The sequence below is a fragment of the Meriones unguiculatus genome, chromosome X, assembly GCF_030254825.1.
Source record: "Meriones unguiculatus strain TT.TT164.6M chromosome X, Bangor_MerUng_6.1, whole genome shotgun sequence".
Taxonomy (NCBI): Eukaryota; Metazoa; Chordata; class Mammalia; order Rodentia; family Muridae; genus Meriones; species Meriones unguiculatus.
Genome location: NC_083369.1, coordinates 40,929,841 through 41,001,929, shown reverse-complemented (window position 1 = coordinate 41,001,929; position 72,089 = coordinate 40,929,841). Strand labels below are relative to the sequence as shown.

Sequence of the window (72,089 nt, the reverse complement as noted above, 5' to 3'; positions counted from 1 at the left end):
GCAGGAGTCACCAACCAATGACCTGATCTAATTTGAGGCCCATGCCACAAGAGGACCCATGCCAGACACTGCCTGGATGACCAGAAACTGGAGGCTGGATAGCCGAGAGACTTAGGGTAGAATCAGACACAACTGCATCCCCCCCAAAAAAAAAATAAATGAAATGATTCCTAATGATTGCTATACTGGTAGATCAGTGGCTAGTCCAGTTGTCATCAGAGAAGCTGCCTCCCACAGTTGATGGAGTTGGATGTAGAGAACCACAGACAAACATTAGGGTGAGAAAGAACCCAAGTTGGAGGTCTCCATCAGATCTCTCCTCTCTGGAACCCTGTGCAAGTAAAAGGGGGGGGGGGGAGAAACTGTGGGAGCCAGAGTGGTAGAGGACACCAGGAAAAGACTGCCAGTGGAATCAACTAAGCAGGGCCCATGAGGGGTCACCGAGACTGAAGCATCAGTCAAAGAGCCTGTATGTTTCTATGCTAGTTCCTCTGCATATACCGTATGGTTGTTGGCTTGGGTTTTATTTTTTTTTTGGTGGGGGGGACTCCTAACAGTGGGAATAGGGGCTGTCTCTGACTCTTTTGTCTGCTTTTGGGAGCCTTTTCCTCCTACTGGGTTGTCTCGCCCAGGCTTGTGCCTGGTCTTACTGTATCTTCTTGTGCCGTGTTCAGTTGATGTTCCTGAGATGCCTGTTCTTTCCTGGGGTTGGTAGGATTTGGGGAAGGTGGAGTAGATCTAGGGAAGAGGGGAGGTGGAGACAACTGGGAGGAGTGGAGGGAGAAGAGCCTGCAGTTAGGATATATTGCATAAATAAATAAATAAATAAATTTTTAAAAATTTAGAAACAGCAACACAAGTTGATCACAAAAAATCCCACATACACTCCAGTAAAATAGGAGTTTTCCTCTGTTTTGTTCAATTATAAATCTTTTTCATTGAGAATATTTCTTTTTATTATTTATTTATTTATTTATTTATTACAGTTTATTCACTTTGTATCCCAGCTGTTAGCTCCCTCCCTTGTCTCCTCCCAATCCCACCCTCCCTCCCTCTTTTTCTCCTATGCCCCTCCCTCAGTCCATCAGTTATAAATCTTAAGTGTTTGGCACAAAGTCCATGCTTAACTAATACTTGCTGAACACATATAAACATGTTTCATTCTCCAGTTCCATTAAAATGAAATATGAAGACTTCCTCTCATAGAAGATTAATTCCCCAGTGATGTCCTATACTGTATCATAGATAAAATTGGATCACTGGGAGAGAAGAGATTTGAGAGTAAAGATAAATGATACAAAGTACTGAACTGGCTGTAAGATTTAGCAAAAGAACTGTTTCCAGTCGTGTAGATATGACTCAGGGACAATTCCAAAAGAATAAATACAAAACTTTTCAGTGTTTGAATATGTTGGAAACATTTTTGGTTTGATTTAGTTTGGACAGTTCACTGCTAGCTGTAAATCCTCAAATGCTGCCTTCTAAGCATAGCAGATGCAACTGGCAGAAGCCTCTTAGAAATCCAAAAAAGTTAAATGCAGCAAGTGCATTGCATGCAAAAGGTGAGAGCGAGGCTATAAGACCTCCTTTATTACAAATGTGGTCACTCAAACAATGGAGGCACTGTGGTGACTGTGGGAAAATTTATTTGGGCAAACATTATGGCAGAGCCATCTATCAGATCCCCATGTTTTCATCCAGAACTGTTGACAGGCAGTGTGGACCAGACACATGATGTCTGAACTATTTTAGCAAAAGATAGAGGTGTGTCTGACTGCAGACAGAACAGATCCTTTGCAATTTAAGTGTAAGAAGGAGTAACTGAAAGAATGAGACAGATTTCCTTCCCAGAAAGGTAACATCTGAAGGGATCTCTCAAGTGGTGACCAGCTTAACCATTGACACAGAGAAAAGCCTGCTGGAAGTACAATCTAGTCAAAAAGGAAGACTTTAACAGCTCTCCATGGAATCTAGCAGTTAATTTTCTGAACTGATACTTTTTTTTAAAAAAGAGACCTCTGTCAAGGACACTGACCAAGTAGCACAAAGTGGAGCTGACCTCAGTCTTTTATTCTTGTGGTCCACTCTCCCACCTAGCCTAGAGAATTTCACTCCATTCCAGGGTTTCCAGATTACCTGTGACAGCCAGTTGACTGGGGCAAACTGCTAGCTGAAGACCTTGACAAAAGATTTTCTTTACTGGCTGTGGCCCAAGGAGCCACATAACAATGAAGCTCATCCAGTAAACAGAGCTGCTTTGCATAGAAATGCCTGAAGACTTGCATGAACTTCTACCAACAAGACTATCATCTGCCTCTTGCAGAATCTTCAATGCATGTACTCCACTTCTCTGACACAAGTATCCTACAGACCAGCACTGAGGTAAAAAGGGAAGAGATGGGTAGCATACTAGGAGATGTGGCCCGCCACTTGGGTATTCCTCCTGACAAATGTCTCCTTAGAATTCAGGGTGCACATGCTGACCAGTTGTGCGAGATGCAGCAATGGCAAAGGTAGTTTTCAGCAAGAATTCCCTTGCTGCCCTGGGGGCCTCCACAGGACCAGAAATGCCAATGTGAATTAAAAACCAGGGCAGTGAAGTCTGTAGATACCTAGCCATGATCCTAGCCCATTTTTCTTTTCTCGGGAACTAAGAGGCTGAGATTGTGTTTCTCTTTTGTCTTTCTATGTACTAACCTAAACATTCTTATTTTATCTTTGTCTCCCTACTATTGAGATTATCTAACTGCTCTTTAAGGAAGCCCAATATTATTTAAGCCAACAGCGGTTCTCACTGTGAACCCCTAGGATGGGGATGCTTGAAGAGATGGCTGTGAAAGTTCTAAGTAACCAGATTTTCCAAGGAATTTGTCAGCTTCCTTTGTTGGAGATGAAATGGATACCTCTTACTTCAGAAATTCCTCTCCCCATCAGAATCTGCCCTACCTTCTGCCCTGGCCCCTAGGCCTATAGCTGTAGCTCAGTTTCATTAAAGATTAATTGAAAGGTAGGTTTAGTGGTGAAGGCTTGTTATTCCTTCAGTCAGGAAGGCTGATACCAGAGGATTATAAGTTGGAGGCCTGCCTGGGCAACATAGTGAGTTCCAGGAGAGTCTAGGCAACTTATTAAGACGCTGTCTCAAAAACAAAGTAAGAAATGGCTAGTTTTAAAGTTTTTATATATGTGCAAAGATAGATGATTGATTCATACATAGATGTGTGTATATGTGTATGTGTGTAGATCATGACACTGAGAAAAGACACTCAGAGGAGAAAGAAGACTTCATGGAGGGAGTGGGGAAAAAGAAAAGAGCAACGGAATATATGTGACATCAAAGCAAAAGAGTAGCTACTGGAGAAAGGAAGGAGACCAGCAGGAGGGAGGCATGATGATGGAGGGGTAAAGTGGAAAAATTTCAACAAAACAAAATGTATATTAAAAGGCCATAATGAAACCCATTCCTTTGTATGTTAATTTTAAAAGAACATTTTATGAATGCCATGGACAGATAGAAGGGCTAGTCATATAACTCAATGGTATAAAACTTGACTAACATGTGAGAGGCCTTGAGTTTAATCCTGAAACATTTCACCCCATCCAAGCAAAACAGTATTGCAAAAACAATGCCCTCCAGAAGAACAGCAGAAACCAGTGCCAATTTTAAAGACATAAAGGATATAAGGGTGATTATCCCCATCTCCATCAAAACTGCCCAGCCCTACTTTCTGGGGAAGGAAAAAAAAGCCTGAGCTCATTTGATTGTTACGGCACTGTTATGGGACAGGCACTAGCATTCTACCACTTTGCAATTGTAAGAAATAACCAGCTTGTCCCATCAAAAAGAATGTTCTAACTGTTATACCAGGAGACATTTTGTGTGTATATGTAACTTATAGTTAAGTCAAAATATACACACATCACTTTATGACAAAAGAGTCTTCTGATGACTACTAATACAGTGGACATCCAAATATAAAAATTTACTCTATATACAATAGGCCACTGATCTGAGAAACATTCGGAATGTTTTTCCGCTCAACTCCAAATTCCTGAATTCACAAAGAGGAAGACAGCATACATATAACTGTAGAGAGCAGTAATTAAAAAAAAAAAAAGAAAGAAACAGATGGGCTATTGTGGATATTCAAAAGAAAAAGTACATCAAGAATATGACTGTCTAGCCAGGTATGGTGGCACATGCCTGTAATCCCAGCACTAGTGGATCACTGTGTGTTCATAGCCAGTCTGGTCTACAAAGTCAGTCCAGGACAGCCGAGACTACACAGAGAAACCATGTCTTGAAACGACCTCTCCCCACAAAAAAAAAAAAAAAAAAAAAAAAAAGAGCATGCCAGGCAAACATATGTACATTATAGTTATCCAAAGGATAGACTAAAAGAAGAGGCCTGCTAGTATTGAACTTTTGATATTTGAGGAAGAACTAAGTTGTATAAGCTGTGTAAGTTGTCGTGTGAATGTGTTATAACTTTTCAAGGAGAAGTCAGCCACTATTCACACTGTTGTGCTCATAGAGAATTTTTGTTTATTCTCTTTGGCTTTTAAACGTTTTCCTGTCAGTGACCTAGAGGTGATTCACCTTGTTTTGCTTGCATTACTCTGAGCATGAGGGAAAAATAAGGCTTACCTTTGCTATTATTTCTTTGTCTCACTCACCACAGACCTGTTCTATTGTCCAGTGCCTGGAAAGATTTATGTCATGTCATATACATATATATATATATATATATATATATATATATATGGTTTGATTCAGTTTTGAAACTGCTTCTGATAGTGAAATAAGGGTATACTAAATGAATACAGAGCAACAGAAAATCCTTGGATACAAATACATTTCTAACCTCTGTAACCTTTAGGAATTCTATCAGTTTGATTGTTCTTCCAAGAAACTTGATGTAAATATCCAAACTTTCCTTGCATTGGTTCTTCCTCACGTTAAAATAATTCTTTAAAAATAGAAATAATAGATAACACAAGAGGAAAGTGAGAGCTGTACTAATTTTCCTTAATGTATAATGTAGTGGTATTTTATTATTTTAAAATACATAGTCTTCAAAAATCTTGAGTCTACAACAAATATAAATCTAAATATAAAGATAAAAATACTTTTACAAATAAACTACACTTAAAATTTTCTTTTAAAAATATTGGAATTTTTAAAAAGTTTTTAACTTGCCTAAAATATTAAGGATCCCTTCATTATTAGCCAAAAAAAAGAGGCAAAGAGAATCTTTAAAGAGAAGTATAAAAGCAGACTGTATGATCCCGTTGGTTAGTTGGTCAGGATTTGCCTAAAAAAGAAAGAATTATCTAATTATCACAACAGTTAAAGATAATTTGTTCTCCCAGATACAGTTAAATTATACCATTTATTAATATTCTTAAAAGTTTTTACATTGGGATTGGGGATTTAGCTCAGTGGTAAGGCCCTAGCAAGGCCCTGGGTTAGGTCCTCAGCTCTGAAAAAAAAAAAAAAAAGACAAAAGCTTTTACATTAAAATTAAGAAGAGTATCAAGTTGGGTTTGAATGACTGGAAGTGTGTTTAGAAGCTCATTGATATTCACAGTTCTTATCACACCATGTATCCTACAAAAGATAAAGGAAAATCATAAATATCAGTAAAAGTTTGAGAAGTACTGTGACATATATGTCTTAAAATAGTGTTGTGCTCTGTACAAAATTCAAAGTCAACTATATGTGTTTCACGGTTTACTTAGAAATTAATGATGTTTACTGACCCTTTCTTGATATTTATGATGTCAGGTGAGATCATTCTGTATGAGAGGGACTTTTTATTCAGGTACCTGCCATCTCCCCTGATGAATGTTGACATAATATAGCATAAAAATGAGGTATGTTATTTTTAATTCAGTAATATTATTTGCAATATGTCAACAAATGCAGAGATTTTAACCCAATTCACCTGTATACTCCAATAGCTTTGAACTATAATATCTAGACTTTATTTCATTAATCTAATCTGACAATTCTCAAGCACTCTGTTAAAGTTTATTTTTTATTTTTTATTCCTTAAACCTTTGATATATGGTGTGCTAATAGTGACATTATTGAACAGAAGAAATAATTTTAGCTTCTTTCATATCTTCAATATTAAAGTATTGTGAATTCTTACTGTCCCAGCCTGTTCCTACCATCTCTTTTTTTTTTTTACTTTCCTGCCCTTAGCAAATGATCCTGCCCCATAATTCACATAGAAACTGGGAAAAGGCCTTAGAATGTCAACGTCTAGCTACACAACCTTCAAATGTAGCTTTATTTATTCATCAACATATTAATTCACCAAACAGTACCTACTGCAAGTCAGGTCTTGTTCTAGGTGTTGGAAGTCAAAAGTTTCAGCTCTTGTGTTCTTTGAATGTGGGATGACAGAAAGTAATGACCGCAAAACAAAACAAAACAAAACAGCTAATGAGAAGTGGAATAAAGGAAACTCAGACTGGGAAGTAGCATAAAGAAAAGAATGTGGAACAATTTTTGGTAGGCTGGATAAGGCCTCATTGAGTAAAGACCTAGAGGTCAATTAATAAGCTAGTAAGCATTCACATTTGTATCGATGAATTGAGAGATATTTACCTACATAAATTTCTCACCACATCACATCCTCAATAATATGGAAGCATTTTCTTTACAAGGAATAGCTTTCAGATCTTTTCCTTCTTTGTTCCATAGAAATATTTCCATCAAAGACTCATCTTACCTTCTAAGACACTTTTGTACAGTTGTGTAAAGTAAACAGTTTCGAAAGGCAAGATATTGAATAAAATGCTACTAAACATTAAGTACCAATTTTAAAGGTTAGTTTTATATACAGATGCATTTGTTAATGATTTTAACTAAATGGTTTGCTCTGAAGACTTTCTGTTTAACCTCTTCTCTCTTTTTTTGACTCATTGTAAATTGCAAAACAGTGCAAAAATAATTATATATCTGGGTACCTCACCAACTAGAAATGACAGCTGCTTTTTTTTTCTTCTGTATCCACCTTGAAGCTAATTTTATAAAAGGAAGGAAAGGTCCAGTTGAGGTGGTGTGTACTAATTTCAGAATTCGGAAGGAACTGGATTAAAGGTGCAGGTGGATCTCTGAGTTAAAGACCAACCTTGTCTACACAGTGAGTTCCAGACCAGCCAAGGGCTTCATAGTGAATATTCTGTCTTAATCCTCCCTACAAAATAACAATGGAACATTACAGTTAAGTTGCCTTTGACCATCACAAAGGTCTGTTTATTTTTCCTCCTATCTAGGTCCAACAAGTGTCATAATTTTTTAAGTTTTTATAATCTATTTTCTTAGAATTTTATATGCATATATTCCATGAAAAAATATTGTGTATATATATTTTTTTATTTACCCAAATAGGGCCTGTAAAGGTATTTGCCATCAAGCCTGATGACCTGAGTTTGATTCCCATAATCTACGTTGTAGAAAGAGAGAACCAACTCCAAAAAACTGTCTTCTCATCTCTATATGTGCACTGTGGCATACATGTCTCAGTACACACACACACACACACACACACACACACACACACACACAAATGTCATCCTAAAATTTGTCTTTAGGCAAGCAAGATGGCTCTGTGAGTAAAGGCACTTGTTTCCAAGACTAACCATGCACACACATAATAAATAAATGTAAAAAATTAAAACTTTTTCTCTATTAGGTTTTTTGAAATCCAGCCTTCTTACTAAACATCACATTTGATTTAATACTAATATGTTGTGATATGCCCTTTTCTATAATTATACAGTCTTATAATTAGCTTTATTATCTCTTATCAAAATGCTGTACAGAACAGACACTTACACTTTCTTTAGCTTTAAATTTAATGCTCTATACTTCTTTTTTGTGGAAATGATTTTATTATATAGTAGGGTAAGAATATCATCCTATTTTTTAGTATCCACTTGGGTTGATAGACTTTATTTAAAATTGACTCCCCCCATAATTTCTTCACATTTTTAGTGCTACCTATTTCTATTATGCTACATATGTATGTTTTATTTTATAGATAGTATCCTGTGTAATTACCACTACTTTACAATAAGTTTCAAATTACAACCAATCTCTAAACATTAATTTTAATCCAATAATTACTAAAAGGTTTGTGAATTTGAACTAGAAAATATAATGTTATAGAATATTTCAGCTGTTCTGTGGAATCAAAAGTATGTATATAGGAAGCAGCAGGCATGTGAACATATAATACCATCACGTGTCCAGCCCCTCTCAAAAAGTAAAGCAGTTGTGCAGTAGTACATTTGTGAGGAGGGGTCCCAATCTAAAATATTTGAAGAGTAATCTAAATATTAAATATCTACTCTATTATTTATTATCCAGGGGATATTTTACCAGTAGATAACTGGTATATTTCTAAGAACACTTATTTCAAAAATACAATCATTAGTGAAATACAAAAATGTAATTTCCTTATTTTACCTTTCACGAGTAGAAGTAAAAAGTAGAGAGGGATCTTTACAAGAACATTTCACAATTTTTCTGTTTATGGCTCTTTGTAATAAAAGTAAAGGGATACTGCATGTATACGACACTCACCTCATCTCCATGAACCATGAGGTGATGTATGGTGACCAGAGCTTTGAAGACCACCACCCAGATGTTGCTCCTAGCTTTGCAGAAAGGACATTAGCCAGATGGTCAGCACTCATACTTGTTTGGTTTATATAGTGCAGTTGGCCTAGAGATGATGAAAAGTATTAAAATACAGATTGAGAAATAATTTTCAATTCACTTCATATAGCTTTCTTTTCATTTTACTACTTGATGCACTGATATTCATTTTCTGTCTCTGCCTCTGCCTCTGTCTCTCTATCACACACACACACACACACACACACTTAGAATGGGGTAACATGTATTTCCCCAGAATTCATTATCTGGCCTGCCCATAGTAATATTTACATATGCACACGTGTATATTGTTAATGTTGTTATGAACAAAAAATAGCTATAGCTTTTATTTTGAGATAGAGTCTTATGTACGGGCTTGTGTACAAATTCACTTTGTGCTCCTGATCCTTCTGCCTCTACCTCCTGAGTGCTGGAATTACAACTGTGCTCCACTCTCCCGAATTTATGCCAGCATATGCTGGGAATGTGATGCTGAGAATTAAAGCCATTTTGTCATTGTTGTTTGTTTTGTTTTGTTTTGTTTTGTTTTATGCAAGAAAAACACTCTACCAACTGAGTAGATGCTAATTCCACCATTTTATGTCACCAGTCTGTTATTTAAATACGTTTTAGTGTTCTAGAATTCGGTATTTAAAAAGGCCATTGAGAGTTCGATCGGTAGCAGTAGCGGAGAGCAGACCACAGAGAGCCCTGAGATGCCCACCTCCGCCGCCGGCCTAGTCACCGTCACACCCCGGGGAGGACCCTCAGCAGTCGCCGCCAGCCTAGTCGCCATCACACCCCGGGGAGGACCCTCAGCAGTCGCCGCCAGCCTAGTCGCCATCACACCCCGGGGAGGACCCTCAGCAGTCGCCGCCAGCCTAGTCGCCATCACACCCCGGGGAGGACCCTCAGCAGTCGCTGCCGACCCCAGTCACCACCGCTGCAACCATGAGCTGAGCGAGGCCAGAGACCTAACAGCTGCCCGCCGCCCCCGCCGCCCCCGCCGCCGCCCCCGCCGCCCCCGCCGCCCCCGCCGCCGCCCTCAGCGCCGCCAACACCAAGCCCGGCTCCTCGGGCAGCGGCGCGGGTAGTAGCGGCCCGGGCGGCCTCACATCGGGGGCGGCCTCACATCGGCGGCACCCACCGGCGGGACGAGAAGGTCATCTCAACTAAGGTTTTGGGAACAGTAAAATGGTTCAATGTAAGGAACTGATACGGTTTCATCAACAGGAATGACACCAAGGAAGACATATTTGTACACCAGACTGCCGTAAGAGATGGAGAGACTGTGGAGTTTGGTGTTGCTGAAGGAGAAAAGGGTGCAGAGGCAGCAAATGTTACAGGCCCTGGTGGGGTTCCAGTTTAAGGCAGTAAATACACAGCAGACCATAACCATTATAGACGCTATCCACGTCATAGTGGGCCTCCACGCAATTACCAGTGAGAGTGGGGTAAAGGATGAGGGATCAGAAAGCGCTCCTGAAGGCCAGGCCCAACAGCGGCGGCCCTATGGCAGGCAAAGGTTCCCACCTTACTACATGCGGAGACCCTATGGGCGTCACCACAGTGTTCCAACCCTCCTGTGCAAGGAGAAATGATGGAGGGTGCTGACAACCAGGGAGCAGGAGAGCAAGGCAGACCAGTGAGACAGAACATGTGTTGGGGTTACAGACCACGATTCCGCAGGAGCCCTTCTCTCCAAAGACAGCCTAGAGAGGATGGCAATGAAGAGGACAAGGAAAATCAAAATGAGACCCAAGGTCAGCAGCCACCTCAACGTCGGTATCGCTCCAACTTCAATTACAAACGCAGACGCCCAGAGAACCCTAAACCCCAAGATGGCCAAGAGACGAAAGCAGCAGATCCACCAGCTGAGAATTCATCTGCTCCTGAGGCTGAGCAGGCAGGGCTGAGTAAATGCCGGCTTATGATCACTACCGTCATCCGGTTTGTGTCATCCAACAAGAAGAAATGAATGTGAAATTCCAGCAATAAGAAATGAACAAAGATTGGAGTTGAAGACCTAAGTGCTTGCTTTTTGCCTGTTGACCAGATACACTAGGACTATCTGCATTATCTATGCAGCATGGGTTTTTTATTATTTTTACCTAAAGATGTCTCTCTTTGGTAATGATAAATGTGTTTTTTAAGAAAAAAAAAAAAGGCCTGGTTTTTCTCAATACACTTTTAATGGTTTTTAAATTGTTTCATATCTGGTCAAGTTGAGATTTTTAAGAACTTCATTTTTAATTTGTACTAAGTTTATAACTTGATTTAAAAAAAAAGTCAACAAACTGCAAGCACCTGTTAATAAAGGTCTTAAATAATATAAATAAATAAAAAGGCCATTGATGCTGGACCTTCTGGCACATGCCTGTTATTGCAATACTAGAGAGGTAGAGGCAGGAGGATGAAAACAAGTTAGAGAGAGCAGTCTTGGCTACATACCAAATTGCAGGATAGACTGGGCTACCTAGAAGTTTCTGTCTCAAAATACCAAAACCCCAAATCAAAAACAAAACAGAGACAAACAAACTGGCCAGTGGTTCTTCTATGCTTAGTGGAAGTATGAGCAGTGATCTGATACTTTCCTTCATGGATTGTTGAGGGGATGGGGAAAGGAAGGATAGGGTCTCTAGTAGAGGTGGCAGCCTCCAACTCACTGGCCAGATGCTTTGACTCTGGTTCCATGGGCTCATTGGTGATTGCACCAAAGGCAGCCTTGGACACAGATGATCCCATGCTTGTAGTAGGGGTCCCAGAAAGACAGTTACCACAAAGTTGGCTGCACACAGAGATGGCTTCAGTGTCTGTTCCCTCCTCTTCCTAACCAGTGGGGGACAAGCACCCTGGTAAAGGATCAGCAGCCCCAGCAGGTGACCATAACTAAGTGACCATTTCTTTCTGTCACATGGCAGTGTTCCAGCACTGTAAGGTATATTTGGAACTTGCAGAACACCATGTTTAAACTTGCAAAGCACAGGAATTGTGGAAGATTGCCAGGAAAGATAGCCGTGGGGTCTTGAGAGGGCAGTATGGGGCACTTGTTTGGGCTGTGAGGGCAGACTTTACACTTGTAGCTAGCATCTCAACAGATAGTTAACAATAAAACAAACAGAAACTATTAACTAACTGCAGACTCAAATCTGCAATTAGTCCTATCCAGACTATGTTACATTTCCAATATGCTTTTTTTTTCTCTTCTAAATCTTCCATTACTTTTCTCATTGTGCTTGTGTTTTTCTATTAAATCTTTGAGGGTATTCATAGTAATTATAATAATAGCTTTAAGAAATTTGTAGGGCTAAACAGATGGCTCAGCCATTCAGAGCACTGGTTGCTCTTCCAGGGGACCTGTGTTCAATTCCCAGGCGTGGTGGCTCTCAACTGTAACTCTAGAGCCAAGAGAGCCATTATGAACTTTTGACCTCATTGGACACAGCAGGCACATGGTGTATAGACATACATTCAAGCAAACACACACACAAAATAAAAATAAATAAAATCTCAAAAAATTAAATGTTTTTTTGCTAATTCTATCATATCTGATAGTTTGTATATTTTCATTAATTTTTGCCTTATGTACAATATTACATTTTTCTTCTTCTTCCTATACCTACTAATTTTTATTTTCATGCCAAATAGTGTTTATTTTGCTTTCTAGAAGCAAAATGTATTGTTTTGGACTGTTCATAGATATGGAATCAAAATATAGTCACTTGTGATTGACATTTTCACCGAGAAAATTATATTTAAGGATTATTTATGCTGTAGAGGTAGTACTTCATTTAATAATTTTATATTTAATTATTTAATGGGCATTTGGTCTGTTTTGCCTTTGAGCTACTGAATAATGTGAAAGTATTTGTTTGACTACTCCCTTTCACTATTTTTGTCCATTTTAATTTATTTTACATTTAATTTATTTATATTTTTGTGGTGCTAGGAACACAGTCCAGGGCCTTGCACATAGTAGATAATTGTTCTACCATTAAGCTACCTTAACTCTCAGACCATGAGCTGATTTTGTCTCTTTATTCACAATTTATATATGACCATGGTCATGGCCTCTAGGATATATCATTTTCATTTCCTTTTTATTTTTATTTTTTCACTTCTGGGGGGTGGTTTTGAGACAAGGTTTCTCTGTGTAGCCTTGGCTATCCTGGAATTCACTTCGTAGAGCAGGCTGGCCTAGAATACAAAAATTCGTCTGCCCCTGCCTCCTGAGTGCTGGGATTAAAGGTGTATGCTACCACAACCTAGCTGTTTTCTTTTTATTTGTTTGTTTGTGTACACATTCTTAATAGTGACTATTAAAATAATAATAATTTGTTTGATAGAATCCAATTTATTCATTTTTCCATTACTTATGCTTTCAATGTTATATCTAAAGACTGTCTAATTCTGTTATATATATATATTTTTGAAGGAGTTTTACAGTCTTAAAGCATATATGTAAGTCTATGATACATCTAAAATTTTACATTTATTAAGTACACAAACACATACATACATACCATGGTGTGCCTGTGGAGCTCAAACAATAATTTATAGGAGTTTTATTATGTATGTCATATATATCTTAATATTTTGGAGCTAAAGTGATGCTAAGCATTTAACCTTTATTTTACCATAAATGGAAATAGTTTTATTTTCATATTAATCATTATTAGTATATATACATGGTGCTGATTTTTGTGTATTGATTTTGTATCCTATAACTTATTTTTTAATTTTATGTAGTGTGTGTGTGTGTGTGTGTGTGTGTGTGTGTGTGTAGGCACAAGAGTGCAATAGCATTCCTGTGGAAATCAGAAGACAACTTATGGGAGCCAATTTTCTTTCTCTACCATGTTTGTTCCTGGAATTTAACTTGGGGCATCAGGCTTGGTTGGCAGCAGGTACCTTTACTCATTGAGCCATCTTTCTGTCCTGTACAACTTTAAAGAGCTCATTTATTAGCTCTCATAGTTTATGTATGTGTCATATATAAGTAAATAAACATGATTTTCACCAGGTATGATGGAGCACATTTATAATCCCAGAACTCAAAAGACAAAGGGAGGAGGATAATAAGTTTGAGGCCAAACTGGGCTAAAATTAGAATTCTAGGCCAGCCCAGGCTATGTATCTAGATATAAATAAATAAAACAGAAAATATAGTTTTGTACCCTTTCCAATTTGGAGGAGCTTTTATTTCTCTTTTCCTTAACCAATTGCCATGGCTAGAATCTCCAATATAATGAAGTGAAAGGAATAGACAGCTTTGCCTTGATACTGATTTTATGCAGAAAGCAGTTTGCTTTATTTTGTTTTGTACAACTGAGTATGTTGTGGGTTATTCACATATGACCTTTGTCTGGTTGAGGAAGTTCCTTTTCTTTCTATTATGTCTAGTGATTTCTTTATAAAATGTGTTGGCTTTGGTCAAATGCACTTATTCTTGGAAAGACATAAGTAAATATCTACTCACCTAAGATAGCTAATGTCTCAAAGGCAACTGTACCACCAAAAGCCCACCCCAGTAGGGACAGTGGCTCATGGAAGCTGAAAACCTAGAACTCACTGCTGTGGCAGCATTTATCTATCTATCTATCTATCTATCTATCTATCTATCTATCTATCTATCTATCTATCTATTTGAGACAGGGTTTGTCTGTGAAGTGTTGGCTCTCCTGGACTCACCTTGTAATCCAGGCTGGCCTCAAACTCACAGAGATCCACTTTTTTTTTTTTAAATCTACTTTATTTGGAGTGTTTAGGCCTCAAATTCCCTTCCAACTTCCCAACCCTTATATGGGAGAGAAAAGGTTAGTGGTGAGAAGAGGCCCAGACTCCTTTACTTCTCCTAGTTTTTTATGGTCACGGGGTTCTGTTAGGGCTCTATACCAATCTCTCTCAACCGCAGACGCAGCTAGCAGTCTCCTCCACGCTGCTGTGCCCCAAAGTGTTTCTCTCTGTCTCTCTGCTCCAAACCGTCAAACCATCTCTGGTCTCTACAAACTGTTACACACTACACACCAACACTGAATGCCATAACTTCTCTTTCTCAGTTCTCATGTTTATACTCTCAGAGTCCTAGACCATACCCCTCTCCATGTGCATGTAGAAGGCCATTACCAGTTGGCAAAAGCCATGCTTAGCAAGAGACAATTAACGGGTGTGGACAAACTATAGCCCAACTAAAATCCCACACTTGGGATTAAAACAAAAACATTTACATAGCATAACTGAGTTTCCATAGAAATCAAAACTCCCACTACACACTGCACAACTTGAAGTCAGCTCAACAGGTTGGAGAGGGTCTTTTTAGACACCACAATTTGTATAAGAGTGTTTCTCATCAGTCCTTACTGCTTACATATGCTTTGGGACAGAGGGGCCTGGTAAATCTGATCAGTTTTAGGGACTTCCTGGAAATACTGCATTATTTACTTCATGTCTTTCCCTGAAGGATGGAATGTCCACCTCACCTATAAAACATCCTATGTCTTAAGCTTCCCTCCAAAGTGAAGGGCTTCATCTCAGAGGAAATTGCTGTACAACAATTTATCTTACATCTCATGAACTGATCCTGTAATTTTGTTATTTATAAATATTTTCCCTCCTTATCATCATAGTCATCATCTTTTTCTTGACAATTTTATTCTGTAGCACAATCTGACCTGAACCTAGTAATAATCTTCCTGCTTCAGCATCTTGAATACTGGGGTTACAGGTATGAGTCACCACACCACACCTAGCTTTGTATATTCTCTCTCTCTCTCTCTCTCTCTCTCTCTCTCTCTCTCTCTCTCTCTCTCTCTCTCTCTTTGTCTCACTTGAATTAGATTAACATGCTTAGGAAAATTCCACTTTGATCATGGGGCACAATTACTTTTATACTCTGACAAGTTAGGTTTGCTAGTATTTTCTTGAAAATGTTTGCCATCTGTATTCATGAAAAATATCAGCATTTGGCATTCTTGTAATCTCTTTGGTTTCGGGGTCATAGTAGCATTGATGAGTTTAGTGGTTTAGGGGTTTTGTTTTGTTTTGTTTTGTTTTGTTTTTCAAGACAGGGTTTCTCTGTTTAGCCCTGTCTGTCCTGGAACTTACTCTATAGACCAAGCTGGCCTTGAACTCGTTTGCCTCCCAAGTGCTGGGAATAAAGGTGTATGCCACCACTGCTCAGCAAGTTGAGTAGTTTTAAGCATTGCTTACATTCCTGATTTGGAAGAGTTTGTGAAGGATTGGTATTAGTTCAAATATTTGACAAAATTTACCAATGCAACCTATGGTCCTGGGCTTTCCTTGGGGGGCAGGAAAATTTGAAGTCACCAGTTTAACCTTTTCACTTCTTCAGGTCTTATATTTTTTCTTGTTGGGTAAGTTTCAGTGTTTTGTGTTTTTCCAAAGATTTATCTGTTATCTAATTAGTAGAATACGGCAATTCATAGTTTGCTTTAATAATCCTCTTCATTTTTTGCAAGCTTGATGTTTTTGTCTACCATTTCATTCTCAACTTTAAGAATTTGAAACTTCTTTTATTCTTTTAATAATCAGAATGGCTTAAAAGATTGTTGGGCTTGTGGGTGTTTAAGAGAATGAACATTAATTTGTTTTTTATTGATTTTTCTCTATTGTTGTCTATGTAATTTATTATTACTCTATACCTTATTGTAACTTTCCCTCTTCTCACACAATTTGAATTTAATTTGATCTTCTTTTTCTAGTTCCGTAAGATAGAAACTTATATTATTGATTTCAATCCTTGTCTCTTTTTTAGATACTCTTTTAGAACTATAAAATTTCCTGAGACACTAGTGCTGTGTTTCATGAGTTAGCTATATGATAGTGTTGTTTTATCTCAAAGGATTTTGCCACTTTCCTTGTGACTTTTCTTTGATTCAGTATTTAAGAATGTTTATGATTTTCATAAATTTGTAAACTTCCCTAATTATTTCTACTTTTTTGTTGTAGTTAAAGAACATATTTTATCATTTAAATTATTTAAATTAATTGAGGCTGTTCTTATGGTCTAACCTGGACAGCGCTCCTTAACATTTGAGAAAAATATGTACCCTGCTGTTGCATCTTATAAGTTGTTTTAAGTCAAATTATTTTATTTCATTGCTCATCTTCTATCTGGTCATGTGTAAGAAACTGGGATTTTGAAGTTTAGAAGCAATTACTTTTTAAATGTCTTCTCCTTTGATTTAATCAAGGTCCTTGTTTGTTTCGTTGGTGGTTTGAGTTTTTTTGTTTTGTTTTGTTGTTGTTGTTTTGCTTGATGGAATTTGGGCTGTGTTGTTAGGCATTTACATTGGTTATATCCTCCTTAAAAACTAGCTAATTTAACTTCATGCAATGCCTTCATTTTCTCTACTTCATGCAATGCCTTCATTTTCTCTACTTTAAAATATATACATTGTATCTAACATCAGTTTGTCCATTCCAACTCTTAGGATTTCTGTTTCTATTATATTTTTCCAGTCTTTTACTCATAAACTATTTGGATACAAGTGTTTATCCAGGGAAGAAGTCCAGAGTTGGAACATGATTTTTAAGCCATTTAAACAATCTCTTCCCTTTCATTGGATTAATTCATTTCTGCTTAATGCAGTTACCAATAAGGTAGGATTTAGTTCTATTATTTTTGGTCTGTTTTCTATATCTTGTTGATCTTCGTTTCTTCATCATTGCTTTCTTTTGTGCTATATAGGTATTTTGTACCGTATCATTTTAACTCTCCTATTTCTTAACTATACTTTCAATAGACCAACCTTATGGAGGCATTTTATCAATTCAGAGTCCATCTTATGTTAAGTAGACATAAAACTAGCCAGCGCACTGACCACTGTCTTCAGTTCATTATCTATGGTTTCTTTTGCTCTTTAAGTAGATATACAACTGTTGATTTGAATTCTTTTTCTAATAAATCCAAGGCCTGTTTTTCCAGGACAGTGTATAAAGTTATTTTCCTCATCGCCTTGATAAAAATACTTGTCAAAGTGATTTAAGGAAAGAAGAGTTTATTTTGACTCATGGCTTAGGAGGTACCTGCCACAAATGCATAGTGCATTTAGTTACATTGCACCAGCAGTCAGAAAGCAGAGAGAAGAATGGAACTAAGATTGAGGTATATAAAACTTCAAACTTCATCCCTGACCAACTTCCTCCAGCAAAAATGTAACACCTAAAAGTTTCACAACTTTCCTAAATAGCACTTTTATCTGTGAACAAAGTATTCAAATATTAGAGCCTATAGAGGATGTTGTACATTCAAACCACAGCATTTCTTGTTTCTTCTCTTCTTCACCTCCTTCTTCTTCCTCCTTTCTTACAGTGAGATGTACTTTCTAAGTTCCTTGTTCTCATTTTTGTTAGAAGCTAGAAATTTAAGAGTGTCATAAAATAGTAACTCTAAAGATCAGATGCCCAGTGTTTGCTTTTGTTTGTTGTAATAAATGATTGAGCAGGGCTGGAGAGGTGGCTCAGAGGTTAAGAGCACCAGCTGCTCTTCCAGAGGTCCTGAGTTCAATTCCCAGCAACCACATGGTGGCTCACAACCATCTAGAATGAGATCTGGTGCCCTCTTCTGGCATGGGGGTGTACATGCAGACAGAACATTGTATACATAATAAATACATAAATCTTTTAAAAATAAATAAATAAATAAATGATTGAGCAAATCATGATACCATCAACAGAGAGGATAGTGAGGTTATAGTTAAAACAATTATGTATATCGTGTTTTTTTGCTTGCATGTACAAGCCAGAAGAGGGTATCAGATCTCATCATAGATGGTTATAAGCCACCATGTGGCTGCTGGGAATTGAACTCAGGACCTTTGGTAGAACAGCTAGTGCTCTTAACCTCTGAGCCATCTCTCCAGCCCCTTAAAACAATTATGAAACGTAAAATTTTTAGGATTACATCCAGTGAAGGTCATATGGGGCTGGAGAGATGGCTCAACAGTTAAGAGTACTACTCTTCCAGATGATCTAAGTTCAGTTCTTAGAATTCATGTTGGGTGGCTCACAACTGCCTATAACTTCAGCTCCAGGTGTTCTGATGTCTTCTTCTTGTCTCCAAAGTTACACACACACACACACACACACACACACACACACACACATACACACACACACACACACACACAAGCTTGATAAGGTGGCTCATGGATTTAAGCTTAGCACTTGGAAGGCAGAGCAGACAGATCTCTGGGTTTCAAGCCAGCTTGATCTACACAGCAAGTCCCAAGACAGCCAGAACTACATAGTGAGATGCTATCTCAATAAAGAAAGAAAGAATGAATGAAAGAAAGAAATTTTTAAAAGTTATTTTTTAAACAAGAAAAGCCACACACAAAACTATAAGATCCACTAATGCTAGTACTGAATAAAAATAAAATAGAAAACTAAAATAGGATTAGGAAAAAGCATAGTTAATAGATGATGATGATATAGGGTTTTCTCTTAATATCATCAAATTTCTTTTAATATGCTATTTTTGTGCTTTTAAGATTGGGCATTTTATTTTAACATTTTATTTGGAGAATAACACATGTTCATGTAGAAATTTAAAATACAGATTAGAGTCCAAAATAAGTTCACAATAACACTTTCATTGTGACTTAAACCTCACACATCAGAAGTCAGTTCTCATGAAACCTTGCAGACACTGTGCATATGCATAATAGGTAATTTTGACTTTTGTGAATTGATGGATTTTTGTTTTGAGACAATCTCATATGTCCTAGGCTAGCTTCAAACTTACTATGTAGTTGGGGCTGACCTTAAACTCTTGATCTTCTTGACTCCACCTGCTAAATTCTGGGATTAGAGGTATGTGCTATGATACTTGGCTCTCATTAGATACAGATTTTTAAAGCAAGCAGTATAAAAATCCTATATAACCTTCACTGGGACTGCTCAATTTTTATTCCACAAACATGTGAAAGACTATTCAACTGTTAATTTCTTAAAGCTGTGTGATGTGACAATTTGTGTATGTCCCACAATTGTCGTTGGGTTTTTATGAACTAATTAAAAGCAAGCCATAAACATTATGCATCATTTTTAAGTATTTAGGTGTTCTGTTTTTTTTAAACAAAGATACTCTTGAACCTACAACATTGTCAAGCAGAGGCCAACTTTAAGAATGACTAAGTCAGTTAGTTATCAGTGTATACAATAAGAGGAGGCAGGGATTCCAACTTTCTATATCCTTTTATCAAATACCAGACAGAGAAACACTGAAATAAGAAAGCCTGAATGAATGCTGTACTAGTTGTGGGATACTTTATTGCTGAAGAATCCCTTTAAGACAGTTTTATATTCTATAATGTGCTTAATAAAGCCAAGAAGAAAGCCTCAAACCTCTTAAGAATACAGAAAATTCCCTGCATTCTGCCCAAAGTTTGGCTATGACTCTTAGCCTCTGCTTTAATACCTCGATCAGTAGAGTCTTTCAGAGGCCATCTGTGGTAGGCTCCTGTCCTGTTCACTGTCTTCTCCTGCTTCCAATGTCTATTGCATTTGTCTTTCTGAAATGAGGATTGAGCATTCCCCTTAGGGTCTCCCTTGTTGTTTAGCTTCTTTAGTAGTATAGATTTTAGTATGTTTATCCTATATTATACGGCTAATATCCACTTATGAGTGTATATACACCATGTGTGTCTTTCTGCTTCTGAGCTACATCACTCAAGATGATCTTTTCTAGTTCCCACCATTTGCCTGGACAGAAGCTCCAAAAGGAGACCAACAGAACCACACACACACACACACACACACACACACACACACACACATGCCACCACCACCACTACCAACAACAACAAAAACAAACACAACAACTACTACAACTGAGCCTCAGGGGCTCTGCAGAGACTGATACCCCAACCAAGGACCATGCACGGAGAGAACCTAAAACCATGGCTCACATGTAGCCCATAGACTCAGTATCCAAGTGGGTTCCCTAGTAAGAGGAGCAGGGGCTGCTCTGACATGAACTCAGTGGCTGGCTCTTTGATCACCTCCTCCTGGGAGATGCAGCTATACCAGGCCACAGAGGAAGACAATACAGCCAGTCCTGATGAGATCTGATAGGCTAGGGTCAGATAGAACGGGAGGAGGACCGCCCCAATCAGTGGACTAGGGAAGAGGCATAGGCAGAGAAAAGGAAAGGAGGGTGGGATTGGGAAGTTACAAGGCCACCATGGAAGGCCCGTTTTCTATGCCCTTGTTTTTTCAGTACTGAGCTATGAATTCTCAGGAACGTAGGGCATTTCATCAAATATAGTCTAGAAAACTATACTTCTAGGATTTCTACCAAATACATTGTTTTAGGCAACAGCACAAGAACAACAGTCACTATGATTCCTTAAGTATTATAATCATTCAAAAGATACACTTAGGACAGGCTCCCTAACTGGAGCCAAACCAGTTCAATATTTCATTAATGTAAGCACAATAAGGAATACTAGCAGTTGCACATTTTATCTTGACAGAAAATATTTTATAGAATCACATTTATATATCAAAATGTCATACGTGTATGATACATTAGAATGAGTCTTGGTTATCCAAAGCAAAAACTCACAAAAGAAAGGAGATTAATATGCTTATTGCAATCTCTTCCTATATTGTTTATCCCACAATCAATGAAACTTGATAGTCATCCTGCTGTCAAATGACAGAATTCACTATGGGCTACTGTCCATGAGGCAATGAAAATGAAATAAGGTACATTTAATGTTGCTGGTAGGTGGGATAAGCTTAGGTAAGTGCCACAACAATCCTGTCCAGCTAACAGAGTTACCTTTTACATAGGCTGCATAGATGGAGCAGCCCAGTCCTGGAAAATACTACTGGATAATGTAGACTAGATCCAAGTGTAACACTTACTATAAAAAGACAATTTAGGTTTGAAATAGGACCATTCTCTGAAAATGGACCTCTCATTTACCTAAACTATTTAATCATGCAGAGAGAAGGTCATGCACCCAATGTTATTTAAATAAGCTAAGTCATTTAAACCAGGCCAAGGTAAATGTACAAACATAATTGTAACAGGAAATTCTCCCAGGAAAGAGGAGGGATAAAGATCATGGTAGTAAAGTGCTGTTAGAAACAAGAATGCTTAAATCCGTGGCTTCAGGTTAACCAGTTTTGTTTTGTTTTTTCTTTTGTTTTAGCACTCTTGTTTTTATTAGCTTCATCACCATCAGAGTGAGCCCTATTTCTCCAGTATCTACAACTGCTTTCCAGCTATCACGTAGGTGGCCATGAGTGTTTCTCATTGAGAATATAACATGCATTCATTAAGTACATTTAGCATAAGCAAAGGGTATAAAGAATGTTTTCCACATAAAGTATACTGAAGATGAGTTTCAAGAGCCTTAATTGTATGTGTAGAGTCAGCAGATCACACTGAATAGCAATACTGTAACATGAAAAAGTCTAATCGTAGTGAGGCACTACCAGTAGTCCAAAGACTCAAGGGCATGATAAAGCTTCATTCTTTTAAAATAAATGAGCCAGTTTTGGGAAAAGTTTACCTTTTTTTTTTTTTTTTAACCAGAACCATACATAATTTTTTTTTCCTTGTGAAAATGAACCACTTTTCTTTGACACACAAAATATTTACCTCATTGTTTCAGGAAAGGTTCCTTCACAAGAAGCCAACACAATTTTGTTGGAGCTTAGTCAATAGTTAGTGGCAACTATAATCATTCAGATGAAGACATAACTTGCCAGTTGGCATTACAGTGAAAATATCAGAGGTAAACTGTATGAACCTTGATAGCAGCCTGGTCTAGCAAGTGAATTCCAGGACAGCCAAGGCGACACTGAGAAACCTTATCTCAGAAATCAAACAAACAAACAACAAAGAACTTCTTTAAAAATTGAGACAGGATCTCTTTCTGTAGTTCAGGTTGGCCTCAACAAAAATCCCTCTGTGTCAGTCTTTTGAATGCTGGAGTTACAGACATGAGCAAGTACATTCAGTTCAAAAAAGAATTTGAGCTTTTCAGATTTTTCTTTCAGTGTTGAGGGCTGAACATATGATTGCTTCCTCCACTCCTTTTTCCTTTCTGTAAGAAATAGCATAAGACCTTTGATAGGGATTTTGTTGAATCCTAAGGAGCACTTTTAAAGACACAACCCTCTTCACAATATTAATTCTGACAATCCACATGCATGAGAAGACTTTCATCTTCTACTTTAGCCTTCAACTTCTTTCTTCAGTGACTAAGTTTTCAATGTATGTTTTACCTCCTTGTTTAGGTGTATACTTCTTTATTTATTTATTTTGTATACGGAAGGAGATTTTCTTCCAGATTGATTTCATTCTCCATAGATTCATTATAGTATATGAAAGGCTATTGACTTTTGTGTGTTCATTTTGTGTCTTAGTTAGGGTTTCTATTGTTGTGAATAAAATACCATGGCAAAATGTTACATGGGAAGAAAGGGTTTATTTAATCTTACAAATCTCAGGTCACACTCCATCACTGGGAGATGTCAGGGCAGAAAAATCATGGCAGGACTCTGGATGCAAGAATTGAAGCAGAAATCATGCCAGAACACTGCTTCCTGGCTTGCTCCTTATGGTTTGTTCAGCCTGCTTTATTATACCATCCAGGACCACCCACCTAGGAGTGGAACCATTTCTTGTGGAATGAGGAGTGCACCAACAGCAATTATCAATCAATAAAATGCCCCCTAGTTTTGCCCACAGATCAATCAAATAGGGGCATTTTCCTAAGTGAGGACCCGTCTTTCTAAATGATTCTATCATGTGTCAAGTTGACATAAAACTAGCCAGTATATTTTGTACTGTTACTTTGAAGAAAAAGTTAAAGAGGTTCTAAGAGGTTTTCAGTGGTATATTTAGGATTTTTGAAATATGGGATCATGTTATCTGCAATTAGAATTAATTTGACTTTTTTCCTATTTGTATTCTTTTATTTTATTCTCTTTTCTTTTGATGTTAGCTAAGACTGTGTTACAACGTGTAAGAGTGAAGAGAGTGAGATGAGCACTCTTGTTTTACTCCTGACAAATGCTTTCAGTTTTCAGCATCTTGTATCTTGTTGGCTATAAGGTGTGATGTGTAAAACTTTTACTATGCTGGCACTTCTATTCCAAGTTCCTGTAGGGATTTTTTTTTTTTAATCACAAATGGATACTGATTTTTTTTTCTTAGATATTGAACTTTTTAAAACAAGACTTTTATTCATCTATTGAAATGAGCAGGTGATTTCCGTCTTTAAGTAAATGAACAAACCCCAAATGTTAATGAGAAAGAAAACAAACAATCCAATCAACCAGAAAATCAATGAACAAAGTCACCAAAATAAATAATCATCTTTCAAGAACAATCTTAAATACAAATAGCCCTGCTTCACCAATAAAGTAATGAAAACTGGCTGACTGGATTAAAAAGCAAGATTCAACTTTCTGTTGGATATTTGTTTTCAAGAAGCCACTTGTCACCAGCAAAAAACATGTACAATCTGAATGCCAAAAATAACATCAACGTGCAAAACATATAAAAACTGAAAACAAGCTGGCATACCTATTCTTATATCTGATAAAGCAGACTTAAAACAAACAAACAAAAACAGTCAGAAGATGTAAGAAGGCCACTACAGAGTAGTAAAGGGAAAAAAATCATTTTGGAATATCCTTATTTCCCTGTCAATTTTAAAAGAGAGTTTTGCTGTATATAGCAATCTTAGGTGACAGTTATTTACTTTCGTTGCTTTAAATATATCACTCCGTGCTTCTGGATTTTAGGGTTGCTGATAAGAGAACTGATGCCATTATGAGGAGTTTGTTTTTTGTTTTAGTTTTTTTTTTTTTTTTTTTTTTTTTTTTGTTTCATTTCTGTGACAAAATACCTGACCAAAGCAAATTAAGGAAGGGTTTATCTTGCTTCACAATTTGAGGGCATACATTCCATCATGTTAGTGAAAGCACAGTGGCAGGAGCATGAGGCAGCTATTCACATTAAGCAGCTGGTTGCTTTTCATTTTGTCAAGAACTGCTGACGATTATCTGCTCATTTCCTTTTATTCAGTCTAAGGACCTAATCCAGGAAATGTTGTCACCTACATTTAGGGTCAGTCTTCCTTCTCCAGTTAAACTTTTCTGGAAACACCTTCATGTGCATGTGTGTTTACATGATTATTCCAAATCCAGTTAAGTCAGGCCGAATAGTAGCTCAGTAACAAAAGTGTTCCCCCTGTGTTTAAGTCCTGGGTTCAATCCTCAAGTGCTACAAAAATAGTAATAATAACCTCCTGAAATAAGTCATTTATCCAAACTGAATCACGTTGATAATGAAGATCTAACCACTATGATGCTTTTCCCTTACAGTTTTTAATGTTTCTTTGGTTGGTATGCTTAAAAATGAACTTTTGTGTATGGGTTAATTGCCTGTACAAATGTAAGGGCACCACTTGTATGTTTGGTATCTGAGAAGGTCAGAAGAGCCTCTCACATCACCCTGGAACTGGAATTTTAAAAGGTTGTGAGCTGGGCTGGAGAGATGGCTCAGAGGTTAAGAGCACTGGCTGTTCTTCTAAAAGTCCTGATTTCAATTCCCAGCAACCACATGATGGCTCACAACCATCTATAGTAAGATCTGGTGCTCCCTTCTGGCACACAGAAATACATATAGACAAAACACTGTATACATAATAAATAAATCTTCAAAAAAAAGTAAGTTGTGAGCATCCATGCAGGTCCTGGGAATTGAACCTGGGACATCTGTAAGAACAGTGAGTGTCATTAATTGCTGAAGTACATTTTGGTGTTATGTCATGGAGATATCCTTTTCTGCTTATATGTGCTTAGGGTTGAATGCCTGTATTTAGATTTCCATTTCTCTAGATTTGGGGAACTTTCCGTTATAATTTCATTACATAGCTTTTTATGGTTTTTATTTTAGGTAATTCCATTCTGCAAATTCTTAAGTTTGGTCTTTTCATTATTTCCTACACTTCTTGGACATTGTGGTACATTTTTTTCCTCATTGATATTTTAATTTCTTCAACCTCATCCTCTATCTCCAATATTCTTTCTTCTAATTGGTCAAGTCTAATTGGTGATGATTTCCACTTTGTCTTATATTTGGTTCATTGAGATTTTTATTTGCAACATTTTTTTCAGAATCTCTATTTTCTTGATTTATCACCTATTGTTGCCTTTTTCTTCCATATTGCTTACTGTCTCATTAATTTTCCTCACCTTCTTTTTCTTTATGCTACTGAGTTTCCTCTCCACATACTAGATGGAATTCATTTATTCATAGCATCACTGAAGACACTGATAATCTTTACTAATAAACTTTGAAATCTTCATCTGAATGTTACCTGTTGAATTCAGTAGTTAAGGACTTTTGGAGAAGTCATGTTGCCTAGTTTTTCATGCTACTTGTTTATTTGTGTTGTGAGTTGTGCCTTTGTAGACTTAGGTATTACTTTAGGTTTTATTTGGGGATCTTATTGAACAGCCTACTCTGGAGGGTTGATTATTAAATACAGCTAAGGGAGTTAAAAAACGAACTGATGTAATAGAGATAACATCAAACTGTACACAATATAGAAATGCATTTAAGTTGATTATAACTCACCAATTCACTACTACTAACCATAAAATAGCCAGTAGCCAAACTATGTGTATTAGTCAGGGTTCTCTATAGTAACAGAACTTACAGGATACACACACACACACACACACACACACACACACACACACATATATATATATCAGATTTATTAGAATGACTTACAGGTTGCTGTTCAGTTAATCCAACAATGGCTGGCTGTAAACAGAACGTCCAAGAATCCAGTAGTTACTCAGTCCACAGGCTGGATGTCTCAGCTTGTCTTCATTATATGACAAAATCCTGAAGAAATAGTCTCTAATGACAGTGAAGGAATAGACTTGCTAGCATGACAAGGGTAAGCAGGCAAACAGTAAAAGCTTCTTTCTTCCATGTCTTCTGAATCTTTGCCAACCTCAAGATTTGGATTAAAGTCATTTCTTTTCCCAGCTCAAAAGACCTGGATTAAAGGCATGTGTCTTCCTATCTCAAAGATCTGCATTAGAAGTGGATCTTTCTACTTAAAATTAAGCAAAAAATTCTTCACAAGTGTGCCCTCCATTTTGGGGGATTTAGTTAATTCCAGATGTAGTCAAGTTGACAACCAATAATAGCCATCACATTATGTTTTCTATAAAGTTAAAATTTATTTTAGGGTAAATATAGGAATACCAAATGAATGAGATGAAAAAGATAGATAAAAGAGAAGAAATATAACAGCAAGGTTAAACAAAAGAAATAGATATAGAAAGATATAGATATAAGAATATAAAGATATAGATAAAGATATAGATAAAGAAATAGATTATTGTGGAGGGAAAAAAAAGCGATAGATCAAAAATAAAAGAAAAAGCAAGAACAAAGATTTCCCAATATGAGAAAGGTGGAATACAAAACTAGTCAAATGTATGAGAACTAAAAAATCAAGACTTGAGAGTTGGGCTGGTAAGATAGCGCAGAAGGTAAAGTTGTTTGCTTTGTAAGGCTGGCAGCCCATGGTTAAGCCCTGGAATGTAAAGGTGAAAGGAGAGATCCAGCTTTGCAAAGCTGTCCTCTGACCTCCACACATGTACCACTGCATGTGCACACTTATACATACACACTAAAAAAGGTAAGAGTTTTAAAACAAACCAGTGGGCAAAGTCATACTATCAAGGAGGTGTGAAAGCACAGGGGTCAGAAAGAAAAGGAAAACAGATTGTTCAATAATGAAAATACTTGCAAACAAAATTAGGTAAATGTGAAAGGTTACATCTGGGGAGTGTAGGGAAGTGTAGGGAGTGTATCGGCTGAGCATGTGAACTCTTGTAGTTCTTATGTTTTTTTTTTTTTCTGCTGTTAAATCTATATTGGATATGTCTAATATCTGAAAACATTTTTTTTCAAGTTAGTAGTTTTTCTTCTTTGTATAATAGGGTTCTCTGCTGGCCACCCTTAACTTTACAATTTGTGGGCTGGACATGTTCTCTCACCTGCCCAATACTCCCCAGAATCTAATTTCTGGAATGACTAATTGTCTAGAGAATGTCTCCCAAATGTGTTGGGAGTGTAGGAAATAGTCACAGCACTAAGATCTGTTACAGGGAGAAAGATATGTCTTTGTACTTTCAAAACCTCCTTAAGTATTAATCACCCTGCTGAGGGGATGCTATCTCTCACTCTGGAGCTGAGGTATGTTAAATTTAGGCTCTCTAGTTTGTGGTTGTTTCCTGTTCTTGTGCCACACAGCAGCTCAGTTTTTTTTTTAAGTTTTCTTAGGATGACACTAGGCCATTGCTCTGTAGTCTTACAGAGTGACAAAATGGTTTTCCTTTCTACTGCTGACCCATCCAACAGAGGAATCAATGCCTCATTAAAACGCCAACAGGAATTGAGGTTTGTGAAGGTTGTGGGATTGCTCTGAAGGGAGAACTACCCACCTCTTTTCCTCAATGTGGCCTAGATTACATCTTGAAGAAGGCTTCTTCTTTTCTTTCCCCTGCCAGAGAGTAATGAGGCTGGAGCTGGACCTTGGCCTACTTCTTTTCAGTGCATCACCCATTTCTTTTCCAATTTTTAAGATGTTCTATTGCTAACTTTGTGGATTTCTGAAGGTCTTCCACTCATTACAATAGTTATTTTATTTTATTCTTACTCTTCTTCACTAGGTCACACAGCTGTTAGTCTACCATTTTCTAGAATACTGGGCCTGTATTTTATTCTAAGTAGGTATTAGGTGGTATCTTACGGTTTTTATTTTTCTACTTTTGAATTGGGTTGCTTTTTTGCTGTTAGTGCCTGGGTTCTTTATATATTCTGGATACCATATTCTTAGAGATGTTATTTGTAAATATAAAGCCCATTCTCTGAGTTTTCATTTTTTATGTTTTTGATGTACAACATTTTTAAGTTTTCATGAGGTCTAACAACTATCTTTTTGTGGTTTGTCTAAAATACCATTGCTAAAACTGAAGTCATAAAGATTTACTGCTGTTTTAATATTTTAGTAGTTAAAAGTTCTTAAATTTAAATCTTTGATACATTTTTAGTTACCATTCATACATGATATGGGGTAAGGGTGCATATATTTAGTTATCAAATCACCAGCTGTTGAAAGGATTATTGTTTCCCCACTCTGTAGTCTTGGCATATTTAAAAAAAATATCAGTTCACCATATACATATGCATTCACTTCTGGACCCAACTCTATTCACTATTAGTGGTGTGTTCATTAGCTACTGAAGTGTCATTTCTATTTTCTTTTAATGGGCAGAGGTAAGAACTGGAGGTATACACACACGCTGATCATTCTCTCAATATATACACACAACTCTCATGTAATTCCCTTTTGAAATGTTCTTATCAAGTTTCTATTTCCATTTAACATCATGGGGATTAATTTTATCCTTCCTGTTTACATATCTGTAAATAATGTCACAAGCATGAAAAAAAAAACTAGCTTCAGTTTTCCTCAAAACATATACTTATTTGCACAAATCCTTTTATTTAATCTAAGAGAATGTCTCCTTTTCACTCTGAGGGTACTGACACAGGACACCTTTCACTCTATCTTGTTCCTTCCATGCTGCTGCAAGGCTAAGAACTTTATGCCTTCATGCAGTAACCCCAGTCTGTAGGCACCTTGATATTCCACCTGCCCATTCTTCTTTGCACATACCTATTCCACATATTGCAACTCTGATTAGATTACAGAAAATATTCAAACTGCTGTAACTCTGTCCCAATGCAAAGAGTCTAAAAGGTGACAAGAAATGTTGAGGTTGCCTGTTGGGATTCCAGTTTGTGCATATGGATGCTTCCATCACTGAGGGAAGAGATATAAGAGAGTATAGGTTAAACAAAAAATCATGTCATGTTAAGATTTAGATTTATCAAATTCAATGTGGTGGTAAGACTGCCTAGTGGAAATATACAATGAGTAGCTAGAAATCTAAGTCTGGAGTTCAGACAGAGGTGTAGAAAAAAAATGGATTCGTCTGTAAATGTATAGAGAAGTTATGAATTAATTTTAGAAGAGACAGACAAGGAATAGGAACTAATAAAATATACAGTAACAAAAACAAAAAATGGTAGAGCTGGAAGAATGATCAACTGTGTCAAGCCAGAGGTTTATTAATGACAGTTTCCAAAAGAAAATACGAGTTTGACTAGTAGAAGTCACTGGTGAGTATGGGAGGAATGGTTTCAAAGGCCGTGTAGACAAGGTCAGAGTGCAGTTCCATGTATAGAAAATAAGGAAGCAGTCAGACATGGTATTATTGTATGCCTGTAATCTTAGCACTCAGGAAAGATGCAAGAAAACTGCTAGATTAATGCCAGCCTGGGCTAGAGAGTAAGGCCTTATCCCAAGAAAAGACTTTTAAAAAACAGAGGGAGAACACATCTATCTAAACAAGAACCTTCTCTTTCCATCAGAGTTTTGACTGTGATCCAAAAGGGAGAATCAAAGAGGATACAAAGCTGTATGTTGTAATGCAATATTTTGTGTAAAGGTAAACTAGGAAAATAATCACATCACATATTGTTCTTTCTGATGAAGAACATTTTTTAAATTTTATTTATTTACTATTTATACAGATTCTGCCTGCATGTATGCCTCCACACCAGAAGAGGCACCAGATCTCACTATAGATGGTTGTGAGCCACCATGTAGTTGCTGGGAATTGAACTCATGACCTCTGAAAGAGCAGCCAGTACTCTTAACCTCTGAGTGCAATGACCAACATTTAAAAAATATGAACATTGACAGAAAAGTAACGTTAATGGTCATCTACTATAATTTTAGTCATGAGAATGAAGCATATACTTGTGCTCATAGTTGGCCTATCAGAATATTCAAATAATTTTATCCCCACCACCAAGTTTTCTTTTTATCACCTACCTTCCTCACCTTTTTTTCTGGGGCAAGGTGTTATACTGTAGCAAAATGGGCTAGGAACAATATACCTCAGGGTGGCTCTAAACTTGTGGTAATTTTCCTGCCTCAGACTCCTGAGCTCTGGGATTGCAGCCATGTGCCACTACATATAGCTCATACATCTTATTATATCATAAAACAAAACATTTATTTCCTACTAACTTCTATGAGATTTTTATATGCATTGATTTATATGCATATAAATGTATAAAATGTTAGCATAGGAACAGACTTATATACTAAACACTAAAACTGTGTTTAGGTACAAAACTGTTTGATCAGCCTAAACGAACTTTTATGTCATACTATCATAACAATATATATGCTTTACAACATCCACTCCCTGACTTTAGAAACCATTATTCTGTTTTTCCTTTTCATTAATTTTGTCATTTCAACAATGCTCTAGAAATGCAACCATACAGCAAGTGATCTTTTAAGAATAGCTTTTTTTTTTTTCATTTACTAAAATGTCCCAAGTCTCATCCAACTCATATATATTAGCAGTGTATTCTGTAAAAGTAACTTTAATTTGCCGGATTTAATTGTCATCTTGGAGGCTTACTGCCTCCATCTGCTAACCTAGGCCTAGTCCTGGAGGCTTCTTACCTCTGTCCAATAACCTAGACCCAATCCTCGAAGCCTCTAGCCTCTGTACAATCTAATCTAGTCTTAGAATGTTTTCAGCCTCTGAGACTAACTGTTGAATATGCCCACCTTTTCTAGTTCTTTCTGAACTCTGGCTGGCTGGTTCAACTCAGCTGTTCTAGCTCAAACACCTCTCCAAGCTGACTGATTCTAACTGGATTCTCTCAGCTTCTGACTGAATTGCTTTGTGTGGTCTCAAACTAACTATAGCAATCTGTTCTAATCTTCTAGCTTCTTGTCATTCTCTGGATCTATCTTCACCTGCATTTAACGTGTTCTCTCTCTGCAGCCTGTCTCTGTACAACCATCTGGTTAAAACTGCCTTTTCTCCTCTCTCTAAGCCCTGCCCTCCCTTAAGCAGACTCTTTTTCTATGCTCTCATGTGAGTTGGGCATAGCCTATCCTGACCCTTTTGTCAAATCTTTCTCAGATTCATCACTTGGTCTGCTCTTCAATTAGATATCACTTTCAAACATGGGTGTTTCTTTCTACAAACTAACTTTACCTTCATTGTTTGGGAGTAAAGGTGTGTGCTAAGAGTGTGTCTGTGTTTCAGCCAGAGGGATTAACGGTATGTGGCATGTCTGCATTCCAGACAGATCACATAGAATTAAGTCTTCAGATATGATCCCTTGCCACAGAAGCCATGTTTCTGGATTAAGTGTTTCTTTCCAATATATAGAGTATTCCATGGTAAGAATGGTTTGTTTAGCTATTTATGCACTGCAGAACATTTGGGTCATCTCTAATTTGCAGCTATCACAGATAAAACTGCTAAGAAAAATGTAAATTTTATTTGTGCCAAGACAGTATGATAGCTGGGTCAGATTAAGTATATGTTTAACTTTATAAAAATTTCTAAACTCTTCTACCAAGTAGCTATATTTTACATTCCTGTCATTGCTGTATGAGAAATCTAGGTTGCATCCTCAACAATATTTGGTATCTTCACTATTTTCTCCATACCATAGTTTTAAGTTGCATTCCCCAATGACTTGAAGGCTCAATATATTTTCACATAATTACCTGCCATCTATATACCCACTTTAGTGACAATGTTTATATCTTTTTTTTCCATTTTCTACTAGAATTGTTTTTTTTTTTTTTTGTTTTTAGTTTTAAGCATGGTATCTTTTCCACCATGTAGATATTGTATAGTTTCCTCTTAACTTTTTTGCAGAAAAGAAAATTTTAATTTTGGTGAAGTCTAATATTTCTTTTTTTAAATTTTTCTTTATTAATTACACTTTACTCACTTTGTATCCCCCCTGTGGTTCCCTCCCTCCTCTCGTCCTGATCCCTCCCTTCCTCCACCTTCTGCCTGCATGCCCAAGTCCACTCATAGGGGAGGTCTTCTTTTCCTTCCTTCTGATCCTAGTCAATTAGGTCTCATCAGGAGTGGCTGCATTGTCTTCTTCTGTGGCCTGGTAATGCTGTTTCCCCCTCAGGGGGGAAGAAATTAAAGAGCAGGCCAATCAGTTCATGTCAGAGACAGTCCTTGTTCCTATTACAATGGAACCCACTTGGATACTGAACTGCCAAGGGCTACATCTGTGCAGGGCTCTTAGGTTATCTCCATGCATAGTCCTTGGTTGGAGTATCAGTCTCAGGAAAGACCCCTGTGCTCAGATTTTTTTGGTTCTGTTGCTCTCCTTATGGAGTTCCTGTCCTCTCCAGATCTTACTATTTCCCACTTCTTTCCTAAGATTTCCTGCACTCTGCCCAAAGGTTGCCCATAAGTCTCAGTATCTACATTGATAGTCTGCAGGGCAGAGATTTCTACTTTGTTTTTTTGTGGATTGTGCTTTTCAGTTGAACATTAAGTACTTGACTCCTCAAGATTTTTTATGAATATTTTTTTCTAAAGTTTTCCATCTTAGATTTAAAATTCATGATACATTTTGAGGTACTTTTAGAACATATTTTGTTGTCCTTTGGAGATTCAATTTGGTGAAATGGCTGCCCTTTCTTCCTTGAATCACTTTTGTACTTTTTCAAAATTAGTTAAGCGTATTATTGAGGGCTTATTTCTGAATTTTTGTTCCTGTTCCGTTGATTCTTCTGCAAATATCATGGTATACTGATTACCACAGTGTTATAAGTCTTGAAGTTATATAATGTGAGCTCTCCAACTTTATCTTTTTTAAAGTTTATTTAGTTTAATAAATTGAATGCCAGGTATTTTCATGTGCCTTATAAAAATGAATAAATACTAACTGTAGTAGGAGGTAATTAGATAAAATAAAGTGTTTACATTCCTTATGCTTTAAGAATATTTGTTTCCAAATGTAAGTATGCCTCATAATCAGATAATTAGCTCTTGTAGATTTCTAGGTTCTAGGCTCAAAGATTGAATTTGAACTCCGGTGACTCTGCTGCAAGTGGTTCTGGAATACTGAAAAACAATGATCTAGGGAAAAATAAGGACACAAGCCAAAATCCCAAATATCACTGTGGTTGGAACTGATACTAATTCCTTTTTTTCTTTTTATTTATTTATTCTTTTTCCAATTCCTACTTCAGTTTCTAGGATGCAACAGAATCAACTCTTCTCTGAAGACACATTTACAATTAGTGGTTACATATGAGGGAATCATACAATCATCACATTTCTGAAGTATGATTTCTATTACAAATTAAATCAATCCTACTATTTCATTAAAAAAAAATCATGGAATTCTTAGACAAGATCAGCAAGAATTTGCTTTAGACTTAAACAAGCTAGAACTCATTTGTTTGCTTAAAAGGATATCCACACAGACAAAAATTTAGATATATCATAATACATATTTAGATATCAAGAAGGAAGTCATGATACATGATTCTAAGTAAGAATAATCAACAGAGGTGGATGCTAATGAGCTACCTGGACATCTTTCCATTAATCCTATAGTACATAGGATTCACTTGCCTAGCAAAAACATCAAACTCTAAAATAGAAATACCAAGTGTTCTTCTTTCTTTATCTCATTATATAGGATATATCTGAAAATAAAAAACAAAGACTTCAAATTATAAGAAGTTTATATTGCTGGTGCACATCTTTAATCCCACCATTCAGGAAGCAGAGGCAAGTAGATTTCTCTTAGTTGCAGATAAGCTAGGCTACATAATAAGACATTGTCTAAAAAAGTTTATGCTGGTTATTTTCATTGAGAATAAACATTTAATGCCAAACATGATAGGTGGCACATGCCTTTAATCCCAGCACTACAGGGAGATCTCTGTGAGTTTGAGGCCAGCATAATGAATTCCTGGACAAATAAGGATACATACTGACAGTCTGGCTCAAAAAAAAAATAGAATAAATATTCTTAAATTTTAAAATAAACTTTTCAGATATTTTATTCCCAGATATTCCTTGCTAATTACTTCTTATACCCCTTAAAAATAACTTTAATATTCTGTTTAAATCATCCTGTATGTTTTCTTTTATAGCAGTTACAGGTAGGAGAATAAGCTCTAGGGAAATTTTAGGAAAATACCTTGCATTTTTATATACATCAAACTATTTGTTGGTATATAAAAAGTGCTGCTGTATTATTTGTCTATATAAGAGCTGTACATAGTTTTGGACCATATTCAGAACACAAACCGAAAAAAAAATATTACCACATATATTTTGTTCTCCTGCTTTATTCTAGGGAAGACAGCTCTTCCATAAGCTCTTCCTTTTCTTGTTGCAACTCCTGCAAATGCTGCTGGTTTTGCTCCAATCTGTCCTCCAACCACTGCAGCAGAGGCCCACTGACTGCCGACATCTGACTGCACAAATTCTTGGTAAACACTTCAATAAGAAAAGAAAGAAAGAAAGCAGATAAGATAACTATCCACTAGGATATTCCTACTATAATACTCAGTTGTGGACAGATAAAATGGCTTGGAGGAACAAGTTTCTAAAGTACGATAAGTATGACTATTAAATGATTTTCAGTAGTCGACTGGGGGGAAAGAGAAGAACTGAGCAACTGCATACAAATTCTGAAGCTCTAAATCTGTAAACCAAATAGAAATCTATGTAAAAATATAAAATTAAGTTTCAAAAAAAGGATAAGTTTTTCTGCCCTTCATTTCTTCAAGTGAAAGGGTTAAGAAAGCAGTGAAGGGTTCTCTACTGTTTCCTCAAATAAAACCAGAATTAAGTCCATGGAAGTTAAGCTTTTCTCTATTGATCAGTACTACAGTCTTGTGCCTAGAAGGCTATCTAGCAGGGAATAAGTACTAATTTTTCTTTTTAGATGAACAAAAGAATGGATAGTACTTAGTGATTAACACATCTTTTACCAATTTGAAAATTTCAAATAAATATGATTTGTTTCACATACATGGGCCTGTCTGTAAGTACTGTCCAGGTCCACTGATCTGTTAGTCTACTTTTGAGCTATTACTCTATTTTTTAAATTATTGTGATCTTAAGAGTATGTTGCTGCTGGAGAGATGGCTCAGAGGTTAAGAACATTGGTTGTTCTTCCTAAAGGTCCTGAGTTCAAGTCCCAGCAACCACATGGTAGCTCATAACTATCTGTAGTGAGATCTGGTATGCAGGTACACATGCGGGCAGAATGCTGTATAAATAATAAATAAATACATCTTAAAAAAGAGTACGGTTATATATCATATATATTTTATCCAGATAGAAATGATGGTATATATCAAGCCAAGCCTCACTTCTTTCCTTTCCAAAGTAGTTGCTTACCAATAATATCAGAAATCTTTCCATTGGTTGTTGTGGTGCATGCATTTAATCCCAGCACTTGGGAGGCAGGGGAAGGCAGATCTCTGACTTTGAGAACAGCCTGGTCTATATAATGAGTTTCAGAACAGCCAATGCTACATAGAAAGACTCTGCCTCAAAATTAATTAATTAAAAAAAGCTTTCCACTCTTCCTCATCTTCCTTAGCTTATAAATGTCTTGTTATTATTATTTTTATTGTTTTAGTTTTATTTTTTTTTTAAGTCAGAGTCTCACTCAGTAGCCAGATTTTATCCTGGAACTCTCTATGTAGACTAGGCTGCCCTCAAACTTATGGCAATCCTGCAGCCTCTGCCTCCCAATTGCTGGTACTACAGACATGCGACACCACATCTAATTTAGCCATTAAATAAAGAAATTTGGGTTAGCTGAATAATAGCTGTAGCTGGGGAAGAGTGTATGTTGAGCAAAGTAAATTGGTATGTATACTATACTAAACTGAGGGGTTTTGTTTTGTTTGCTCCTTAGACTTGCCCAGGAATTCCTGCTCTATCTCTATTTATTCACATGGAAAAGTTCCTGCTTGATGTATTCTCTTTCCTATACTTGGCCTATGTCTTTCAACTCTTCAATAGGTTGGTGACGAAACCTGTTCATAATGGCCTATCACTAAAATTTCTGAAAGTTATTGAACATCCATGCTATGGAATACTAGGGAAAGTGGGATTCCCTTAAAGGTAGTTTAAACATATACCAGGACACAACTGTTTATAAAGAAGCTTTTCTAGTTTTCCTTCTGTCTCATCATAAGGCCATATTTATAGTATTTAAGGTTCCAAGGAAATGTAAGGAGCAAGATTAGTTAAGTTCTTGGAAAGGAAACTCGAAGATGAACTAAAATTGCTTCTATAACATGAGTATGGCACAGTACTCAGAAAGGCAGAGACAGGATCTCTGTGAGTTCAAGGCCAGCCTGGTCTACAAAGTAAGTACGGGACAGCCAAGGCTACGCCTATCTAAAAAAAAAAAAAAATCAAAACAAAACAACAACAACAAATGAGTATGTCAGAGATCATGTCGTATTCTCCAGAAAAGAAAAAAAAAAATCTTACCTGAGCCATTATGGATCTTGGTTACTGAGTCCAGATGTGTAAGGCTAAAAGGATAATATACTTTAGGTCAGCAATGAAGCAAAAACAAAATGGTCAGGTGTATAACAAAATCATAACCTACATCAGACCTTTACCAATTGGATTAGATGAATGTAATAAACCATTCTTCATTTTAAATTATTTGAAGGATACTGGTTTTATTCAAAAATTAAAAAGATAATTCAAAAACATAACTATGAAATTATCTCTCACTAAAGGTCTTGATACACTATGAATTTTATGGACAAGACTCAGTACTTAACACTGGGACCACTATGATGTGGTTTATTTTCACACCCCGAAAAGGAAGTGTGTTTTTTCTTGAAGAATCGAAAATACATGAGGCAAGATAGAAATGTTAAATTGATCATTATAATATAGTGTGAGAAACATGATTTGAGGCTGATTTTTCCCAGACAGGTAGAAAAAAGGGGACTCAAGCTGAGCTGTTGAAGTTAAAGGAGTTTCACTGAAGCTAACAAGAGAAACAGTAAGAGTTGCTACCTGTGAATCCTTCTATATGCATCCTGTTCTTCCTGACACAGGATCTTTGGCAGCTCTACTGCTGATTCAAGGCATACTTTCCCAATAGTGATATGAGGTACAATATGGATTGGTATTTCAATTCTCTCATACCTGCAAGACAACCGTTTTAGGTCACATTTTATCCCTTAATTATAATAAGTCCTTTATACTTTAACTGAGATTTTAAAATACCAATTGCTTCAAAGGTTAATATCCCTACAATTCATTACTCAATTTGTGAGTAGTCAGAGTTCAAATTAGGCTTTTCTGAAGAGCAAGTTAGAAGTCTATGTGTACATCAATATTCTCTAGTCCCTTAGAGAATCTAAATCTGTTTCTGTGAAATTAACAGAAAACCTTTAAGAACTTAATGCCAATATGCCCAGCTATCCAGATAAAAGAAACAATTAACTAATACTGCTTTTAGTCAGTAAGTTGCCATGAAGCTGAATAAATTGATTCCAATGCAGATTTTTCAGTGACTCCATCAAATTCATTTTGTAGATAGAATTATTCACAAAATTACTAACATCCCTCATTTTAATTCTCTTCTGTAGATAAAACTATGTAAGATATTTCACATACTTCCATTCCATGAGCCTCACACTTAGAGCCAGTTGGCCATAAGTCTCAGCATCTGCTTTGATAGTCTGCAAGGCAGAGGCTTTCAGAGGCCCTCTGGCAGGTTCCTAATTTGATTCCTGTTTTCTTCTTCTGATGTCCATCCTCTTTGCCTTTCAGGATGGGGATTGAGCATTTTAGTCAGGGTCCTCCCTCTTGATTAGTTTCCTTAGATGTACAGATTTTAGTAGGTTTATCCTATGTTATATGTCTATGGGTGAGTATATACCACGTGTGTCTTTTTGCTTCTGGGACAACTCACTCAGGATGATCTTTTCCAGGTCCCACCATTAACCTGCAAATTTCATGATTTCCTTATTTTTCACTGCTGAGTAATATTCCATTGTGTAGATGTACCACAATTTCAGCATCCATTCTTCAGTTGAGGGGCCTGTTTCCAGCTGCTGGCTATTACAAATAAAGCTGCTATAAACATGGTTGAGCAAGTATCCCTTTTGTGTACTTGAGCAAACTTTGGTTATATACCTAGCAGTGGTATGGCTGGATCTTGAGGAAGCGCTATGCCTAGTTGTCTGAGAAAGCGCCAGATAGCTTTCCAGAGTGGTTGTACCAGTTTACATTCCCACCAGCAGTGGAGGAGGGTTCCTCTTTCTCCACATCCTCTCCAGCATGTGTTGTCACTTGAGTTTTTCATCTTAGCCATTCTGATGGGTGTAAGGTGAAATCTCAGGGTCGTTTTGATTTGCATTTCCCTAATGGCTAATGAGGTTGAGCATTTCTTTAAGTGTTTCTCTGCCATTCCATATTCCTCTGTCAAGAATTCTCTGTTTAGCTCTGTTCCCCATTTTTTAATTGGATTACTTGGTTTGCTGCTTTTCAGCTTCTTTAGTTCTTTATCTATACTGGATATTAGCCCTCTGTCAGATAAAGGGTTGGTGAGGATTCTTTCCCAATCTGTAGGCTGATGAGTCCAGGATGACAAAACTATAGCTGAGGACATATATGGGTAGAGAAGCCCTATAAATTATTCTCAAGCGTAATGGTAAATATTCTAGGAACAAACTAGAACTACACTATAGAGAGACTAAAAGTCTAACCTTGCTATCGCAATTCCTAACTGAATACAAAGTAATCTGGTAGTTGTACTAGTTAGAATATCGAAAGCCACAAAAATCCTTTTACCATAACAAAAAATACCAATTATAAAACATAAAGGAAAAAAAATATCTATTAAGTATCAATACAAAAGTAATTTCAAATAAATTGTGTTCTAGAAAGAAACAATGAATAGACGAATTGATACCAGATACTCTTCTCATTTGAGGCAGAGAAAAGTAGATGGTAGGGGCTTCACACAGATGCTTAATGAATAGGGCTTGTCATTATATGGGTATATGTAATAGATTAAAACACATAAAAGCCCTAAACATAGAATTAAATTAACTCTACTATCAAATTTAACCCACAAGTTTAATGAGATTTGATCTGAAAAGCAGACAGAGATCTTCAGTATTTCATATTTTTTAATGTAAACTTTATGTTATACATGGGACATGTGATGACCATTGGACAGATGTCACTCTGTGCAAATATCCCAGTGATGGGAGGGGAAGGAATGAATTTAAAAAAATGACTAAAGTACCAATATAGTTCTGACCCAAGAAACTTCTGAATAAACACAAAGGATAAGCCTTAAATTTTTTATAAAATACTTCAATAAACAATTAACTAATTTCCTTTTAAAATTTGTAGACATGGTTTCATGATATATGTCAGGGAGGCCTAGAACTCACTCAATAGCTCAAGCTGGCTCAACCTAATGATATGTCTGCCTCAGCCTCTCTAGTGCTAGGATTACAGACTTGCATTATCATGTCTGGCTCATATATATTCTCAAATGCACATGGAAATCTCCCCAGGACAGACCACATGTTAGGCTACAAAATATCTTATCTTTTCTGATTACAACATAAGGAAACTAGAAATGAATAGCATGAGAAAAAGAAGAAAATCCACAGATAAATAAATTAAACAAGATGCTGTTAAAAGACAAATGAGTTGAAGAACTTATAAGAGAAATTAGAAGAAACCCTGAGACAAATGAAAATTAAAACATAGTTAATGTGTTATGAGATAAAGCAAAAATAATATGATGAAGAAAGTTAACACAGTTTATTTATATCCATGAACATGCACATTAAAAAAAATAGGGAAAGTAAGATGGCTCAGTGGGTAAATGTATTTGTTACACAAGCATAATGACACTAATCAGATTTCCAGAACCCAAACAGTAGAACTCCAGAAAGTTTTTCTCTGACCTTGATGTGTGTACCATGACATAGCACACATCCACACATCATACACATGTGCATGCAAAAACACACACATGTAATAAATATTTTTTAAAGTTGGGCATGGTGTTCCATGCCTTTAATCCAAACACTCAGGAGGCAGAGTCAGGTGGATCTCTGAGTTCAAGGCCAGCTTATCTACAGAGTTGTGAAACCCAGTACTGAAAAACCAAAATAAACAAATAGATAAATAAACATTTTTAAAATCTACTTTGCTACAGATGCAGACAAAGAGTTCCAGAAAATTATCTAATGAAGATCCTATCTGAAAACAAAACAAAAATTGAAGCATATTATGCACTTAGACTTGATGTGCTATGGTGGGCTGGTGGGGGGGAAGCTCCCCTTTTCTGAGAAGTAGGGGAGGGGAGAGGGGGAAGAAGGAGGGAAGGTGGGACCAGGAGGTGAGGAGGGAGGTGGATACAATTGGGATATAAAGTGAATAAATTTAAAAAATTAAAAATAAAATATATACCAGGGCTGAAGATGATTCAGAAGGCTTGTCATAAAACTCTAACAACTTTAATTTAACCCATGAAAACTACAATAGAACAAGAGAACTGACTCCCAAACTTATTTTCTGACCTGCATGTGTGCCACACACCACATACAAATACACATTTACAGCAATAATAAACCAAAAGAAATAAGTCAACAATCCAATTTTATACCTCAAAGAGAGAAAAACGATTCTTTTGTGTTTTTTGAGACAATGGTTCTCTGTGTAGTGCTGGCTATCCTGGAACTCTGTAGACCAGGCTGACCTAGAACTCAAGAGAGCCACCTACCTGTCTCTGCCTCCCAAGTGCTGGGATCACAGGTGTGTGACACCATCACCCAGCAAAGAGAGAAAATTTTAACTAAACTAAACCTAACTCAAGCAAAAATAAATGAATAATAAATAGTAGATGTTTATTACTATTATAATAAAATGGATAAAACAGAGTAGGGAACATAAAATAAACAGAAGGGAACAAAAAGGTTGCTTTTTAAAGTATCAAAAAATTGAGAAAACTTTAGCAAGATAAACTAAGGCGGGGAAGGAAGGATGATTCAAATAACTAAAATCCCAGTGGGAGCAATGGCAATGATGGAGCTGGGGAGATGGTTCAGCAGTTAAGAGCACTGGCGGCTCTTATACAGGACTGTCTTATCTAGGGTTCCTATTGCTGCAATGAAACATCATGACCAAAAGCAAGTTGGGGAGGAAATGGTTTATTTGGCTTCCACTTCCATATCACTGTTTATTATAAAAGAAGTCAGGACAGAAACTAAAACAATGCAGGAACCTGGATGCAGGAGCTTATACAGAGGCCATGGAGGGGTGCTTCTTACTGTTTGCTCATCATGGTTCATTCATCCTGCTTTTCTAGAGAACCACCAGCCCAGGGATGAAATTACCCAAAATGAGCTGGACTCTCCTCGTCAATCATTAAGACACTGTCTTCTGTAAAGCTCAATATTAGGGAAGCATTTATTCAACAGAGATTCTCTCCTCTCACATGACTTTAGCTACCTAGTATCCAGCTGACATAAAACTATCCAGCACAAGGACCTTCATTTCCCAGTACCTACATGGCAGCTTACAACCTTACATAACTACAGTTGTAGGGGATCTAACACCTTTTTCTGGCCCCTGTGGGCACACACAGGCAAAAATTCAGGCACAAGATATATATATATATATATATATGTGTGTGTGTGTGTGTGTGTATGCATTTTAAAATAGCAATAAAATAAAATAATTACATAAGGATTTATAAAAAAGATTATAAGAGGATATTGTAAACAATTCTATATGATAACATAATACAAAAACAAAAACATTTATTTTATGTATATGTGTTTTTTTGTCTGCATAAATATCTGTGCACCACATGAGTACAGTTTACATGAAGGCCAAAAGACCCTGGTTTGATTCCCAGCAACCACATGGCAGCTCACAAATGTCTGTAATTCAAGTTCTGAAGAGCCATCACCTTCTTCTGGCCTTTGTTATTTGTTTTTGAGCCATCTGCCCAACCCATACTTTCTGGTTTTCTTAAATGTTGAGGAAACATTTTGTAAGGAAAAATAGTTATCTGCTTAGTTCACCGAGATCTCAATTTTTGGACTCTCAAATATAATTTTTGAAGACACATTTGAACTTTAAATATAATGGTCCTCCTTTGGTCTGCAATTTATGTCTTTTTGGAATTCAAAACACACTGATGTGATGAGAATGGCCAGTGGTGGAATTGGCAGACATCCACCTATAAGACCAGGATTCTGTACAAAACCTCCACCAACAATTTGAAAAGACAAGGACCTAGTGAAATTGATACAGACCAAGTGAATAACCTTTTAAATATATATATAAAATCTTTTAAAAATGATTAGTACCAGATGTGGTGGCTCATGTCTGTAATCCCAAGTACTTGAGAAGCTAGGACAGGAGGCTCTCAAGTTCAAGTTCATCCTGGTCAACTTGGCAAAACCCTGTCTCAAAATAGGCATTTAAAAGAAGAATGGAGAGGTGGCTCACTGGGTAAGAGTGCTCACTTCATGCGTCTGAAGCTCTAGGCTTGGTTCTCAGCGTGAAATAAACCAGGAGTAGTAAGTAGCACAGGCTAAAACAGAAATAGCCAGAATAATAAGTAGAATGAAATTTCAGTTGCTCTTGTTCATCAATGCCTTCTTGCTTGGGTCAAGTCTCTACAGTATATTTTTACCTGTCCCAAATTCGCTTAAAGGGTGTTTGAAATTCCCTGTAGCTTTTTCTGACTGGAAGAGTCTTCTGGTGTCATGCATCACATTCTTCTAATGTTCTGAATCAACTGCATTCACCTCTCTGATTTCACAACTAGAATCAAACAAGAGGCACAGAAAAAAACTGAGCAAACCTACCCAGGTTTGCTAACTGTTCATGGGAATCATCAAAATAGTAATTGGTATTCTCTCCACTAGAAAAGGCATTTTGACTTCCATCATGTTCACTGAGAAACTGACTATATTAATTTTCTTTAGGATATTTACCAAACAGCGTATGTTCACAAAAGTGACTTACGCCAGGAATATTCGGAGAATCTGACAATGACTCAATGTGCACAAGTGCTGCTAATGACTTGTCTGTGGAAGGGTCACTGATCAGAAGCACTCTGATACCAGTGACCAATTCTAGTCTATGATATTCTTGATAATTTTGATCTTCTAGCCTCTGGTTGGCAAGGTTATCCATTTTGCCTCCAAAGGCATCTCTCCAGCCTATAATAATAATTGTCATTATTACTATTATTGTATCTCTAAATCTATAGTCATGTCAACTATTTCATTACTATATTGGTAATTTATGTCTTTTTTTTTTCCAAGAGAGTCCCATCATGCAGTCCTGTCGAACCTAGAACTCACTATATAGTCCAGACTGGCCTTGAACTCACAAAGATTCACCCAACTCTACCTTCTGAGTGTTGGGATTAAAGACGTGTACCACCATGTCTGGCTTTCTCATCTTTTTATTGATAATTTGTTTTTATTATTTTTGACTTTTTAAGACAGTATCCAATGTTCCCCATGTTGGAATTGAACATGCTTAGCAGCCAAAGCATTCTTGAACTTCTGATATCCTGCTTCTCCCTGCCATAAACTGGTAGATTATAGTCATTTACCACCAACTCCAGTATTAAGGCATGTTTGAGACAGGGTTTGGCAATGATCTCACAGTGCAACCTAGACTGGGCCAGAACTCATTATGTAACTGAGATTTTCTTTGAACTCACTGCAAATTTCCAGTCTCAGCCACCTGAGTCCTTTGATCACAGGTATGAACTATCATGTCCAATACTAAGATTTTTTTCATAATATTCTAGATAGTATAATAGTGTTAGTTATAAAATTGGAAAATGTTTTCAACCTTACAGGTTGTCTTTTTACTTTCTTAATATCTTTGCATGCAAAAGTTTTGTCTTGTTAATTTATCCGTTTTCTTTTGTAATTCATGTTTTGCTGTCACATCTATGAAAAACTGTCATTGCCAAATTCATGTCATGAAGATTTACCTTACCTTTTCTTCTAAGTGTACACTGGTTTATTTGTAGCTAAATTCTATATATGCTGTGAGATTGGTGTCCAGCTTTTCTGTTCTGTATAAGGATCTATAATTGTCAAAGCACCATTCATAGAAGAAAATATTTGCTTCTCGTTCAATGACATTGGCACACTTACTGAAAATTAATTTGGTTTTACTTTGGGCCTCTGAGTTTATTCCATTGGTCTATATCTATACTTAGTCTAGTTTCACACTATATAAGCTTTATAGTAAAATTTAAATATTTATTTCTCTGATTATTGTCTTTTCTTGTCAATATTGGAATTCTATACTTTTTGCAATTTTATGTCTGCAACAAAAAGGACCTTTAGAATTATATAAGTATTGCATTGATTCTAGATATCTTTGGAGAATATTATCATTGAACAATAACAAATCTTTCACTATATCATTGTATTGTTTAGTTTTTGTAGAGTAACTTGAGAAGAGGGACCCTTAATCAAAGAATTGCCTTCATCAGATTGGCCTGTGGGAGTATCAATGGGGACAAGTTCTTGGTTAATGTTTGATGTGGGATGGCCCAGCCACTGTTAACTGCGCTACTGCTAGGTAGTGGTCTTGAGAACTAGAAAAAAGTAGGCTGAGCAAGCATGTAAGCCACACTCCTCCATGGCCTCTGCAACAGTTTCTGCTCTAGGTCCTTCTCTTGAATTTCTGCACTACCTTCCTTCAACAATAGACTGCAAGACGTAAAGTAAAATAAACCATTTCCTGTCCAAATTATTTTGATCATTGTTTTAGTCACAGAAAGAAGCAAACTCAGACAATCATATACCTATACATACAAATATATGTATAGATTCTTTTATTTCTTTTATCACTTTTTACTCTAATGGATCAAGTCTCTCCTTGCCTTTATTACATTTTCTCTTCCATATTTTACAAATGTAATGCTATCTTTAGTGAAATTGTTTTCCCAATTTCCTTCTTTGCACTGATGATAAAAACAACTGATTTTGTGTTTTGAACATGAGTGGTGAGACTTTATCTAACTTTGATGTTGAACCTAAAAATTTGAATAACGATGTCAAATGTTTATCTTATTGTTTCTGTTTTTCTGTGGCAAACTTTTATTTGTCAACAATGAGTATAAAATCTAATTTACAATTGTGTAAGTTTCATTCTATTTCTAGTTCTCTAACTAGATAAAGGGAGGAATTAGAGATGGGAGAAAATGGATTTGATATGTGTTCTACTAAGGAATAGAAAGCTGTGAGGGAAGCTGATGGTACATCTGCTTCTGCTAGAATTTCAAGTCCATAAAACAGGAATGTACTAGATAAATTAAAAAAGAATGCCAACCATTGAGTTCAGGACTTCTGCCTCAATTTTCATAACTGTTATTAAGAATAAATAATTTCAGACAACTAGGATTTAAACAAAAAATGTCTCAAATGCACACCATTCTTAGGAAGTTACTGGAGGATCTCTTCTAGCAAAAGATGACAATGAATCAAGATTCCAGACTTTAATGGCTACAACTCAGGAGAATAAAAACAAACACACAAACAAAAGCCATAGTCCCCTGCCACTCTGGTTATCAGCTGAAAATCAGGCCTAAGGGAGATGTCAGACAAAGACAGGATAATTTTATGGTGTAATCCTTAAAATGTGGAGATTTCAAGTGTTTCCAAACTATTCCTCAGAGCTTAGAACTCAAGGAGGTGATAAAAGACAACAAGGAAATCATGAAATTTGCAGGCAAATGGTGAGAACTAGAAAAGATCATCCTGAGGGAGGTATCCCAGAAGCAGAAAACATACATGGTATATACTCACTTATAAGTGGATATTAGACATATAAAATAGGATAAGCATACTAAAATCTGTACACCTAAAGAAGTTAAGCAAGAAGGAGGACCCTGGGTAAGATGATCAATACTCATTCAGAAAGGCAAATGGGATAGACCTCAGAAGAGGGAGAAAACAGGCAACAGGACAGAAGCCTACCACAGAGGGCCTCTGAAAGACTCTACCCAGCAGGGTATCAGAACAGATGCTGAAATTCATAGCCTAACTCTGGCTAGAGTGCAGGGAATCTTATGAAAGGAGGAGATAGGAAGACCTGGACGGGACAGGAACTCCACAAGGAGAGCAACCGATCCAAAACAATCTGGGCACAGCGGTCTTTTCCAATCAAGGATCATTCATGGAAATAACCTAGAACCCCTGCACAGATGTAGCCCATAGCAGTCCAGTCTCTATGTGAGTTCCCTAGCAATGGGAACAGGGAATGTCTCTGACATGAATTCAGTGGCTGGCTCTTTGATCACCTCCCCCTGATGGGGGAAGCAGCCTTATCAGGCCACAGGGGAAGACAATGCAGCCACTCCTGATGAGACCTGATAGGCTAGGTTCAGTAGGAAGGGGAGGAGGACCTCCCCTATCAGTGGACTTGGGGAGGGGCATGGAAGGAGATGAGGGAAGGAGGGTAGGATTAGGAAGGAGATGAGGGAGGAGGATACATCGGGGAGACAAAGTGAATAAACTGTAATTTATAAAGAAATTAATAAATTAAAAAGAAGACAAATGTGAGAGAAATTTTATTCAAATCCTCCTACAAAAGCAAAAAGCAAAGCAACACAAAACAAAACAGAACCCTATGTAAGGAAAAATCAAAAGCATAGCACACTAGTTAGTTAGTTAGTTAGTTGTAGAAGGAATATATTTACCTAATCATAATGATAAAATTTATTTTCTATTATAATTAACTAATACACATAATATATACAATAAAATTATGGTTACAGTCTTGAGCATAGAGGTTTGTAACTATGAAAATTTAGTAATCATACTAGAGAGATGGAGCAGCAGTTAAGAGCACAACTCACTGTCTGCTCTTCCAGAGGTCCTGAGTTCCAACCACATGGTGGCTCATAACCATCTATATTGAGATCTGGTGCCCTCTTATGGTGTGTAAGCAGAACACTGTATACATAATAAATAAATCTTTAAAAAAAGAGAAAATTCAGTAATCATGGAGAGCCAAATCAATATTTTCTAATGTCGATTGTTAATACAATAAAAAGGCAAACTTCAGTTGAATATAGTAGCCAATATCTGCAAAGCCTAACACAGAAGAGGCAGGAATATCATAATCTCAGAGTGAAGTGCATAACAAGACCCTGTCTCAAACATAAAAATAAAAAGAGGCAAACTTTTCAAGATTAAAAATGTATAAAGTAAATAAATTGTAATAAATAATAATAATATATTAATAACTTAAAAAAGAAAAGTAACAAAAAAGGAAAGAAAAACTAGTAAGTACATTGTGGAGAATGGAGGTGGGAGGATAGCAGTTACTGTTATCTTTATTTGTAACAGCAAGATAAAACAACAACAATAACAATAGAGTTCAGGTCCTTTGTTTTATTTTATTTGTTTTTTTTTATGTTGTTTAGCCACACTCGGCTACATTATTATACTTTAATGAGAAAATTAATCTATATAGACATTTAAATGAAATATTATAATTCTGAAAATACTTTTATGACAGGAAGGCAAGAGTTACATCTCTATGGTACATATTTTCCTAGTATTCAGAAGGCCCTGGGCTCCTCCTTAGCAACACCAAGAAAGTTTATATAGCAACAGAGAAGTATCTATAAAAATCTCTAAATTTCACTGGACACAGTGGTGAATGCCTGTAATCCCAGCACTCAGGGAGGCAGAGGCCAGCCTGGTCTACAAAGTGAGTCCAGGACAGCCAAGGCTACACAGAGAAACCCTGTCTCAAAAAAACAAAAACAAAAATTGAAAAAACTCTCTAAATTTCTTAACATTTGGTCTTTGTTTTAGAATACACCAGAAAAACAGAAACTACCAGTGCAACACAGTTTGGGAAATGTGGACCAAGACTATGGTGATATAGCTAAACAAAGAGATTCTAGATTCCTAAACTTTCATAATACCCAAACTGTTAAAGACATTCTAATTTTTCTTAGGGCTGTTAGTGGGTAAGAATAGATATATAGTACTATTAGTATCTTACTAATGAGAAAAATTAAGTGAGACAGAACAATCAATTCTATGACTACGCATTAGTCCATCAATAATACCATCTCTGTTGTACTTACTCAGAGCTTTTTTGGGCTTGTATGGATTGGAAGCAAGTGTAGAGTACCCGACCAGTCTATCAAAAAAAAAAAGTATAAAGGAAATATCATACACAAGAGTGTTGAATTATAAAGTTGTTGATTTTTTGAGGTATAATATCTGGATATGTTTATAGATATACTATACACATACATACAAACACATGTGAAATAATTGACTCAATATGACAAGTATTTATTTTCAACCATTAAATTTTTTGTGTTGGAAATTTTATAGCAATTTAGTAGAGTCTAACCTAAAACTCAAAGGCTTTTATGACATGTTAGGCTAAAAGAGATTCTAAGTTGGCTTGGTGGCGCAGGCCTTTATTCCCAACACTCAGGGAGGCAGAGGCAGGTAGATTGCTGTAAATTTGAGGCCAGACTGGCCTACCAAGTGAATATAGGACAGCCAAGGCTACACAGAGAAACACCCTGTCTCAAAAAACCAAAAGAAAAAAGAGAGATTGCAAAGATTATAGAATATGCCATAAATAAATCAATTTCTGTGAATAGGATCGTACATACATTCAATACAAGTCACAACCAAACATCTTCTAAGGAAGAAATACGAGAACCAAGAAAGTGATTAACCTCATTCACTACTTATGATAACAATAAACAAATTAAATGGTGACAAAACCAAAAGCATTTAAAAAAATTATAAAGTTCCAGATATTGAATTCTAGTGTTTCTGGAAAAGATTAAATTTATGGAACATAGTCATCATCAGCATACTTATATTCTCCAAACCATAATCAAAGCTCTATGTTTTGCTTAGATCATGGAAATATCTTCCTAACTGGTTTCTCTGATGCCATTCATTTCACCCCTCCCCCTCCAATCCTGTCTAATCCATTAGTAATACAATACTTTGGATGATTCTATTAAGACAGTCACCCTCTAATGGCTTCCCAATTCAGAGGCAAAGTAAAGGCCTTATAAGAACTAGTTCCCATTATTACTTTGGGCTTCTTTAAGGATAAACAAACCAGAATACTTCCAAGAGAGAAAAGGGCTGATGAAATAAAGCATTACAATATAACTATAAAAATTAAGAATGAAGCAAATTGGAATACATCGTCAAGGTCTTCTTTTCTCTACTACAGCCACACCAATTTCCTCAATGTTCCCTGGAAATGCCACACTCATCTTAGGGTGCCAGTACTGGCTATTTCCTCTGCCAGGGATGATCTTCCTCCAAGAAATAAATATTCAAGACTTGTTCCCTGACCTTCTTCTGATTTGACTCAATAATCCTTCTCATTGAAAACTTCCTTGGCTAGCCTATTAAATTGAGGAGAGATTTTTCTCTATCCTGTGTTCTCTGTATACAAACACACTCAAACACACATACTCACACATATATGCATACGCTTACACATACAATACCTTTGTGTTTTTGTCCTCTATGAAACAGGAAAAGATAAGTCCTACAAAGCCTTGATCCATCATTTGGTACATGGCTTGTGTACGAACATCTGAAATAGAAACAAAAACATTCTGTTAAATTACCTTATGTAACAGATTTTATTTAGAGATAACAGTAATGACTATCAGTCATGTCAACATTAATATTCCACAGGCAAAATAGGAATACATTGTAATGATAATATGAATAATATGAGTGTCAAAGCATATTTTACCAAGTTAAAGAAATATTATGAAAAGTGTGCTTAATATTAAGTAGTAACTCTAGGCTGCTTAGCCCTAGAGTATCCCTACCTTGAAAGGTAACATAAAAAAAAAAATTGAAAACTTCAGCTATTTTCAAAACTTGATAATTTCCTCTAGATTAGAAGATAGGCGTTGGAATTGACTAAAAATATTTCTTAGAAGAAATGCCTTTTGATGACCATGATAGGTAATGGAGGATAAGTGATATTTATTTAAGAGAAATAAACACTGAAACCTTGTAACACTTACCAACATGGGAAGGCCAAACAGTTATGTGAGGGTGGGAATGATACCAGCCAACAACTCTCATAGGACGACCTGTTAATTCAGCCAACCTGTATGTTTGTCAAGGTAGTTACAAAACAAAAAAGATATCCTTATGCTTGTAAAAAGGGTCAAAATACATAATTAAGGGTAAACCTAATGTTTACCCAAAACTTCCAATGTTACTCGCTTAAAGTCAGTCTTTTCTTTAAATACAATTCAGATTCCTATTACACCATCTTACTCCAACTGTGCAAAATGTTTGGTCATCCAAATCTTTACATACTCTGCAAAGAAGCTTGTTCAAATATTCAGAATTCACTTATATTTCAACTTGAGAATCTTCTGTCTTCTCTGTCTACTCCCACTTTTGCTAAAGAAATATAAGAAATAAAAGTGTGTATGTGCATGTTCAGTGGTTCTCAACCTTCCTAATGATACAACCCTTTAATACAGTTCATGCTTTACTGACCCCAAGCATAAAATTATTTTTGTTGTTACTTCATAACTGTAATTTTGTTACTTTTATGAATCACAATGTAAACATTTTGGAGACAGAGGTTTGCTAAAGGGGTCATGACCCACAGGTTAAGAATCATATATACTAATATGGGTGCACTACAGATTGGAACAGGCATGCTAGGCAAGTGCTCTACCTCTGAGAGCCCCAAGAATTTTTTAAAATTTATTTGATTTCTCTATAGTAGGCTGTCAAGTGTTAAAAATAGCAAAGCAGAGTGGTTGAAGGCCACACAAAGCTCACAATTCAGTTTCCCCTGTCGTGTAAAGTGTTGCTTACCTTTCCTACAAATTACCTATATTAAAACACAAACCAATGGTTACCATTTTGACTTAAGGAAGGTGAGATTGCCACATAATTTTGATTTATATATCCTTGATGGCTGTATATTAAACATTTTAAATATTTATTGGCTGGATATGTTTCTTTTTATTTTTTCATGCTCCTTTTTAAAAAGAAGATCTATTTATTTTTATTTTATCTGTGTATTTTACTTGTATGTATGTATATGCACTGTGTGTGCGCTAGGTACCTACAGAGGTTTTGTCTTTTGAGAACACGAGTCATGAAAGAGAATTTAATACTATGCTTTCTAGTTTCAACTCTGTTATAGTTTCCTTTTTATGCATAGGTTAAGTGACTAAAAATGTAGTTGAAGGACTGAAGAGATTAAGAGCACTGGGTGCTCTTGCAGAGAACCTGGATTCAATTCCAAGCACCCATACGGAAACTCACAACCATCTGTAACTCTACTGCCAGGGATTTGATGCCATCTAGCGTACAAAGCATTGTATGCGCATGATGTATAAACATACATGCAGGCAAAACACCTATACACATAAAAAATGTAATTGATAGTGGGAGGGAAAAATCTTAAATGAAGCTCTACCGGTTCAGAATGACCATTCCAACTCTATTGAGATGTATAGTGTTTAGGACTGGGCAACTGTGTGAGTGGCTGGCTTCAACTAGCTGGGGAGTCATGTTAATTAGAATAAAATGATTTTAAAAAGAGAGCACTGTCTACTCAGTTTATTGATTAGCCAGGTTTTCTGGTATTTAATTTTTGCAATTCTTTATTCATTCAAGACATTAACTGCATGTCTCAAGTATAGCCAGCAAATTTTTTCCCCATTCTATATAGGTTATGCAACTTAGAATGGGGAGCATAAAATGGAAAAAAGAAAAAAAGAGGTGCTGAGGGAGGGTATATGGACAGTAGCAAAACACATGGGACATGAAAGCAGAAAAGGCTAATGGGATACAGGAGTATCAGGAGAAGGGGAAGGAGCAAAAAAAAAACTAAATTGTTTGAAAGTGCAATAAAGAAAAAAACAATTGCATGCTAATTTTAAAAATAAAACAACATACTCAAGGGCTGGAGAGATGTCTTAATAGTTAATGAGCACTGGCTACTTTTCTAGAGAGCCCAGGTTCAATTCCCAACATCTACGTAACCTCAGTTCCGGGAGATACAACAGCCTTTTCTAGCCCTCATAGGCACCAGGCACACATATAGTGCACAGATACACATGCAGGCAAAACACCCACACACAAAATTAAATGTGTATGTGTGTGCATGCATACATACCCACCATTTTATACAACTAAGTCTGAGGAATAGTATACTTTTGAGACAGGCCAGGAAGGCGTTGAATTTGCACTCTTCCTGTCTTTGCTTGCCACATGCTGAAATTACAGGTGGAACCACCACATCTTGCTTAAATGTGTTTTTAATGTTCAAATGATGAGAAAATGTTATTATTCTTTTAGCCTGAATGTTTTACATGGTAGTGAAGAGAAGATGTGCTATTCTGTGTAGATGTTTGGCTCTGTGCCTGGCTCCCAGTAAGTGCTCGACAAATAGTAATTGTAGTGGCAAAATACAGTTGTGTACCCAGCCATTACTAGCTTGGGAATGAGATAGTCTCCATTTGAATATAAGTAAGTACGTAATAAATATCTTTTTCAGAACTATAGGAATTTCGTGCTAGCAGTTATTTCTGTTTGTTTTTAAAAATATACAAAAGAACAATGTTCAGTAGATGAGAAGCAGATAAGTAAGCCTGTGAGATGAGTTCCAGACCATACAAGAATATGGAAGGAAAACTGAAGTCAAGCCAGGTAGGTTACCCAGACCTTAAGTGACTCAATAAGTCTGGTGGCTTTCAGGCAGAGAACATCTTCACAGGGACAGAACCCTAGATATGGCCAGTGGGTCCCACTTGAGTACTCCTTTCGGTAAAGAGGAACATAAGTGTGAGGGAAGGACCTGAGGTATAAGAAAAAGTAACTGCCTCTTACAAGAGTGATGGTAAATAACTAGTTGGCCATGAGAAGCAAGATGGGGACAAGTAGCTGTTTCCTCCAAACCTGTCAATTTCCTGGCCTCTTTTTATGCCATAGTTTTGTAAGCTATAACCTACAGGTAAACTGAATCAATGAATAGATAATTAAAATGTGGGACAAACACACAATGAAACAATTATTAGACTCTTAAGATTTACAAGTAAATAGAGTTAGAAAATATTATATTGAGGGAGGTAGCCCAAACCCAGAAAGACAAACAGCATATGTTCTTTTGCATATGTGCATCTTAGCTTTTAATTTTTATATATGTGTATTTTTGTGGGAGTAAATGTGTGTGAAAACCAGAAAGAGACCCATGAAGGGTAGGAATAGGGCTTTAAGGAAGCAGAATGGACTAGGTAATAGAATGCATGTGCAAGCATAAAGAATATACTGAGGTTGGATTTAAGTGGGGAGATGGTGATTTAAGCAGGGAGATGGTGGAGCAGAGGGAGGGAGGGTCAACTGAAAGTAAGCATGTAGGAAAATATATGGATACTTGATATTTTGTAACTTTGTAAGGTAATTTTTTTTGAGACAGGGTTTCTCTGTGTAGTCTTGGCTGTCTTGGACTCACTTTTGTAGACCAGGCTGGCCTTGAACTCACAGAAATCCGCCTGCCTCTGCTTCCCTGAGGGCTGGGGTTACAGGCGTGTGCCACCATGCCCAGATGTTAGGTAAATTTTTTAAAGATAGAAAGTGTTTAAAAAAGAATACCTGAATAAACACACACACACACACACACACAGAGAGAGAGAGAGAGAGAGAGAGAGAGAGAGAGAAAGAGAGAGAGAGAGAGAGAGAGAGAGAGAGAGAGAGAGAGAGAGAGATGATTAACCAAATAATTAGATCCAATGGGTAAATATGAAAACTGGGGAACATTCCCTAGAGAGAACATTTATGAAACCACCTAAAGTAAATTACTATAGCAATTGCATTGGTATGGCCCAGAAGCCTAACAGCATACAAAGCATCTAATATATTAGTAAGGATATTTCTGCCTCTGTTGAGGCTGCAGACAGCTGCTCGGGAGAAATTTCTACACGGTCCTTTCTCTTGTCAGAACGTCGCAAGATGATGACAGAATGGATGTGAACAATTCTGATGGTATCCACCTAAAGGAAAATACACAGAAATGGTTATTTCTGTCTTCAGCCAATAATCCTTCTCTGGCCAATAACACTTCTCTCCCAGATTTTCTATAATTATAGGACTGCATTTTATTAAAGTAGCAGAAGAGAATTTCACTTCAAAAACTGATGTTTTTCCTATGAATAATGTAATGTTTTACTTAACTAATTTTTTTTTGTATTTTTGAGACAGAGTTTTATGTAGTTCAGGTAGGCCTATAACTTAATATGTAGCTGGGGATGGCCTTGAACTCCTGATCCTTCTGGCTCTGCTTCCCAAGTGCTAGAGTTACAGGCATGCATCACTACTGCCAGTTAATAAAAATTTTAAATGTTACAATATCCCAATCAAGACAGATAGATAGATAGATAGAGAGATATAGATATATATTTCAGAGTATTTATATCAAGAATGTGGTTTTGAATAATCCTCTAATAGGTACAAAATGCATCATCACATGAAGGAATATAAAACAGTGTTCAAAATGTTAGTAATATGGTTGGTTGAGGAGAAAGTACTAGACATGAAACTACAATAAAATAATAGAGAAAATCAATGCTGCAAGAACTGAGAAAACTAACTTAATTAGAAAAAATACTCATAGAGAAGGTAGGCAAATGTATGTATTTGTTGATTGCTGTGTGTGGACATTTAGAATTCCCACAGTTGCCAAATGGTGTTATGAGCTACAAAAGAGGTACAGTGTGAGTAAAATGTTTGGGAGAGTTGCAGAGCTTTAGGTGGAATGGCAGATAGTAAGGATAAGAAAAGACAGAATGAAACGATGTATAAAGCTTTTAATATCATGCAGTTGCTTGCAGGATGAACTGGAAGGAAGGAAATTAAGTACAGCAATGTTTTGTTTTGTCAGGTAGTATTTTAGCTTGGCTCAAATAAAATCAGTATGGGACTCAACAAAATTTTAATAAGGTAACAAAAATGGTATGGGGAGTGGGACCACAGGTCCAGGCCTAAATCAAGAGAGGTACTCACATTTAGAATATTGTAGACTAAAAGGGAGAAGAAAGACAAAGAAGAAATTAAGGAGCAGTAAAATGGTTCTAGAGTGGGTAGGGATGGAAATGACTGTTAGTGTCAAAAGTGACAGGACAAAGATAAAATCTGAGAGGAAGTTTTTGAAATATAGAAGCCATTAGGCACAGCTCTTAAAATATGTCAAGTCTAATTTCTAAATGAGCCACAAATGTAATAACTACTGCAATTAAAAGGCCTATTAAAAGGGGAAAGAAGAATGTGAAATATCTGAACGCTTTTTTAAAAATATTAACTACATATTGAAATAATACTTTAGATATTAGAGCTAAATAAAATATATCCTTATATTAACTTTAATTTCATCATTTATTAGAGAAAATGTGAATAAAGTTAAAAGAATAGTCAGCAATTTGGTAAGAAAATATATCCTGATAGATAAAAATCAAGACAAAGGTACCATTTGTACAACAAATACTGACTATTCTTTTGTTGTTGTTGTTTCATTTTTCTAGATAGGGTTTCTCTGGGTACCCTTAGCTGTTCTGGACTCACATTGTAGACCAAGCTAGCCTCGAACTCACAGAGATCTGCCTGCCTCCTGTCTCCCTGAGACAGGCATGCACCACTGTGCCCATCTTGACTATTCTTTTAATAAAGTGTTGCTCCAGGAATAACCTGTTCTTTTTTGTTGTTGTTTTTGTTTGACAATTTCTCACTGCATAGCCTAGGACAACCTATAACTCACTATGTAGTTTAGGTTAGGCTGAAACTCACAGTAATTCTTCTGTCCTGCCTTCTTGGGTGCTGAGATTACAAGTGTCAACCACCTGGCTTTATAACTTGTTGAAAACACAACACAGATATATATAGAGAGTATATTATCTCAGAAGGTTGTAATGCTTTTGTATTATTCAGTTACTTAAGAGTTCCTATAAATCATGTGTTCCTATCTTATCATTCAGTGGCTTTTCACATATCCCTTCTGTGTAAATATTTTCACTTGGTAAACTCTTTCATATTAAGTTCCTGACCATACTATAAATATCTAATCACCGTTTCCTGCATATATCTTCTTTCATAATAGCTATGCACTTATTTCTGCTAGAACATACATTGTATTCTATTTATTTTCACACTTTTCTCGTCTACAAGAATGCAAGTTTCTCAGAAACAGGGAACCATATTTCATTTATACCTTACTTACCAGCAACTAGTACAATGTGTGGTAGGCATAGAGCAGATGAAAAATAAAATTAGGAACAGAGACAGATGAATACATAGCTTCTCAAAGAACAACGAGACAAATAACTGCCATCAACAGGAACTATAAAATCCCAAAGATTACATCTTAGAGTACTGAAATAAAATACATGCAGACTAAGAATTCTTTAGTCAAGAATGTATCCTTTAAACTGAAGACAAAAGAAAAGACATCTTCAGATGCCCAATGGAGGGAATCTATTATAAGGACAGAAATTTTACAGTTCTTTAGATAGAAAGATAATTCCAGAAAATGAAAAAAAAAAAAAATGTCAAGTGCCATAAAAATATCATGCATGGACTATACCTAGGCTCTCTACACATATATACCCAACGGGCAGCGTAACCTCCATGTGAGTCCCCTAGAAAAGGGATTGGTGGCTATCTCTGACATGGTCTCTGTTGCATGCTTCTCGATCACTTCCCCCTGGTGGGGCTGCCTTGCCAGGACACTGTGAAGGAGGAAATTACACAGTCCTGATGCAACTGTATATGCTAGTGTGGGCGTGGGAGGGGGTCTCCCCTTTTCTGAGGGAGGGGAATAGGGAGATGAGGGAAGGACAGAGGGGAGGGACCAGGAGGAAAGGAGGGAGGGGACTAAGATTGAGATGTGAAAAGAATAACTAAAAAATTGTATAAGCACAATGAATAAAGAGTGTATAAAACACTAATAGCAATGTTAAATGATGCTTAAAATATATATAGGATAAAAAGGTAGGACAATGATCTAAAAGGTAGAGAGGTATAAATTCAAATAAAAACTGTTCTAAAGTTTTATTGTGAATACTCCCCAATGCATAATTATTCAACCAAGGATTTTTTAAGTTTACGTTGATGGGAGGTAGTATATATTCAGTAAAAATTGTACTTTAAATTTGAATTTTCTCCTGGGCTATTGATAAACATGTAGCATAATACATTTTTGCAATGTTGAACTATAGTTTTTTCAGGGAGTCATGCAATCATGAAGATAAACAACTGTTAATGCACCATCTGTAGAATATTTGGTACTTTAGGTGTATTGTACACTTGGGGTCTATGATATTTTCAACTTACAGTGAGTTTAAGATATATCAAAATTATATTATTGGAGAAACAGTAAAAATAGTTGTGTTAGATTGTAACAAATGATCATGACATGAATAGATTGCCTATGCAAACTATAAATAAATTGAAGATTGGGTAACGAGGAAACAAGAATATGAACTAAATCTCAAAGTCCTAGGGGAAAGGCTTGAAAACAGGCAGTAACTGTAAGGAGAGGAACTGGGTAATGTGATCAGATTATTCCTGTTGATCCAGTAAAGTTCCTACAAAATCCAGAAACATTCTAGCAAGACTTTTCATCTGATTTTAATAGGAAAAAAATGCTGTACAATTACAAGGTGAATTAATATCCTAGCTGAAGTATTCAGACTGCAGAAATTCTTCCCCAACTGAAAATCTCAATCATGCAAAATTTTATCCTACATACCTTTTCTGCAACTGTGCGCATTTCAGTTCCAGTGTATGTAAATTTGGAGTCACCCCTATTGGAGATAGATTAGAAAAGGGGGGAACTGAGGTTTGGAATAGAAGAAGAAGTCAAGGAAAACTAAGATGAACCATTTTTGCAATGCAACCTTGGTTGAAACAGAAAAGGGGAGAGGAGTTTAAAGAAGCCAAAGGTTTTACCATCTCTCAAGCTTTCAAGCTACTAGAACCTCTAGGATTACTGTAGGGTTCACAGGGGTGAGGGTGGGGTGGGGCAGAAATCCACTGGGGAGTTAGATGGGGGCATGGGCCAACAAGGGAAAAGCCTCCCAATGTGTGGACACTATCTGCCACAAGGAAAGTAACTGGCATATCCCTGACTTTTCAGGGAAGAGAGACTATGAAACACATAAAGCAAGAAAATGGAAAGCAATAGAGCCAAATGTCAAGTATATTGATCGTCATTTTTAATAAACTGTCTTTATTTTAGTCAACAAAGTTCTATTTGTGTAACTATTATGCAGTAATAACCAATTGAGCTCCTGGAACTCCAACAAAACTCTATTTATAAGAATTTTACAGGTTCACTTACGATGCTTGTTCCTTCAGCCAGATTCTCCACAAAGGAGCATATATATCTCAAATAAAAATCATGCTATAAGGTTAAAATGAATCTTTAGAATTGTAGTGGAACTCAGCTTATAGTGAGAGAGATCTATACTGTTAATGTTAAGATAAAACGTGTAAACACTATTACCAAAGTTGTTCCAATTCTTCACTAAGAATCAGTTTAGAGATTATAATATGGTGTAAATAAACAAATATAGTCTTACCTTATTTCATCATTCAACTAGAGTAGGAAAGAGCAGAAAACATTACTGACACATTTATTTAGTTACAGGGATGCAGATTTACATAAAAATTAGGCCATATGCTCACACACAACAGCAGGAAAGACTGGAGAATTTGTTCTCAGTCCTTTACAACTACACTCCATTTCCTCATCTACTTTCACACCTCTGTAACATTTAACCACAACAGAGACTTTGGAATCCACAAAACCCTTCTGTTCTGAGTTCTTTGCTAGCTTTTAAAATGCTTAGTGATAACTCTGCTTCTCGTAGGGAAAACTGGTGGCGAGACGTGAGGCTGTAACTGTGGGCTACTTGTTTCCTAATACCTCGATGTCCTCATTATATCAGAATGCTTCTTGCCTGATTCGCTGTTTTAATCATTGGTACGATAACCCCTAACCCCATGGGCTCATGCAGACGCTGACGGTTTGCAGGTACATAAGCATGTATTAGAGGGCCAGAGGAAAAGATCCCTGCGACAGCATTAGAAAACAAACTCAAAGGTTCTGAATCACGTCCTGTGGCCTCTCAGCCACCTCAGGGACTACTGGGTACTGATCAGGGGGATTTCAGCCAGGCTGCCGACCTACTCACCTCCCCTATACATAGACCCATCACCTCCTCCTTTTCTGTGCTCAACGCATGGTTGAGACAAACTAGGAAAGCGTCAGACTCAAGATGAACCGCCTGCACAGCTTGCACCACCTGCACCGCCATCTTTGTCTGTTCCACTCAAGTCCGCCCAGAGCCCAAAGCAGCCTGTCCAACCCGGTGCTCAAACGCAGCCTTACTTACCAGCCCAGCGCTTGACGCTCCGCCCAATCCTGGCCTAGCGGCGCGGGTTCCACGAGGGCGGAGCCTAGGGCGCGGAGGCGGTACCCGCCTAGCAGCACCTGGGAGACACCCGGGTCGGTCTGGGCTGGCGAAGCAATGGGACGTTGGGTGGTGGTTGGCAAAGGAGGTCTACGCGGCAGGCTGGGCGGCTGGGCGGCTGGGCGGCTGGGCGGCGGTGTTCCCCTGCCGGGGCGGACGTGGGCTGTGAGTAGCTCCAGGACGCCAGGGCAGACGCCTCCATAGTGCTGGCGCCCATTTTGCCCGCCCGTTGAGGAAAGCCCGGCGCGGCCTACACACGTCAGGGACAGCTCTTTAAGGCGACATGGCTGCGAACAACGGCCTCTTTTGAAAGTCGGTCCTAAAACAGTTAAGGTTTTATTTTATTTTGTTTTATTTCCAAGTCACAGCCCTTGAATCTCTCTGGACCACTTCCGGCTGCTGGCCTGCACCTCCTAACTTCGGTTCTAGTGACCTCGGCCCGGGATGTCCCTTGGTCCGTCCTGGGCTCACATCGCGATCCCTGCTTGACTGTCCCGGGGTGGGGGACCTGGAAGTTTTAGCCTAGCTGTTCTGGAGGCGGAGTAATCAGTCCAAGAAACATTATATTCATGTGAGTAACCTTTTACAGAAACAGTGTTTTACTGTATCTGAAAAAGTAACTCCAGTTTTGCTTGCTGCTACTTTTTAGATATATATTTGTTTGATACAGGAAAAGGATTGAGGGACCTCACTTTTCAAGTTGGGATGCATCACATCAAGGAACTAGTTCTAGTAAATTTCCTCTAATCTCTTTGCTGGTGTCAGACATGGTTAATTTATATGTAAAACTAATTTTATTTTAAAATATGCCGATAAACTACGGAATAAATGTGCAAATCTTCCAGTTTGCAAGTTTACCAATTACAAGAAAGATTTAGTACTGATTATATTTGAAAGCAAAATATATGACACGAAGCCTCTACAGCTCATACGCTTTTTTTTTTTTTTAATTCCTTTTGTACTTCTGAAGCCAGATAGATATGGCAGTGCTGGAAAGTGAACTTATTCAAGGCGATACTTGAAGACGTGATGATGCTTTGTTCTTTTTCTCCTAAGTCACTTCCAACCCATGTCTCCCCGCAAGTACTGTCCCAAGTTCAGGTCACTGTGGTGTAATATATATGCCAACAACCTCTGTTTGCAAACCTAATGCTTATTCCACATCCTTCCATGATTAAGTTTTATAATAATAAAGGTTGGAGCAATTACAGGGGTGTAATTGACCCTATCTATATCTCTAAGTTTCAATTTTATGTCATGCGTTATTTTCAGGTACTGTCCATAGTTAAGGTGCCCTGCCTTGATGGCCCGGCAAGGCCTGCTCATCTTCTTACATTTGCTTAAGAGATCTTTTGAATTGATCAGTTTGTTTAGCCACCTTCAAGAACAAAATTACTTTTGTTTGTTGATTTTAGTCAGTCTAGTATTCTAGAATGTTCATGCTACCTGTTACAGCTCCAAACGTTTGACTGGCGAGGGAAATAATAATTAACCTTTATAGCAAGCCTATTATGGGCTAAGGACTCTACTAATAATTTACATATATAATACGTAAAAACTGCCTCAACTGGAATCAAGCTGTACAACCTTTTTTGTGCCTTACATGCATCACCTTTAAGTGGGAATAATACTAATCCCCATTTTATACCATCTCACGAAAACTGAAGATCAAATGGGTCAATGCACCTAACCACATGTTAAACATATGAGAAGTGTTTAATAAGTATCATTGCAGTCAATATGTTCATGAATTTACACCTCAGGGAAACTGGGGCAATCTAAATGTCAAATTAGATTGTCTGATGGTAACAACGCTTCCAAGTGGCACAAGGAAGATTTATTAATCATCCAAGCTGAAACCTCGGCCTGTGTTCTTTGCCAACTGAAATTATAATTGGATGACGTTATTAAATGCCTTCAAATAATTAGCATTTTCAACTTATCGATGCTATTAAAAACTGAAATACCTCAAAATTAAGGCAAATCATACTCTTTAAAAAAAAAGATACAAAACTATTCTTTCTGTAAAGGAAAAAAATTAAATTTATTTAAAGTATAACCAAAGAAAGCTCTTCTGTATTCTATCATCCATTTAGAACCTATCTAAAACTTTTCCTATCTAAAATCTATCTAAAATTTACAAACCATATAAAACTAATCTGTCTAGGTCAATATGGCTTTTGGAATCAAGACAACTTCTATGGAGGAAATATCTTTTAGTGGTTGTGGTAGCTGTAAAGTTATACAAACATGTTTGGGATACATTTGTATTTGAAACTGGTAATATTTTTAAGTTACATTGCATGGGTTTATATTCCATGTATTGTATTGTGCCTTGTAACTAAACTTATCCTGAGGTTTTAAGATATTCCTTAGTTTGGGGAATCTTGAATTTTGTGAACAAATACCATATACCAAAAAATGTTCTCTAGTCAAATAAATTTGGGAAATGTTCAACTATATAAAAATGTCTGTATAGTATAACTTGCTCAGACTTTGAACATTCTGATGTGCTTTTATGATCTCCAATATTCCCAAAGTTATTTGACCAAGAAAAATGTTTGGATCAAGTGTTCTAAGAATCATATTTATGGGAATGATGTTCCATTCATCCAACATGTGATTTTATAGACTTTGATCTGAATGCCCTTCTCTCAGCCTTTCATTTCTCTATTTCTCTACTGAGAGTGTTAATGGTTTTAGTTATGTGGTGGCTTATCAGTCTCTTGATCACTGCAGCTGCCTCTGGGGCAATTTGCCCTCTGAATGATAGGACACATAATTCCAGCCTAATGTACTGAGTGTTGTTCCCAGGCTCAATTTGTTAGCACCCAGCCTATTAACCTTTGGAGGTCACAGCAGCACACTATACTGACTTTCTTCTGAGAATATTTTGTAGTGCCTCACAGTAATTCAGAATATCACATGCTATCTGCCTTCTCTTCCACTGGAATTACTTCCTTTCAATGTCAGTATGACCAATAAAGTTTTGTTTTTATTCAAAAGAAATGTAAATGTCAACATGTTGGTTGTTGCTAGGAACTATCTATCTATGAAGTTGAGATGGTCTTAAAACCCTTAACAGTTGGATCCTGCTTTCAAAATGTGTGTGTGTGCTCATTTTTATTTTTGTATTAGAATTTACTGGGGGTTGTATTTCTAAACCTCTAAAAGAAGAAGCAGAACACTTGTATTTGCTAAATGATAAGAGTGACAAAATATGTAGCTAGAGACTCATGTATTTTAGACAAATAGAAAGGAACAGCAGCTTGAAACAGCCCTGGTATTTGTAAGAAATTTTGGTTTGAATATGATGATAATGATACTATTTGCTAGAATTGGATACATGGGGTGTAGCAACTGAATGAGAAGAAATTCACGGTAACTCATAACTTTTGAGTGTACAGAAGAGGTGATATTGCCATATAGAAAGTAGAGGTTGGTTATGGAGAAATAATTCTATCATAAGTAAGTTGAAAAATGAGAGAGTACATCCAGGTTAAAGGGGGACCATGTGAGAGATTCAGAGTCGTAATCACTTGGGAAATGAATGAATAACTATGATGCCTATTTATCAGTCACAAAAATGTGACCATATATTTTTTTTTTTGAGACAGTCGCCTTATGTAGTTAACCGAGAGTGTAGCTGAACTTACTTTATAGCCCAGGCTGGCCTGAACCTTGCTCAGCCTCTGGCATGGTGGAATTACAGGCATGCACCAATATACCCATTTTAAGACAGTAGTTTTTATTCCTACTTTCCTTTTAGGGCATAGGCAGAAAAACAGTGTTAAGGGGGAAAAAATCAGATTTGGGATGCTGCCCCCCCCCCAAAAAAAAAGACTAGATTTAGCTTCATTCCTTTATTTTTGTCTGCTCATTCCATATCATGATTGACATTTGGTTTGTTCTAGACAGTATCACTTTGAAGGTTCTAACCATCTCCCAAACTATGTTTCATTTTCTTTATCACTAAAAGGCACTTATTGGTCTTTAGAGTGGGACAGCTAGCCACTGATGTATTTGTGCTCTGTAAAGTTAGTAATACAGTGAATCCGCATCATGATGCTATGAATGGTTTCTATGAGATTCTATTCATGAAAAATGCATGTGAAATTATGAGATCCAAAGCTGGGCAGGAGACTATTACGGAGAAGTTCCTTACCACCCAAAACTGAGAACTGTAAAAGCAGAGAGATATTTTTGACCTTTTGGTTTGTAGAAAAAAAATTTACAACTATGTCTCTGAAAAAAAAAAAAAAAAAAAAAAAAAAAACAGGCTACTGTGACATCCTGCGTAAATGAAACAGGGAGCTAGACGGGTGACTATTATTTGCTTTCAGGAAGTCATAAAACTACACTAAATATCTTTCCTAAAATGAAATCTCTTTCTGGATATACCTTGCTAGTATAAATGACTTTTAAATAAAATGACAGATATTTCCTTTGTCCTTATAACAAACTTAGTCTCATTTTAGAAAGCCGCACACATTGAGAATCTTTTTAAAATGTAAACTGCTTGGGAGTTTCTTTTATCTGAGGACTATGGCATTCATGTGTCCATTTAATCACTATCTTTCTGCCAAAACCATGTCCTTGGTACACTTTTGTGTATTTTCTGTTGCTAACACACTGCTGAATAATGCTTTGTAAATACAAAAAAGAGACCAGTGCCCAGCCTCCTGCAGTTCTCATGTTATCTCCCCACAGAACTTAGAGAATTCTTGACTGCTTTTCCATAGAAAGTTAACATTAGCTCGGCTTTGCTTGAGTGTCACTTAAGTTTTCATTTTCAAAAAGCTTAAGAAACCATTTGATATGTTTAGGTTGTACAAGTAGATATGTGCGAGGTTTGGTTCTGGTTGGTGGTTGCTAGTCCCAGGTCACCTTGCTCACTAGTGAGTTCATCCAAACCTCAAAAGTCACACCTGTGTCCTGTGCGCGGATGCTGCAGGCTTAGGTGGAGAAAAGCAGGGCTAGAATTGGAACCCAAAGCCCAGAATGGCAAGAGAGGATGTGGGGGCTCCACCCGATCATCTCTGGGTTCACCAAGAAGGTATCTACCGCGACGAATATCAACGCACATGGGTAGCTGTGGTGGAAGAGGTAACTGCTTTCATTTTATTTTATTTTATTTTTAATGTTGCTTTAAAGTAACCTGGTTGCTATTTAGTCTCAATATTCTGATGTCTTTGGTTTTATTTTTGATCATACCTATTAGGAGACAAATTTCCTAAAGGCTCGAGTCCAGCAAGTTCAGGTTCCCTTAGGTGACGCAACTAGGCCAAGTCACCTTCTTACATCCCAACTACCTCTCATGTGGCAACTCTACCCAGAGGAACGCTACATGGATAACAATTCTCGCTTGTGGCAGATTCAACATCATTTAATGGTATACATGTTACTCAATCATTTTCCCTGTACTGGGGTTCCTACAGCAGAGTACTTTATAAAATCTCCTTTTTCTGACAGGTCAGGGGAGTACAGGAACTGCTGCTTAAACTTTTGCCTGATGGTTAACCTGGTATGTATTTTTGTTTTTTCTCTTTCTTCCACTTGTTTTCATTCTTTTCAGTTGAAGTGATTTGAATGATTTTTTTTTCAGGTGCTGGAATTCTTGGAAGATACACTCCTCTGTTCTATTCATTATATGGCAATCACCTCATTCACCACTGCAGTGCTCCCACACTTGGGCCCGGGGAGGTGGGCTGGAGGGGAGTAGTTTGAAGAACTGCTCAAGAACACAGATGTTTAGGAAGGGCCATGAAGAACACTGCCAGCACTACAGAGAAAGGGATACACAGGGCAGAAATCAAGTCAACAAAAGCATTTAGGCAGGATATGTAACTTCAGATTGACTCCTTTGGAAATTGCCATAGAACCTTTAATGGACTTCATCGGCTGAACCTGGGATCTGGTGAATCCCACAAAAATCAGCACATGCTACAGAACAGATGCCCTCATCACCAAGGACTGGGTACTGATTTAGAGAGAAGAGAGCAGCTTCTAGCAGCATCAACATGCATTTGTCGCTTATTTCCCCTGCAGCAAATTCACCCGCCTTTCCTTCTTCCATCCTGTAAATATCTGTTTTGTTCTAGTGTTTCTCATCCCACTACTGACCTAATTTGGATCTACTGAGAACTTAAGGAGTTCTGGGGGAAAAAAAGGTTATTTGTACTGATGAAATTAGCTACAGAGGCTCCTATGCCTTTCTTCTTTCTGAAACTGTCTCTTTGAATTGTTTTTATGAGTTTCTCATCAAAACTTTGTGAATCTAAATTCTTTCTTTGATTACAAACATCTTACATATTTGGCATCCATATGAGCTCAAAAGATAATGTTTAATTGGCACGTTTCTCAAGAGGTAATAGCAACTAACATTGCTAACTACGTGTAAAGAATTTCCTGAATTAAAGCAGCCATGACAGTTTATGTACATTAAAGTAAGGTTTTGCTTTTTAAAATAAGTCTTGGGCCCAGAGCAATGGTGCATGCCTATAATTCCAGCTATTCAGAAGACTGAGGCAAGAAATCACTTGACCCCAGGAGTTTGAAGCCAGCCTAAGAAATAATGAGACCCTGTCTTAAAACAAAAAGTACTTGGGTATAATAGCTACCATGTATTAAGTTCTTACTGCCTCCCAGTTACTATTCTGTGCACTTTATATTTTTTATCATGTTTAGTCCTTCCATCAGTTCTTTGAGGTACGTATAATTCCCGTTGACATGAATAGTGAAAGAAAGAAAAGCATTCAAAGAGTTTAATCATTTACCAAGGGTTTCTTTTATTAATCATAGAGCCAGGCATTGGGCCAGGCCTTTAAAATTGTGGTGTCATTACAACATTGGTTTACAATATTCAAGATGACTAGACTGAATTTTTTCATCTAATTTATATCTGCCATACTTAATTGAGATGGAGATATAAAAATATAGTTGATTTATCCTATCAATGAAGAAAGAATATTTTTATGCATTTATTTTTCCAGCAATTGTAAGGTCATTCTACTTGCCCCCAGAAGAAAATTCCATGTAGATAGGCTACAAAGTCTTTATAACTAAAAAAAAAAAAAAAAGAAAAATTATAATACTTTTTTTTGTTTTAGTTTTCTGGATATGCCACAAAAGGATCCATGCCAGAAACAAGCCTGTGAAATACAAAAATGTTTGCAAGGTAGTATATAGATATTTTTTAAAATATTTTTCAATTTTACCTGTCAACTATAAGAAACTAAGTTTTCAGCAACTTATATTAATTTTAAATGTAACACTTCTGTAATTAATTAGTCATGAATCTTTTCTCCATTGTATCATGTTGAGTATATTAAAAGTAATGTGATACAGGGAATAGGAACCCATCTTCCATGGCAGAGCACTTGCCTAACAGGTACAAAGCCCCAAAGGTTCTATCCTCAGCACCACACACAAAAAAACTGATGTCGTTTGACCCATGAGTTCTTGAGTTCAATTGTACATTAGAATTACCTGGAAAACTTTAAAATTTGTCTAGCACACTTAAAGCAGACTTCCTGAAAGTAGGGTCTGAGCAGGAATCATTTTACAAAGCTAACCAGGTGATTTTAAAGCACAACCACAGTTAAGAATTACTGAACTAGAGCTGGGCACTTGAGAAGCAGAGTCAGATGGTTCTCCATAAGTTCAAAGCAAGCCTGGTCACAAAAATGAGTACCAGGACAGCCAAAGCTGCACAGAGAAACTTTGTCTCAAAAAAACAAAACAAAAATTAACTGAACTAAACAAAACCTTTCTATAAAAAGACTGCTTTGGAGTAGAGGATATGCCTCAGGGATAGAACACTTGCTCAGAATGTACTAGGCCTTAGTTTGCATCCTGAACACTGCATGTCATAAAAAGAAAGAGCCACACATGATAATGCATACTTAAAATCCCAGAAGCAGGAGGATCACAAGTTCAAGGCCAGCCCAGGCTACAAAGTGACAGCCTATCTAAAAAAATAAAAAATACATACCACATAGACAAGTTTTAATAATAGACCTCAGGGACTAGGAATTAGCTCAGCAGAGGACTAATTGCCTAGTATTCATGAGGTCCTCAGTTTGATCCCCATCTATGTGTACTCTAACAAGTTCAAGGTATCTGGGCCAAAACTCTGGTGCCTGTAACTTCTGGGCCCTTTGTTATAGTTGATTAATTTTGTTCGATGCTGCTTTGGCTACTTGAGGTCTTTTGCTCTTCTGTATTAATGTAAAGATGTTTTTCTAATTTTTTGAAGAACATATGAACATTTTGGTGGGTAGTGCATTGAATTTGTAGATCATCTTTAGCAGTATTGCAATTTTATCAATATTCTACAGATTTATAAGCATGGAAGTGTTTTTCGTTTCCTAATGTCTTCAGTTTATTCTTCAGGGTTTTATAATCTTCATTGGAAAGTTTTTTTTTCTTTTTACCTTAATTAGGAATATTCATGGGCATTTTATTTTTTGAGGCTATTGTTTTCCTGATTTCTTTAATGAGTTTATTAGTATATAGAAAAGCTACTGATTTTTATATGTTGATTTTGTGTCAGTTCTAACAATTACAATGGAGCTTTTGGCTTTTCTAAGTATAGAATCATATTTATAGTCAGGAATAATTTGATTTCCTGCTTTCCTATTTGTATTCATTTTATTTCTCTTGCTGATTTCTCTGTCTAACATTTCAAATACTATAGTAAGTAAAAAAGAGTGAATGGAAACCCTTTTCTAGAGAAAAAAAGGTTTCTCTCTGTTTGGTATAATATTGGCTATAGGTTTCTTATATATAGCATTTATTCTGTGAACATACAACCCTATTGTACCTAGTTTCTTCAAATTTATTTTACATGAAAGGATATTGACTTTTACTAAGGCTTTTTCTACATCTATTGAGGTGTTAATATGGTTGTTTTGACTATATATGGTAATTATTGGTTTCTTTATGTTGAACCATATATTTATCCTTGAAACAAAACCAACTCTTTTCAAAATGTCACTGAATTAAGTTTTAAAGTAGCTAATGTAGGCTTTCTACATGTATGTTCATTAAGGCTATTGATTTTGTAGAACGAATTTAGAAGAATTCTTTCCCTTTATTTTTTGTATATGGGTGTTTTGCCTTTATATATGTCTGTGCATCACATGTATGCTTGTTGCCCATAGAGGCCAGAAGAGGGCATTGGATCCCAATCCCCTGGAACAGGAGCTACAGACAGTTGTGAGCCACCATATAGTTGCTGGGAAGCAAACCTGGGTCTTCTAGAATAGCTGCTGCCAGTGCTCTTAACTGCTAACCCATCTCTCCAGCTCCATTCTTTCTCTTTCTATTTTATGATCTAGTCTGAGGATCATTGGTGTTAGTTATAAAAATGAACAGTGGTTGTAGAGCATCTGTCTAGCATGTACAAGGCCCTAATTTCAATCTCCACTACTACAAATATATCAGGGTCTGTGCTTTTCTTTGATGGGAGACTTTAAATCATACTTTCAGTCTCTTTGCTTGCTATTGATTTATTTCAACTTTTTCTGTTCTGGGATTCAATTTTGATAGGTCATATATACAGAAATTTGTCCATTATTCTTAGATTTTTCCAATTTATTGACAACATTTTTCAAAATATTCACTAATTTCATTTGTTTCTGTTGTAATATTCCTTTGTCTCCTATTATTGTTATTGTTATTATTATTGCTGCTGTTGTTGTACTGGAAATTGAACCTGGGGCCTTGTAGAAACACTACCAAATGAGCTATATGCTTGTTGCTTTTTTAATTTTAAAGCAGAGTTTCATTGTCCTATCTAGTCTTGAATTTACTCCATAGCCCAGGTAGGCCTTGAACTTGAGATCTTCCTGCCTCAGCTTCCTGAGTAGTTTAGGATTATAGCTCTGTGAAACTGGGCTTAGATTGTAATTTTAATTAATTTGAGTCTTTCTTTTTATTAGTTTAGCTACTTTGTCAGTTTTGTTTCTCTTTTGAAAAGGCAGCTGTTTTATTGACATTTTCTGTGTATGTGTATGTTCTCCATTAATTTTTTATTTAATTTTTATTTTCTTTTCATCTATTAGTTTTGAGTTGGGCTTACTCTTGTTTTTTCTAAAATCTTGAGATACATTCTTAGGTTTTTATATGAAGTCTGATTTTTTTTTTAATATGGGCACTTAAAAACTAAGAGCTAAAATGTACTACAGATCAGACTTAACATACTTCTACAGAATATAATGTCTAATGCCAGCATAATAAATATTCATTAGCCTATGAATTTTCTCCAGGATAGATCAGGTTGCCTGTCTTAAGGGTATGTTGTTCCCTGTTCCAAAATCTTTTGGTATATACAGCCAACCTTAGCTACCACTAGCCCTTGTTTATAGATGGCCAAGTAAATGCTCACTTACTGGAGGCTCTCAGTCTGTGTGGCTGGGAGACTGACAAATACCCTAGCCCAGTGCCTCAGAGAATGAGCATGGACGTCAATTGACCACTGAATTCTGAGCTGGGGGAGGGATGCAGGAACTAAGCAAGCCATAGGTGTTGGTCTTGACACTCAACCTAAGTACCCACAGTAAACTACACACTGTGGTCACATTATGTTTTATAACCTTTTCAAAACCTAAAAAAAAAAATAAAAACATTGTTAGTGCACAATTTTATTTTAAAGAGGGGGACATTAAATTTGACATCAAAATGCAGTTTGCTATGAAACTGTGTAGGTTGTATGAATTTTTCTAATTCATCAAGTTACAAAAAGGGACTAGTGGCCACTAATCATATCAAAACCATTTATAAATTGTAATTTTCTTCCTATTATACTTCTAGATGGTTATTAATGGATTTTCCTTTTACTTCTTGACCTGATTATTTCTAAATCAGAAAGAATTCAATAGAGCTGGGTATATCTTATTTTATAGGTGCTAAGTAAAAATGATTGGAAAATGCTTAGTTACCTTGTACATGAGATCATTACTAAGAGTTGCCTGTTTTTCAGCCAACAACTATGTGGAAGCAAAGTGTCAGGCTGTCGTCCAAGAACTTCGTAAGTGTTGTGCTCGATATCCCAAGGGAAGATCTCTTGTCTGCTCAGGATTTGAGAAAGAAGAGGAAGAAAACCTGGCACTGAAGTCTGGATCCAAGTAAAGTTGTGCTGAGAAGTTAAATTCTGCTTCATGTTTCTCTCAAGCATGTTTTATTTACCATCCCTTCTTCAAGCCAGGTAGCAGCAAACAGCAAATGAAAAAGTCAATTGTAAGGGTTAGCAAATATGCCATCTATGCAAAATAGACCAAATAACCTATGTTAGAATATAAATATGTATAATGTAAAAGGGAGGTAGGTGCTAAAATAAACCTATTTTACATGAAATTTTTGGATTGTTACTGAATGTACTTTAAGAAACTATTAGATACCGATATTAATGAATTCTCCTTCAATCACCAAGTTCAGACTATTATCTGTATCTTGCCTTGCTTGCAAAATCTTGGATCTCTGTTGAATGTGGATGAAACACTGCATAGTATAGAAAACACAGATTACTATAGAATAATATGAAACAATGTGAAGAGGAAGTAGACAATGACCAGAGAGACCATTATGCTGACATACCTATTGAAGTAGATTGTATACTTTTTCTTTCAACATATTTTAACCTTTCTTTTATTGTATATGAGTAGGTGTTCTACCTACATGTGTGTCTATACACCTTGTATGTGTTAGATCCCCTGGGAGTGGAGTTACAGACAGTTGAGAGCTGCCATAGGGATGCTGGGGAATTACACCCAGGTCCTCTGGAAGAGCAACCAGTGCTCTTAACCCCTGAGCCATATCTCCAGCCCTGGTTGTATACTGTTTTCTAAAGTTTCTAGAGAAGAC

At 36.7% G+C, this 72,089-nt stretch overlaps 3 protein-coding genes and 1 pseudogene across 7 annotated transcripts; 3 read left to right on the top strand and 1 right to left on the bottom strand.

Moving 5' to 3' along the window:
* The first annotated feature begins 9,688 nt into the window (after positions 1-9,688).
* LOC110541639 (Y-box-binding protein 1-like) lies at positions 9,689-11,004 on the top strand (annotated as a pseudogene).
* Positions 11,005-30,303: 19,299 nt separating this feature from the next.
* Brcc3 (BRCA1/BRCA2-containing complex subunit 3) lies at positions 30,304-60,170 on the bottom strand. 3 transcript variants are annotated; one of them, XM_060375135.1, is made up of 11 exons: positions 59,946-60,170; positions 59,331-59,347; positions 58,499-58,553; positions 54,633-54,752; positions 50,754-50,841; positions 50,220-50,308; positions 48,810-48,865; positions 37,697-37,828; positions 37,154-37,197; positions 34,960-35,134; positions 30,304-34,332 (listed from the first exon to the last, which is right to left on the bottom strand). In XM_060375135.1, the coding sequence occupies exons 1-10, from the start codon at positions 60,066-60,068 to the stop codon at positions 34,983-34,985; spliced, it is 876 nt and encodes a 291-aa protein (XP_060231118.1). In that variant the 5' UTR covers positions 60,069-60,170; the 3' UTR covers positions 30,304-34,332; positions 34,960-34,982. The 3 variants fall into 3 exon arrangements, with proteins under 3 accessions (XP_060231118.1, XP_060231117.1, XP_060231119.1); XM_060375134.1 differs by having other exon boundaries at positions 30,304-35,134; XM_060375136.1 differs by lacking the exons at positions 58,499-58,553; positions 59,331-59,347 and having other exon boundaries at positions 30,304-35,134; positions 59,946-60,141.
* Positions 60,171-60,657: 487 nt separating this feature from the next.
* Mtcp1 (mature T cell proliferation 1) lies at positions 60,658-67,309 on the top strand. Of its 2 annotated transcripts, none has more exons than XM_021629043.2 (5): positions 60,658-60,795; positions 65,179-65,330; positions 65,446-65,616; positions 65,697-65,748; positions 65,830-67,309. In XM_021629043.2, exons 2-4 carry the CDS (start codon positions 65,226-65,228, stop codon positions 65,742-65,744), a joined length of 324 nt encoding a protein of 107 aa, XP_021484718.1. In that variant the 5' UTR covers positions 60,658-60,795; positions 65,179-65,225; the 3' UTR covers positions 65,745-65,748; positions 65,830-67,309. The 2 variants fall into 2 exon arrangements, with proteins under 2 accessions (XP_021484718.1, XP_060231120.1); XM_060375137.1 differs by having other exon boundaries at positions 61,199-65,330.
* On the top strand, positions 60,725-71,582 carry Cmc4 (C-X9-C motif containing 4). Of its 2 annotated transcripts, none has more exons than XM_021629044.2 (3): positions 60,725-60,795; positions 67,334-67,401; positions 71,209-71,582. In XM_021629044.2, the coding sequence occupies exons 2-3, from the start codon at positions 67,344-67,346 to the stop codon at positions 71,355-71,357; spliced, it is 207 nt and encodes a 68-aa protein (XP_021484719.1). In that variant the 5' UTR covers positions 60,725-60,795; positions 67,334-67,343; the 3' UTR covers positions 71,358-71,582. The 2 variants fall into 2 exon arrangements, with proteins under 2 accessions (XP_021484719.1, XP_060231122.1); XM_060375139.1 differs by lacking the exon at positions 60,725-60,795 and adding an exon at positions 66,167-66,303.
* The last annotated feature ends 507 nt before the right edge of the window (positions 71,583-72,089 follow it).

Bases quoted from the DNA above. Each gene is read 5' to 3' on its own strand.
- Mtcp1 (XM_021629043.2), top strand. From the start codon at position 65,226: ATGGCAAGAGAGGATGTGGGGGCTCCACCCGATCATCTCTGGGTTCAC. The intron at 65,331-65,445 runs GTAACTGCTTTC...CATACCTATTAG, and splicing joins GGGTAGCTGTGGTGGAAGAG to GAGACAAATTTCCTAAAGGC. The intron at 65,617-65,696 runs GTATACATGTTA...TTTTTCTGACAG, and splicing joins AGATTCAACATCATTTAATG to GTCAGGGGAGTACAGGAACT.
- Cmc4 (XM_060375139.1), top strand. From the start codon at position 66,245: ATGCATTTGTCGCTTATTTCCCCTGCAGCAAATTCACCCGCCTTTCCT. The intron at 66,304-67,333 runs GTAAATATCTGT...TTTTTGTTTTAG, and splicing joins GCCTTTCCTTCTTCCATCCT to TTTTCTGGATATGCCACAAA. The intron at 67,402-71,208 runs GTAGTATATAGA...CCTGTTTTTCAG, and splicing joins AATACAAAAATGTTTGCAAG to CCAACAACTATGTGGAAGCA.
- Brcc3 (XM_060375134.1), bottom strand. From the start codon at position 60,068: ATGGCGGTGCAGGTGGTGCAAGCTGTGCAGGCGGTTCATCTTGAGTCT. The intron at 37,829-48,809 runs GTAAGTACAACA...GTTGTCTTGCAG, and splicing joins CAAGCCCAAAAAAGCTCTGA to GTATGAGAGAATTGAAATAC. The intron at 37,198-37,696 runs GTAGCAACTCTT...TTATCCTTTTAG, and splicing joins GCATATAGAAGGATTCACAG to CCTTACACATCTGGACTCAG.